The sequence below is a fragment of the Haliotis rufescens genome, unplaced genomic scaffold (genome assembly GCF_023055435.1).
Source record: "Haliotis rufescens isolate VD_foot unplaced genomic scaffold, xgHalRufe1.0.p SCAF_1, whole genome shotgun sequence".
NCBI classification, from domain to species: Eukaryota; Metazoa; Mollusca; class Gastropoda; order Lepetellida; family Haliotidae; genus Haliotis; species Haliotis rufescens.
Window position 1 is genome coordinate 57,886,796 of NW_025963779.1, and position 72,089 is coordinate 57,958,884.

Consider the following 72,089-nt stretch of genomic DNA (forward strand, 5'->3'; position numbering starts at 1 on the left):
TATCGTTCTGTGGACAAGTTATTGGACATATGTGTTCCTACACTTGTATCTATATATAATGATGGTATAAAAAGAAATCCACGTCTCATGGGTTTTTGTAGATGATATGGTTCGTTTAAAATGTCAGAAAAGTGGGTTACTGAACATTATTTTAGTTATATAGTTTGTAGAGGAATCTTTTGTTTCTGTGATTTTTCATTTTCTTTGTACCTCATCTTATTCAAGGTAATCAAACGTATTCAGCGAAAGATATTAATATCCAGTTTGAAACCTTGTGGGGCGATCTTTGTTTGTTTGCTGGTGGTTTGACGGCTTAGTCATTTATAGTCCAGCCATATCACAAAGACATGTAAATAATCGAGTCTTGACCAGACCTACCATCGGGGAACGATGACATGCCACCAAACCTGACGATATAAGGTGCTTCAAACTGCTTGGATCAGAAAATCTTTAGTATCTTTATCTATAACACGAAGACTTTTTGTAGGTTGGGAAAAAACTAATATAATGAATAAAAACAATACATCAAAATATCAATGAGATTATGTGTGCATGGAGTACAAAGCCCACCCCACCCCCCAAAAAAAATAAAATATTTTTTTTTAATAATTTAAAAAAAACCCAACACCAACCCCACAAAAAAACAACAACAAAACACCCAACAACAACCAAAACCAAACCAAACAAACAAAACAACAACAACAAAAACAAACAAAACTACAACAAAAGAACAAAAAACACACAAAGGAAAAAGCCACCACCCAAAAAAATATTAAAAAAAGAATATAACCCCCCCCAAAAAAACCGAAAACAATACGGAACAAACAAAAACAAAAATAAAAAACCGATTGCATATATCATGCTGCATCGTTTTACAAATATACACTGTAATATTCAAACGAAAATGTCAGAAAAACTTAATCAAGGTGAGTTTTGTCATCGAGAGGGCAAGAAATTGAGAGTGTCGCCGTGTGTGTTGTTGCTACACGTTTAATATACATTTTTCCAATTCATCTCTATCAATATTCAGATTCCGCTTCCAATCTCTGTTTCACGGCAACACGGAAATTGAAGCTAGTACCTGTCACTAACGAGTCGACTTTGGTGATGGGTCTCTCTGCTCAAACATTCATTACTGAATCTTGTGGGAGTTCCGCGGAAGACTACTGATAATTTGCATATACATGCATGGAGCTCAGTGTTTTCACAGAAATTGGGGGGGGGAATTACGTAGACACACACGTAGACGCAACCGTGTCACATATTTCAAACGTAGTTCTAAATCTCTTCTTAATCTTCAAAAAATTATATCACCATCAATTTTGTTGTTGTTTTTTAACAATCCACTGATTGACATCCACGCAATTGGTATACGATGACATGCATCATCCAAGTCAGCGAGCCTGATCACCCGATCCCGTTAGTACCTCTTAAGACAAACACAGTCGCCTTTTACGGCAAGCACGGGTTGCGGAAGACCTATTCTAGCCCGGATCTTCACGGGTAATCACAATGAAGACATGTCCAGAGGAATATGTTTTTGATACGTCTACCATTCTAACGTAAAGACCTTTGTAACTACACGTCCTATATATCTGTAACCATTTTACAGTTGAGCGATTTGAACGTCCGGGTGATACGCAAGGTACATGAGGAGCATATACTAACATTTAGTTCCGGAAAAAAGTTGTCTTATTTAAAAATATATATCAACAAAATATAAAACAAAATCCAAATGGAACTCAGAACAATACTTAATTTCATGATCTAGACTTGCCAAATCATTCTAGACTTGAGTTGGATTAAATTTATATTCTCTGGTGTCTGGGAGACAGACTAGTTATAGCACTGTGGGCTGCGGCTCCTAAAAACATTCTGTGCCACAGACCCCCCTGTCCCACGACCGTAGTATAGTGTACGCATTCTAATGATTTTAAAGAAAACATCAAAGAAGGTATGATATGCATTTTATTTATTGTCCATTTAGTTTCATATCAGTAACACAAATGGAGCGTATCAGTTTCTTGTAACAAGCTCATGAATCGCTCAAACTAAACCTTAGCATTCAATACAATCTGTAGCTTAAGGAAGAAAATTTATGGATGTCAACTTCTATATTATGAGGAACACAATGTTTCGGAGTATGCTCCTTCATCAGGCGAAAGACGTAAGTATATACCTGATGAAAGAGTAAGCGTGTACTCAAAAACGTTGTGTTCCTCATAATAAAGAAGTTGACATCCATAAATTCCCTTCCTTATGTGCATCACTTCTAAATGCTTTTCAAAGACTTGAAGCTGTAGCTTGTTTTGTTACAGAACAACATAGGCATATATGGTGTAATTGCACTTCAGAATATATCTGTGTGTTTATTGTAAGCAAGGTTGTGCAATCACAACATCATAAAGCCATTTCCCCTCCGCTCAAGTCTTGTGTTTATATACACACACTCTCTTTTAATGTCGTTACTCTGTAATTTGAAAGGTTATTTCACAAATGATCATGACGTCATTCAGAGATAATAGGTGAAATCATGACATAACGAGTACTTACAAGGAACGCAAGGCCCAACAAACTGAAACGCACAGGTAGTATCTTATTCAGTGAATCTGACTACACAAAAAATATAAATTGGATATATTTTATTGGAAAATGTTGGTGACCCGCTATTCAACAAACGGTTCGTGAAAAAGCAGTCACTGGCGATTTGCGATGTCTTAAACAGCATTGTTTTCATACTTTTTCAAAAATGGCATGGAAGAAAACAGTAAAGCAAAATGTACGTCCAAGAAATGGCATTCGTAACTCGTGGTAGTGGCTGTAAAAAAGCAAGCATAAGCCAAAGATTTGTCATTCAATTGTCAACATTTGTCAAGTTCGAAAATGCCGAGACTCAGCTCTGCCGATCGGAACATCGCCATAGAACGTATCCAAAGAGGGGAATCACAGTCTTCTGTTGCACGCCATTTCCGCGACCGCGACGCTTGCGTTGGTGCCATACCTTACGGCCTTGGAATTTGAGAAATGGAGACGAGTGTGGCTCAGTGATGAATCACGATTTCTTCTTCACCGGCGAGATGAAAGACAACGTGTTATCGTCGTCGAAATGAGCGTTTTGCCCCACATTGTGTATATCCTACACCAGGAGATCTGACTTGGTTGTGGTTCCGGGACATTTGACAGCAAATCGCTACATGAATCAAATTCTGCAACCTCACCTTCTTCCAATCATTGACCGCCAGAGGGAGCTGTTTCAACAGGACAACGCTCGTGTCGCAGTACACTACCTGCATATAGCCAACATCAACGCCTTGTCCTGGCCGTCGAGATCTTCAGATCTAAACAAAATCGAACGCCGGAACACACCTCAGACACTTCAACAACTTGCCAACGACCTACAAGCAGATTGGCGCAGAATTCCGCAAGACAGAATTCGTACACTTATCCATTCATGCCTTTGTACAACGACAGCATGTGACAGTCGAGCTCCAAAATTTCATATTTGTATCTATGATATTAAATTAAATATATCGACTTTATTAGGAACAATAAATTGACTAAAAATTTACCTGTGCCTTTCTTTTTTTGAAGAGTGTATTGGATTTCAATGTTGAAGCCATTTTAAGGTGGCATTTCAAAGAAAAATGAAAAATGTATCCATTACCAAACTACCATAGTTTCAAAAACAGAAAGTTACATGTTGCCTTATCAGGTCCAAACCTTGTCTAGCTGGTTGTGGTGGTTGCGGCCATGTTCTTTCTCTGAACCTTTTTGTGCACAGAGTACAGCTTGTCCTTTAACAGTTTGAGGATCCTCGACTTACAGACGAAGCACACGAAGATATAGAAACCCTGAAGGCCGTTGAGGACGATCTGGAAATACCACAGAATGTTGACGTGGGCGAAGGCAGCAACAAAACAGAAGATCCAGGAGAAACCCATGATAAAAGACAGACGGACGTATATGCCCAGACGCGTCTTCTCATTCTTACAACTTTTGGAATTTGAAGAGACTTGAGAGGCCGTCCTCTCGATGCTGATCAGAGTCAACATAAAACAGGTTACATTGATAGCCAGGGTCATAGCCACGGGAAGGCCGAACACATAGAGAGAAGCCTTGGGATTGGCTATCCAGCACACATGATCAGATCCATAGCCAATGCTTATTCCCCACACATGGAAGTGATCGATCACAACACACGTGACAACCAGAACGATGGGGATTCCCCAACCAACGCATGCATACAGACAACATAGTTTGTTGTGACATTGAATTCCAGATACAGGTGACATGCTTCTCAGAGACCGAGCTAGATCTATAGACAGCAAACTCATCCATAGGAACGAGGACAGCCACATCATGTGGGCAAAGGAGGCAACTGCTACACACATCTGCCAAGACGGTACTTTGGTTATTAGTTGGAGTCCCTGGGCAAGAAGGAGAGATGCTGACAAAGACATTACAACTTTACCGGGAACATTTCTGAGTTGAGGGATCAAACTGTAAACCAGCAGTACACCGACTAGAGAGGTCACAGACACTGATGACGTCCCAATGGCCAGAACAACCTGGGCGTTGGTGTAGTCAAAGAAAATGACCTGCTCCGTATGACTACGTGAGAAGTGGGAGCAGATGACTGCGCCATGTCTCGTAAGACTGAAGTTCCTCGCAGGCAGAACAACTCCACTGGGAATATAACGTAGTGAGTCATTGAGGAGGCTGAACTCAGATGGATGAATGGACAACGTCCCGTTAGGACAGTGCAGGGACTGGTTGCCCAGATCAGGAACACAGACAATGATGTCCGTCAGATTGGGTACTGTTCCACTGTCCTTATAACGCATCTCAAACATTATGTTATTCAACCTGAAGTATGTTCGATTCAATCTGGCGAAGTAGGAATCCCGTACTGTGATCAGCTCAACATCTTGGAACATTTTCAAAACATGCTCGTTGGGACATACCTCAGTCGAGTTACTAACATATTCATAATATTCAGAAATAGTCTGTAACACAGGTGAATTCGGTTTTTTAAGATCATTCAAGTAGAAATCAAATGCTCTAACGTTATGATGGCTAAGTGTTTTCAAAATCTCTCTGAACAGATATCCAGTGGAATTAATAAGGGTCCCTACTTGGGCATTAGTTTCGACACTGACTTGATAAGTGTACGAAGCGAGTCTGTTTACACTGACATTATTCGTTACAACACCTGAATACACTCTGGATTTCATCAGATTTGTAATGTTAATACTAACGTTATGACTAATAGAGTTCCTGTCACTTAAAAACTGTTGCAAATAACGTTTCAGTTTCTTCCGCGAAAACGTCTTCATTAACGTCTTCTTCCCTCGTACACTGAGGGTGATGGTAAAGCTGTGAGCACCGTGAGGGTAGAGTTGTCTAGTTCCGTTCACCACCTGCTTGTCCTTGAGGAGGCAGGTCCCGTTGACGGGCCGCATGTCCATCCCGTCACACAGGAGGGTCACACACTTGTGGGAGTAGATGTTGAACACCTCATCTTCCCGAAGACATAGCCTGGTCTCGGACCTCAACACTCGGCCACTGATGTCCAAACTCATCTCATTCGCCCCAAAGTTAAACAGCATGCTGAAACTGTTGACAGCGTGGAATGTATGTGATGCGGTGGGTACATTGTAATATGGTGTTGTCCCAGCAGTTAAATGGTTCATAGCTCCACCTTGTCCCATCGTGTTAAGTGCTTTTCCCTGCCATGCACATGTAAGGGGAGTGTCCAGAATCCCCCTTCCCCGTACACTTAACGCGCAGTGTGCATTTTGGTACATCACATTGTTCCCATCAATCACTGGGTACGTATAGAATGAGCACAGTTTACCCACGTCTTCCAGGAGGATTTCAGGTGGAATTGTAGTTGCAAGGGGTGGCGTTAGAAATGTTGGTCCCCTCAAGCCGGTGTGTGATGACATCAGTGTGTCGGTAGTGCTTGAGGACGTATACTCTGTTGAGACTGCACCATAGTTGAGGGCCACAGTGGTGATGGGCTCAACATTTGTAAAGTCTTTGTTACACAATCTCGGTTTATCCTCTGGATTTGGCTGACTGTCAGCCCAGCAAGTACCAAATAGGATAAGTTTCTGAACCTGGGTGAAGGACATGCCGGTAAGATCTACAGTATTATTACAAAGTAACCTTGTGGACCAGAAACGTACCATGTTCCTCTCAAAGCCATGACATCTGGCACAGTAATAGTTTGCAAATATAATGGTTGGATTTTCAATGAGTGTAACGGGTACTTTGCCAATAACAGTGCGTCCTTCCACCTCACAATCTAGGATGTCATCATCTGTTGCAACGTCGCGGGAACAACCAGATATTGTCCAGTACAGACTTGCTAGTCCTTTTCCTGTACACTCCTTGTATTGGAGTACTTTTTCCTCCTTCAGCAAGGTACTCTCCATACCTTTAAATGTTTCACTTTTTGAAAAATCAGATATGTTGGAACCAAGGCAAGTCTCAAAGTAGTCAAAGCAGCAGTCTCCGTAGAGGAGGCAGCTGCTGTCACAGGAACATGGGGACATGGCGTTTGTGCTGTGGGTGAAGTTTGGATTCATTCTGGCCGGAGTAAGCCCACACTGGTCTGAGTTGTAGCATGACGCGTACTCGCACTGAGGGGCCTTTGGATAACCGGCTATTGTGATGTACGGTAGGTTGGAGATGGGAAGAGTTGTAGCATCTGAAACATACAGGGGAGGGAAGGTGAATCGGGGTTGAACGTCGCGCTGCATGTGAGTGAGTGAGTGTGTACAGTGTCTAAGGATACAGTCGGGGGTAGCCTATCTTAACACAACTAAACCCTGTGGATCGAGGGGGGCCCATTGGGTCAGTGAAGCGAGAGACAGAGCAATCTGAGCAGTATGTTTGCACGGTCAGTGTTGCCAGAGTCGCCGTGAGCGAGTATGATCTTAGCAATATTCCAGCATGTCACGGCGAGGGACACATGGACTTCACACATTGTACCCATTCACATTGAAGCATGTGTCTGAGACTTTGCTGAAACAAAGTGCAGAATTCCGAAAAAGAGATGCTTGAGAAAATGCGGAAACACCATGCTATGGGATACCATAGAAAATATCTCCCCGATTCATTTGTTTCAAATTGTCGGCTAAAATATTACCAGTGAGTTTAATGGTTCACGCATAGCTTTTCCATCTACACTTGATAATTATATATACTGTTGTGAAATAGGTATATGTTCACTTGAATAAATATGTTTTATCTAAGCCTTTAAGTCATTCCTACTGAGACAAATATCTAAAATCTTACCTAATGTCCAAATCCATGGAATCATGAAAAGGATGTACTTCTCCATGTTGAGACTATCCGCCTCACAACTGTCTCTGTGAGGCACGGGGGGTGGTTTGCGCCAACTGTAACTTCCCAAGGGCGAGGCATGGTCAGTGTTAAACGATGAGTAGATCGTGTTAGAAACAATCACAACTAATTTCATAGGCGAAATAGTTTCTGGATAAATCCATTTATTACCTGGACATTGGAAGGGAGATAAGAATCTGCTATTATGTCGGATTAAGTCTAAGCGCAAAAAAATGTTTCTTAATGGCTTCGTGCAGGAACTCTTTACTTTAATTATATCCCAGATAGCTTGGTAACGTTGGGCAACCGCTGCGAAATGTTAGAACCTCTGGAAAATGGTTGGCGTTGACTTTATAATGTTGGACCAGCGTTGGTTTCACGTTGTAAACACAACCATGGTTGGCGATGTAACGTTGGGCCAACGTTGGCTGGACGTTGTAAAATCACAAAGTCTTTAAATTATAGTTGTGAGATCAAACAACAGTTACTACACCTTTATATGAAGTTGTGCTTTGTCAATGACATCGTTTGATTTTATGTGTAAAACAAATCTTGACACCGTTGTCTAGTAGTCTGGTCGGCTCGAAGAGGTGTGTGTCTCGGAGGTGTGCGTATTAAACTGCGGCATGGTATATGAGTGGGCAAGCACTATGAAATTGGCGTTAGTCCGGACAAGTACAACACACACACACACACACACACACACACACACACACACACACACACACACTCGGCACTCTTTTGCTACGTAATTAGGAACTTATTTTACAAATACATATTTTTTCTTTTAGAGTTGTTTGTTATTGTCATGACTGAACAATAGTACGTGGTCATGACGTCAATTGAAAATAATGTTACGTCATTCAGAGATAATAGGTGACGTCCTGACGGTAACATGTCACGACATAGCGAGTACTTACAGGGAACGCCAGGCCCAGCGTAAAATGTAAGTGCTATATGTGTTTTCATACTTCTTGCAAATCGATTGCCCGGTATTATTGGTTTCAATTATTGACTATCACCCCAGCCTATTATTTAAGATTATGTTTGTAAGGCAGTAATGATATGTTAACAATATATATGTGAACTCATGTGTTACTAAATCCGCGTAACATTCTAAGGGTGACAGTTAAAGTGCCTGTTTTGGACAGTAAATGTATGGATTTATGTTAAAATAAAGGTAATATATTCCGCAAGTTCGTAAAGACTGTACACATTGCCCTGCCTATAACACAATTTTCCTTGAAAAGGTAATCCTTTAGGTTAGCCTTAATTACGAAACCCAAACAACCCACCTTGCAACAAATGTTTACATGTGTGGCAGACAATGTGGTGACAATGTCAGAAGCATATTTATTCAAGTATTTTCTGGGACAATGTATTTTTTGGGATAAAATTCGAAATGTCAACTAACTTCTGGCTGTATTTCTAGCTCAGGTGGTTATAGGAATACGCCGTTTGATGGTAACTGAACGATATCAGATCATTGACATTTATCTGAATCTTAAGTTTACCAAATTGTCTTGGCCAAATTCACTTGTTTTGATTTAAACAGTATTTTATTTCCATTAATGTTCAGATTTTCGGTACATAGCATTACAAAATGGAAAAAGGATTAGCAAACAGGCCAAAAAGGCCTATATTAATGCTTCTCCTAATTTTGTACATTATACATGTAGATTGTAATGAAGTCTATAGAGCAGACATTAATGAGTGACACAACATGAAATAAAATGGAAAGCAAGATACCAAATGCATTTTATATTCTTAAGTTGACACATAACTTACGTAAAGCGGTTTGTTTCAATGATGTAATTGTGAACTGATTTTATAATGTGTTCATTGTCTGAGGAAGATGAATCTTCATTGCCGTGGAGTATAGTATGTATGCTGAGCTGGTTAACAAAAAAGAATTTATCAATTCTAAACTTGGCATAGCGTGGACACGATAGAAAAAAGTAGAACGCATCTTCTTGTTTTGACTTTGCTAATCCGGACAGAAATTCCGATTGATATGCATGATGAAACGGATCAGCAGGAAGGGGATAACAATTTGTGTTCATGGGGATGCCTACTTCTTGTCTAAGTGTCATACCACGAAGTATTACATAAATGTTATCAATGAATGAACCCAAGCTTTTCACATATTGTTCTCTCTGTAAATATCAGGTAACATTTCTTTCAATTTAACAAATTGCCCACAACATATGAAGAAAGACATGTAACTGTATCTATGGTCACCAGGTCTTGTAACGAAAGGCCCATGGATCAAGGAATGAAGCTTTTCCTTACGTTTATTAGTTGGGATTGTGGTGTACAAATTTAAAAAATCAAATATTTCGACAGTATTGAGCTTGGTTCTTTTCTGAAATTGTAAAAGGTCAAGGAAACCCTTTGTGTTTTTGAGAATCCACATGGTATTAATTCCACTTGTCTTAAATACTCCATGTGAATAAAGAAAGTCTGGGATTTAATTTTTTTTTTCGAGTTTCCATGGCAACGACAACGAAAATGCCGGTAGTGCTTCTTTCCGGGGTAGATCTTGAAAACCGTACAATATTTCTTCACAAACCTTAGCGCATAGATAGGTATAGTTGTAAACCGGTGCTTTTTTATAGTTCGGGATATCTTTGAAACATTTCTTTTTCGAGTTTCCACAGCAGCGACTTTGACTTAGACTGAAAATGTCGGTAGTCCTCTTTTCATGAGCAGATCTTGAAAACCGTACAATATGTATTGCCTTGCACACAACCGGACATGTCATATTGGCGGGGGATATGAGTATTTCATGCTTGTTTGACATATGTCATTTGTAACAATTAATGATTCATGCTTACATATAAATGTTATGTTTTCAGTGGGAACAACTACAAACTTGACATATAGGGAAACCAAACGTTGGATGACAGCTGTCAAGCAGTGGGTGAGATGTGCGGCTGCCCTGCCTCTTCTACCTTCTGCTGATGTGCGAGATGTGTGGTTTGTAGGTGTCGAAACTTTGTATGCTGCTGAAATTGAAAGTCCCGCCGTTGAACCTTTTAATAACTATGCTGTTTCGACACAGCTAGTTGATAATGCTAGATTCAGTGTAGCTATCTAGAGTCACTATGAAAATGTTGGTCCAAGGACAAATAGTCGCATAGAAAGATGGCAAAGACATCGCAACTCCAAAATGAACTCTGCCCATCCAACTCTCTTCAGCTTCATTGATGTTCTCAAATCGTCAAAGACACCTTGCCCAATTGATACATTGCAACCACGCAGCCCCTCACCAAACACGCACGCACACACACTCACACACCGCCACCACCCCAAGAGGGGATATATGTATATCGACCAATAGCTGTTCAGACTTTGAGATCAGTTCCAGCGAGGGGAAATATCTTTTGGTTTCCTCCTGAAAATAGACTAAGATCTATCTACTGCGACGCCTGTTAAAATGTTATCACCTATCAGCTGTTGTTAGAGTATTTCATTATCCTAACATATGGGTATCTACATGGGTAGACATATTCGTAATCATCACCTGATCCTCCCAAACAGCACAGGCCAGATGGGAAACCGGCCACGTGTTGGTTTCACTGGTATCTCTTATTTCTAGTTCAAGTGGTTAAATCAATGGAAGGGAAATGGCTTGTTGACCATTGTTGAATGATATCAAATCCTCGATATACTTGACTTGCACGAACAAAGAAATAGATCATCAAGAACGGGGGCCCTGTGTCCTGCCCAAGTGTCTTATCCTCATTGTTTAAACAGATGTTAGTCATGAGTAAATCTAGCATTTACATATTGTCTCCGATGACATTTGCTTTTATTTTTGACAAGCTGTCCTGAACCCCCGAAGAAAAAGAAGTAGCTATATCTGTGGTCAATACGTTTAGCAAGTGTCCCATGGATCAAAGAAGGATCGATGTTTATAATTACGTCTGTCGTGTGGAACGCCACCATTGCCTTAAGGTGACTGTGAGTAAAAGGCGACTACATGTATGCTTGTCGTAAGAGGCGACTAACGGGATCGGGTGGTCAGGCTCGCTGATTTGGTTGATGCATGTCATCGATCCCAATTGCGTGGATCGATGCTCATGATATCAATCACTGGATTGTGTGGTCCCGACTCGATTATTTACAGATAGCCGTCTTCTTTCTCTGGGGAAAAACTGGAAAGCAAGAGTCACGAAAAAAATTATATGTTGACAGATCTTTCCATTTGTCCATATGGGCATAACAGGGCTGTTGAATTGTATTATACAACTTTATAAACGTATTTTATTATGACATCACAGGATAATTAGAAACATTATCGCATCGGTTTTTCGATTCAAACACCAATGAACCGAAAGGAAAATCTTATAATTAAATTCCACAACAACAAATATGTTCAAGTTGTTTAAATGACAAACAAGTATACAAACAGACAGATACCAGAAAACTTTTGATGTGATGCATAAACATGGCGGCAAACTATTTGTTCGTCAAATTACATTTAGAATGAAATAATACCTCCCGAAATATTTAATCAACACAGGCATGTCTAAACCTATATGAACAATTTTGGTTTTACATCTTAAACCATGTTTTTGACTACTATACGACCACCTGCTTTACATACTGAATTTGATAAACAATCATGTCTTTCCACAGTAAACGAAAATATTCAAGCCAAAACCACGCTTGTGACAAACCGGCACGGCCTACCTCTCATTATTGCGGTGAACTTTCTAACACATGTCATGCATTTCCTGGTTTAAATAAAACTAAAACTGAACACTTAACAGCCTCGGTGACTGATTGGGTTAGATCGCTGACTTTGTGTGCTCACTCTGGCAGTGTGAGTTCGAATCCCGGACGGGACTCAACCACAAAAAGTACGCGAATCTGTACTTTACTCAGAAAGAGTTATTAAAAATATGAGATTTGTTCACTTTTTAAATGGCATTGTTTGTTCATAATAACAATGGTTTCAAAAAGATTGCATTGGTTGTGGAACGGATGATAGACAAATGGTCCAGTTTCGGTACTGGGAATGGTTGATGACGCACAACTGTTCATCATTCTGATCTTGCAAATGGCTAAACCAACATCAGTTTAAACGTGATCATACAGATTCCTTTATGCTGGACATATCTAACATACAATAATAGTTAGAAGACAATTTTTGGACAGTTAGAAACAAAAGCGTATTTTGTAGAAGACGCTGTTCGCAGTACAGGTGAATTCATGCTACCAATCTCTATGGTCGTTCGCATTACTGCAGAAGCCGTTATAAGCACAGTTTCCATTAAGTACAGTGTCTACTGTCCGGCACTGAGTGGAATGTGGCGTTAGTCTACAGTTCAGTACTCCAAAAGGCCGGTGACGGATGTATTCCATTAAGAAACACATTTGACAGGCGATTTCTGACAGTAAATGACATTTATGGACTTGACATAGATTGTGGAACGATATGCACAAACAGTTTAATCAGTCACGTTGTTATATGTTTAATTTATTGTTAAATAATGTTGGAACTGTATTACATTGTTTATGTCAAGATGCAGTAGAAGTTCATAACATTGTGTTTTAACAATAATTAGTTGTCGGGAATGTATTACTATCTAATGTAAGCAGTGGGTTGGAAGTTACTATGCTTTGATGCTTTTGGATTTAAGTGTAATCTATAATTGTTTGGAACAGCTAAAGACTAATCCCGCATGGCATGGAACTTTCTAGAAGGTATTTAGACTATATAAGTGGGCAAGCGCTTTCTTCTGATCACACATTACATCAAGACCAATGGTTGTGTGAAGCTTTCCAGCCTGGATATCCATCATAGGCCTAGTCTGGAAGCTAGACCACTGTTGGTGCTAGGTGAATATTATTGCTGATTACAACATGAAATTACAACCAATAATCTTGTGTCTTTATTCTTTTCAAATTCTTGTGTTTCGTGTACAAACATTAGATTGACTGTAACAGATAGAAAGGATTTCATTGAGTATATGGCTTTTATATGTCCTTAATTTACACATTAACTTCATAATACAGCAGCATTATACTAGGTTGGGCTTGTTTACTTTACAAAGGCATGAACAATTAACAATAAGGTAAATTACAACACAACACAAACCTCAATTTCAATTTGGAAGTGACTTGACAACGTTACATTGTCTTTGAACTGCGGCTTTGCACGCTGAAGCCTGCTCTGTTGGCCCGAATAATGACCAGTGTTGTCCGCAACATATCACGATGAGAGATACTTTATGAAGATCGGGTTTAGAGTTTCGGTAACGGTTTGTGTCCATTCAATAATATTTCAAATATTTTACCTGAAATATATCTGTTCCAGCTCAAGAACATCGGTAACTGCTCAGGGCGATTGGTCACATTATAATAGACACATGTTACTCTCGTAATCATTTTATGGCAATTATTTCAAAAGGTAAATCAGTATAATTCCAGATCAAACAAGAATGCTGGACTGCGTTCATGGAGTTGGCTGCGTATTGTTTTTCAACATTATCCCCACCAGATCAAACAAGAATGCTGGACTGCGTTCATGGAGTTGGCTGCGTATTGTTTTTCAACATTATCCCCACCAGATCAAACAAGAATGATGGACTGCGTTCATGGAGTTGGTTGCGTATTGTTTTTCAACATTATCCCCTCCAGATCAAACAAGAATGATGGACTGCGTTCATGGAGTTGGTTGCGTATTGTTTTTCAACATTATCCCCTCCAGATCAAACAAGAATGATGGACTGCGTTCATGGAGTTGGTTGCGTATTGATTTTCAACATTATCCCCTCCAGATCAAACAAGAATGATGGACTGCGTTCATGGAGTTGGTTGCGTATTGTTTTTCAACATTATCCCCTCCGGATCAAACAAGAATGATGGACTGCGTTCATGGAGTTGGTTGCGTACTGTTTTTCAACATTATCCCCTCCAGATCAAACAAGAATGCTGGACTGCGTTTATGGAGTTGGCTGCGTATTGTTTTTCAACATTATCCCCACCAGATCAAACAAGAATGCTGGACTGCGTTCATGGAGTTAGCTGCGTATTGTTTTTCAACATTATCCCCTCCAGATCAAACAAGAATGCTGGACTGCGTTCATGGAGTTTGCTGCGTATTGTTTTTCAACATTATCCCCTCCGGATCTCTGGTCCACACATGTCTGCCAACGAGGCTGGAGTGTCTGGATCCCTTTGGTATAGAAAACTTCTTTCTGGTGATGTACAATGTCCCCCACATTAGAAATAACGCCAGCATCATTTGCATAATGCTTGCCAGACAGTTCTTTCTTCATGTTGGGAAAAGGCGGATATTTGACGGTGCCAGTTCTTGTGAATACGCACGCACGCACGCACGCACACACACACACACACACACACACACACACACACACACACACACACACACACACACACGTGTATATGCACTATATAAGTGCAATTACCCTCAACGCGACGTTAAACCCCATTTCACTTTACCTCACCTTAGGCATATGGATGATCTGATAATAGTTAAATACCCACTGATTTACCCACCTAAAATAAAAGAGATCAGTGAAACTGACTTCATATTCAGATCTATGCATACAGATCAAAGTGACAAAACTCTCTACAAGACTGTATGACTAGAGGGGGTGACTTCAACTTTCCATCTATTTCGAGCAATATTCCTGCAGGTCCAGTCTTTTGTGTTTATATTTCACAACTTTTGAGGTGCAACCGAGCATGCTCTTTCTACCAAAATTTCAAAGAGAGTCATACGAATCTTGCTCAGAAGTTGTTTGTTCAAGTGAAGGAGTGAGTCTGGTTTTACGCCGCTTTAAGCGATATTCCAGCAATATCACGGCGGGGGACACCAGAAAAGGGCTTCACACCGTGTACCCATGTAGAGGAATCGAACCAGGGTCTTCGGCGTGACGAGCGAACGCTTTAACCACATAGCTACCCCACCGCCTCTGTTTGACGAAGGTAACAACATTCAAGGTCTCAATTAATCTATCAAAACGTTTTATGGTAGACACGTGGAGGGCATTTCCAAATCAGCTACAAAAATACGTCCGGTGCAATTCCTTTTTTGTATTTGTACCATATGTTGCCGTGTTTATCAGGTGATCAATTGACTTGCCGTTGAATGTGTTTGTGACAGGTGCCAGCGGTGGGGCACGATACGCTTATCTGTTCATGAACACCTGGTTTGTTTACATGCCGCCGTCGCTTGGCAGGAGTCCTGCTGTGCGGCGTCAGGCAATAAACACTTACTTTTGTTATGCAGATTGTGTGAATAGCGGGTGCCTCTAGTAAGATCCGGGGTAGAATAGGTCTTCAGCAACCCATGCTTGCCGTAAATGGCGACTATACTTGTCGTAAGAGGCGACAAACGGGATCAGGTGGTCAGACTCGCTGACTTGGTTGATGCATGTCATTGTATCCTAATTGCGTGGATCGCTGCTCATGATGTCAATCGCTGGATTGTCTGGTCCAGACCCTTTTTTTCCGACCGCCATCATATAGCTGGAATATTGCTGAGTGAGGCGTTAAACAACAAACAAACAACAACAGATACAGTTAATACAGTTTGCCTTTTCACCCGAAGCCTGCACTTTACTCAAGAGTTCGTGTTTGATCTAAAAGAGTTCGTATTGTGAAACACCTTTCTCTTATGAAAACAAGAACTCATAATTCAAAGCTATTTTCGACTTATACTGGTAATTACGAACGACATTGCCAATGACGCGGATTACTGTATCACTACATCCTGTCACATAAATCAAGACGTAATCCACTGGACCAAGAAACGTGACAGGGTATATATCCATTTACTAGCTATATATAATGATGGAATGGTTGTGTCAGAAAAAGCTGTGCAAACCGGCAGTCACTGATTAATGGATATATTTTGCTAAACTGAATTACAGAAAAAAGCGTCATTGTCACAGACATCAAGTTTACAGGATGACGCTGGAAGGAAGTAAATATATTTAACTAGCGCCAGAAAATTCGGTTTTAATACCGACATTTATTTTAGAACCCGCTGCAAATCTATTTTAAAAGACAGGACACTTTCCAGTTAACCTTAAACAGTTGAGTTGAAGAAGAAATGAAACCCAATGAAAATCCGGAAAACCGCTAGTGGCGTTAGCCAGAAAAATCAGCAAGAAGATCTCTTCAATTATTGCGACAGATTCATGATTAGTTTTATAGTGTTGGCAGAAAATAATTCGGACAGACTTCTTAACTCATAGCCACCTTTCGTGCCCGGTTAATGACGGCGTTCCATGCACAGGCAAACACAATCCCAACAAGAGTGAGACATGAGCCAACGAAATGTCACCTCTGAGAGCATCTCGAGCAAAGTTATGGCTTTATCTGCGACTACAAAGTGCGATTTTAGGCTTTAACGAGAGAATAAACTTCAACAGGTCAATGCTTCTAAGCGTTCTCGTACAAGTAACAGGCTTAGATTTTATGGTATTCGCAAATCCGCTTTATAATAATGACGTATCTAACGTGTTCTAAACATATCGGTAGTCATCGATTAGTAGGTATTATCCAGCTCATCGGCGACATCTTTCATTAGATCGGCACGTACATTCTTGTATGGAAATGTGCTATAGTTGACAGTGTAAATTTATAAAACGGGGAGACAAGAACCTCAAGACGTAGGCGTTCAGAGCAGTGCTGAAAAATGCCCCCATCCCAGTCAATGATTTTATGTGGTCTGGTAATGTCGCCTCGTTGCTATGCTTTTACATACAAAGTACGTATACGCTCCCCGATATGGCAAGTTATGTCTGTTATATTCATTCTTGAGAAAAGTTGAAAATGAACTAGTAATCAAGAGGAGCATTGCACAAACTTTAATTTGATATCAATTTCACTATTATAGACAGAGTGAATTTTCTTTTCATCCAAGGACATTCTAAAAAATATTGCCACGGCACTGTAGCTCATCTTCAGAAGTAGTCAACAGTTCGAACAACAAAGATAACATCCAATTTGTTCTTCAAATATTTTCTGCATTAATACCGAGGACAATAATATTAATGACTACGAAAGAATTTAATACAATTCTACAATAATCAGAAGTCTGCAAGAATGAATGTACAATTGTGTACACAGTCAAATTTTCTTTGACCGCCTCCGTGGTCTAGAGGTAGAGCGTCCGTCCGGAAAGCGGAAGGTCCGGGGTTCGATCCCCGGCCGCGTCATACCATACGAAAATAAAAGATGGTACTTGTTACCCTGTCTGGCGCTCGGAATTAAGGGGCTAAAACAAAGACTGGTCGGCTCGGAGTCAGTATACTGTGTCTTAGTGGGGTATTCATGTTTAACTGCTGCATGGTATCTCAGTGGGCTAGTTCTATAAATCGGCATCAGTCCGGACTAGTACAAGCAGCCACCAGCCATCCACACAGGCCGTCATATAGCGGGAATATTGCTGAGTGCGGCGTTTAAGAACAAAACAACACACACGTGCATGCACGTCGCTATATAAGTGCAATAATCTTGGACGAGACGTTAAACCCAATTTCACATCACCTCACCTGAAATTTTCTTTACACTGAGGTGAGCTAAAAAAGAGACTTGAACTTGGTACCATTTTGAATTTTCAAGCCCCTGATTTTATGTTACGTCTGCCTCGCATTGTGCACTATGAAATAATTAAGTCCAATTTAAATTCACGACTGCTATAGTTAAATCTCTAAAACTACTAACTTAAACATGAACTAGTTTTTTATCATAACAAAACATGAGCCCCTGTTTATTTTGGAAAAAAATAACTTAGATCCTTAAAATTCAAAATAAATGCTGATCTCAAGCCAAAATCAGCGCCCCACACAAACAACAAGTGGTCGCATCCTAATAGTGACTCTTGCTGCTCTTCAGAATATTTTAGGATAGCATTTTCCGACTTTGCAGTTTGAATATTTCAAGGACAAAGATGCTTAGATAATCCTGAACTGTCAATCATTCTTTAATGTTGTGACATTGATCAACAACTGCATAATTGCAAGAAGAATATCATAATATTATTTTTCTGCAAAAGCATATAGGCATGGGATAAAATACCAAATGGAAAAGTCTTGAGTTGTTACCACATACGTGACAGATTTGGTTGCATTTCCATCGAAAACAAAGTCTTGAATGAATGTAGTGAAAGTAGCGCCCGTATAGTGAGCGAATGTCTGGAATGACTGGTATATGCTGTACCCCTGATCCTTGTTTAACTTTGAGATCCAGTGCCTGACAGACCTGAGGCTGACGACGTGGAAAAGTAAACATTCATATCCCCCACCCAAACGATGTTGGCGGGGGATATTGAAATGGGTTTCGTCCGTCCGTCCGTGCGTCCGTGCGTCCGTGTGTGCATGCGTCCCGAAATCGTTTCCTGAGCATAACTCAGAAACCGTTAAATATTTCCTTTCCAAACACTGCATGTCTATATTAAAGGACATGCTGAACTGGTGCCTTTTGCTATTTTGGAATTTTAGAAATTTTTATTTTTTTACGTTTCCATGGCAACAAGTTGGACTTAGGTTCTATAAGGGTAGAGTTCGTTTCCGGAGCATAACTCAAAACCCATTCAATACTTTCTTACAAAACTTTGCATGTTTACCAGACACATACTGAACTGGTGCCTTTTGATATTTAGCAATTTTATCATTTTTAATTTTTTACGTTTCCATGGCAACAAGTTGGATTTAAGTTTTAATATAGGGTGGGTTCACTTATGGAGTATAAGAAATAAACTGTTAAATATTTCCTTTCCAAACACTGCATGTCTATATTAAAGGACATACTGAACTGGTGCCATTTGATATTAAGGAGTTTTAGAAATGTTTATTTTAGAAATTCCATTGCAGCTTTTTTGACATGGGCTAAGGGCAGTGTTGGGTCAGTTGCCTGGTTTGGGACCATAACGTGTTGAAGTGGGCGGGGGATATAGATGACTTCGTCGACTGTACGCTTGTTCATAAGAGAGTTTCAACTCACAGATATCAATATGAAAATAGGCTGAAAAAACCTTTGATAAGTCCCAGGATCAAATACTCACATCTCTTGTTAGGATTCAGACTCGAAAGATGTGAAACAGCTGACATGAAATCTACTTTCTGTCATTCGCACGGTTAAATCATTATCTGACAAGAGGCTGACCCTAGTTTAAAAAGGCATTGTAAATTTTGCTTTAATTAAACCTTAGCGATTGGAACCATTCACCGAACATTCGATGCATATCGATTTCGTATCGCGAAGACATGTATCGATACAAAGCGATATTATTGGCACCCAGGATTAACACAAATAAACAAAGTTGAGAAATGTTCATCGAATCACGAAAAGTAAGGGAGGGAGACGCCACAACAACGACATAACATGTTGATAAGGACCAGGCATGTTCGCGGTTGGCAGGTGCGAGACTAGCTCTCTGATGAGCAGGTTTTTGCTGCCCAAAGGTATTGGAGTATATGTTTGCGTCCCGTTGTGCTGCCATTTATACAACAACCACGCGGTATAGTCTTCATGCATGATAACGTTAAGACTCCAACTACAATGTTCACATTGGACTTCCTCAACTACATGAACGTTAATACTTTGCCATGGCTTGCATGTTACCCTGACATGATCCCCATCGAACATCTGACAGGGAAATCATTAGACTACCAGTACCACTCGCCATCCGTCAGCACCTGAAACGATGTCTCATGGGGACGGCAACGGCTTCCCGCTACCGTCATAAGGCGTTTGAAGTCATCGGTGCGGCGACGTGCTCTGGTCTGCATTATGCCAGAGATGGACATACTCAATGTTAAACCTGACGTTGTAGTCACTTTAATTCTGCTTCATATGTGTTTTGACAAATGACAAAATGACTGATCTCTTTTTGACCTCCTGTATCTCTGTGTCATTGTTACTCGTAAAGTTTTGTCTTTTATGGATTGAAATTTTGTTCACGTCATGCTAAAACGCCACTTTGATTGTTGATTGATTGTTGTTTAACGCCGCAATCAGCAATATTCCAGTTATATGACGGCGGTCTGTAATAATCGAGTCTGGACCAGACAATCCAGTAATTGACATCATGAGCATCAATCCACGCAATTGGGATCGATGACATGCAGCAACGAAGTCGGCGAGCCTGACCAGCCGATTCCGTTAGTCGCCTCATACGACAAGTATAGTCGCCTTTTACGGCGTGGATGGGTTGCTGAAGGCCTATTCTACCCCGTATCTTCACGGGGCGCCACTTTAATTAAGTATGCATGTACACCAGAGTCAATAAAAGCAAAGCGAAAGCATCTTAGACTTTAAAGCATACATAGCCCCTTTTATTACGTATGTATGCTTTGCTTCAATTGTCTCTCAAAGTCTTCTTGTACCACTTTGTGGACGTCAGTTTGTGAATGTGATGGTTCAGCAGTTGACGGTAAAATTCCTTCCAGTCCGACTTCGGGTCCGATTTACGACGCTAATGGAAAAATTGAAAATAACCTTAAATGTGACCATTAGTGAAAACGGAACACCGTCGCGATTAGCTGTGCAGAGTTGCATCCAACATCAGAAACCTATGATTGTTGGTTAGAATCCCGATTCGCCCCGACTATGTTTCTATGTTTGTCAGCACCATACCCGTGCTCGTGGGTTTCACCGAAGTGTAAAACGTCATCACTTCGGGCTTTCCTCCCACATTAAGCTGACACGCCGCGATATAACTGGAATAATGTTAAAAGCGGTGTTAAAAACAATTCAATCCCTCACTCATTATATTAACCAATATAAACACCAGAGAAAGTGTACTCTTACAAATATCATGCAATTGTCAACATTTCATCACAGTAAACCTTAGCTTTTTAATTGTTCCCGGAATATGTAATTCTTTTTCATCCAAAAACAATAGACATTCGTGTGAAAAGTTACTTTTTACCTAGTAAATTGAAAAAAGGTAATACTATAAAACTGATTTTCTTCAACATTTCTATCGGAATTCAACAAATGACTGAAGGCTTGTGAGGTATGTGTGGGGAAAGGAACGCTTCTACAACTTACACAAAATGTCATTCAATTATTTCAAGACTAACCACTAAAGGAGCTCTTTATGTATAGTAAGTAATACTATCTCTTCTTCTTTTAAACTTTCACGTAGACGTAGGCGTTAGCGTGGGTATTTTGTTTCTAATCGTTCGGTGGATTCGTTATTGGACATATGTTTTTTTCTACAATTGTATATAAACATAGGGATTGTATGACAAGAAATCTACATCTCATTGGTTGTTGGAGATGTGGTTGGGTTAAAAGGTCAGAGATGGCCACAAATGGGGTTACTGAACATTATTTCAGTTATTCAGCCTCGTAGAGGAATCTTATGGTTCTAATGATTGCGTTCATGTTCTTTATAAATCCATTTTAAGCTGACCAAACGTATTCAGCTAAAACAAAACAGTGAAAACGTTGCGGTGCGACTGTTTTGTTTGCTGGTGGTTTGACAGCGTAGTCATTAATATTCCAGCCACATCACGAAATTCTGTAAATAATCGAGTCTGGACCAGACAAACAATCGGGGAACGATAACATGCAGTCAACCAGACCACCCAACCTGGCGGTATAAGGATATAAGAGTGAGTGAGTGAGTGAGTTTGATTTTACGCCGCTTTCAGCAATGTTCCAGCAACATCACGGCGGGGAACACCAGAAATGGGCTTCACACATTGTACCCATGTCGGGAATCGAACCCAGGTCTTCGGCGTGACGCTTTAACCGCTAGGCTCCCCGACCGCCCCTAAGGATAAAATAAAATATCTAGTATTGTTTTAAATACTCAAAGATGACTTTGACCTTTTGAGTTTGTGAAAAATTAGGAAACTGAAGAAAAACAATACACTTAAATAACAACAGTTTGTAAATGCTGGGAGTACAAAGCCCGTTTCGCAATAATCCCCCCAAATCGATTTCATATTCTCTGCTACATCTTCATACAACATACTATTCAAAGACAATTACATACAATCTGAACAAAGGTGAGCTTTGTTTGAAAGATTATTTTTTGGACAATGCCGCTATGTCCGAAACAGGCCATGACTGCCTCCAAGCTCCACACACGGTCTCCTCTTTCATCAAGAGGGCAAGAAATTGGAAGTGTCACCCCGTGTGTGCTGTCGCTACACATTTAATAAACATTGTCCAATTCATCTCTATCAATATTCCGATTCCGATTCCAACCTCTGTTTCACGACAACACGGAAATTGAAGCTAGTTCCTGTCACTAACGAGTCGACTTGGCGCATTCTGTGCATTTGGTAATGGGTCTCTCTGCTAAAACATTCATTACTGAATCCTATGGGAGTTCCGCGCAGCCGGGGAAACTAGGTATCGCCACGTACGGATATCATGTAACTGAAAGAGAAAGACTTGTCAGTGTTTCTCCATTCGCTTAATCCAGCTTTTGTATTGATCCCGCAATAAGGAAGACAAAACTCTAAACTCGCACTATGGGTCGTGTGTCAGCTCGATTTGTTTCCAAATATATGTGAACAAGTTGAAATGTTTAACCTGACAAGACCATTCACTGGACAAAATATCATCCATTCCAACATTTCCAAAACTTGGAAATACCGTCATTCCAATTGGAAATATGACCATTCCAAAATTTGGAAAGGTCATATTTCCAAGCTTGGAAATGTTTGGAAATGTTTGGAAATGTTTGGATTTGTTTGGATTTGTTTGGAAATGTTTGAATACATAGGTGATTTTATGTCTGCTTCTTCTGTCTGCTGGTTAAGCTGTTCAGATCGTTTCCAAAGTGGATTTGCTGCAATATTCTATCCCAACGCTTTAGTTGAATACATAATACTGTTTATAAATGTATTTGACGGTGCAACACATCAAGAATTTACTGCCGCTTCTTCAACTTGTGTGCACTTGAGATTATTATTACGTCGGTAATGCACTCTTTCAAGTGCATCTTTGGCTTAAAGCTTCAAACGAATGCTTTCATAAAATACCCCATTAGATACTTTTCAAATGTTAGGATGTGTTGGCAACACATCATGGTTTTATTGCCGCTTCTTTCAGTTCGTAGGCTTGTATAACGGAACATGGTGGACTTATATGTCTACATATTTGATTTTATGTCACCAAGCTCATTTGTCGATGAAAACATTTCATCTGTAATACGTTACATAAGTGTATCATACTTATGGCCATCATATATTTTGGCAATATTTAGATATCGCAACACATCATGATTTTATTTCAAAGATGCAAAATAAAGGTCACTGAGGGTAGATTTTTTATTTAATTTGTATATAGCGTAGTACAGTGAATTTCTCTTGGTTGTTTAACAAGCTCACATAAAAGATGTAAGCCTCAATAAATTAAGAATTATGTTTCTACTGGTGCTTCTTCTGGTTCTCAGTTTGTTGTTGCGCTTTGTTCAAATATTTTGTAATATGAACTTAGCACCATAAATGATTTGAAATTTATCACAATTTATCAAGAGAGGCATCGTGGTTTTACTAGTGCTATTTTACAAATCGAATATACCTTTATCAGACATGGCGATGCGATTGAACACCGGATTGGTACCCTGTTATATATGGCTGTTTCCCTCTCTGTTTCTCAGAACTAATCCATAAATTGATAGCATTATAACTAAACTGCTGTCGAGGTGTTCATTCCAAATCTTACATTTCACCAAGCCATGCAGAAATAACAAAAATACAAAACACAGGATGAACGTGAATTTATATTCAGGATATCATGTCATAGTTCAAGGTATATGTACAATAAATAACACTTGGGCACATCACTGGGTAATGATCATACATGTATACAATTATATCTACAATAATACACATACAAGAACTAAAATATAGAATGTACAATTAAAATTTCTATTTAAAGCAAAACTTTACAACAACAATAAACCAATAAATTACACACACACAAATCTGTCCCTTGGTGACACAAATGTAACTGTCCTGGTACCTATTTGTCCCTCAATTTTGACGAATTTACCCTTAATTCGTTGAATGGGCATAAACGAAGATGGACCAGAGTCAACATACATGGAAGAGTGCCAGGCTTCCACTGGTCGGCCACAATGGTTTTTTAGTTTATCTTCAAGTTCCCGATACCATTGAACTTCTGCAAGGATGTGTCTCTTCTCTATGCCGTCAACTCTTGCTGAGTGCTGAAGGTATCTCAATACCTTTCCAGGTCTCGGAGAAACCCCCCAACCAATTTTCCCGTCCCCGTCTGTCCAGTAGGCAGTGATGTAAGAAGATCTCACACTTTGAGACTTGGCAGATCCAAAGACTTCTGATCCAAGGTATAGAGTTTTTATTTCCCTAACGGCCGGCAAAGTCTCGACTGTTTCGCCATAGAGGGCTCTGTACATTTCTTGAAGGGAGTGTTCATCATTTTCAGTGAGGCCACGGACTTTATATTTTGAAAAAATGAACCTGTCAATGTCAGTCCACTGAAGGTTTTCAATGTGATGAAGTCGGGATGACATCTGTCGGAGCTGCAAGCATTCACTTGAATTAATCTTGCCAAGAGTACCCACTTTAATGTTAGCTGTAACAGTGGCGATGATCGGCTCAAGGGTGTCTCCAAAGTGAAACTCGTCATCTAAGACCAATCCAAGGAGATGAGAATGGCTTACGAAACGTCTCATCAGCTGCAGTTCTACGCTTTTCTTGTTAGTTGTGTAGTCGCCCAGCATACCATTAAACCGTTCAAAACTGAACAGCCAAAACGAGTAAATGGGTCCAAAGTCCTGAACACACTCAATCAGATGACCATGCAAGTGCATGTTAGGGGTAACTCTGTCACGGCCATATAATCGCTCAAAATTCTCACAGAAGCTGATCAGTAATAAATCTGCCATTTTTATGTCATTTTCAGTTAATACTCGGCAACACAAATATCTACAGGCCAATACAAAATTTCGCCAACATTCTAAATGATCATCAGAAATAACATCCTTCAGTGCATACACAGAAAACAGTAACGTCCAGTTTTTAAACTGGTCTGCACTAAACCCTGCAAAACCGGAGGAAATCTTATGTGGGATGCGACCAATGTCACTTGGACAGTTAACTGCATCCACCTTTGCTTGGATAGTGTCTAAGTTCTTGTCAGTTAGTACACCAGTGTCTCTCCATACATGCAACATATGTTTTGATGTCCCCAGAAACAAATTGTGCATAGGGTCCACAACAGACATTTTGATCAGATCAAGGTATGGCAGCTCAGACAAGACGGAGTATCTTGTTCCATACGAACTCGCAAGTGCTTCTCTATCTGTCTTGGTTCTGGCACTTGTGATGTGTCTAATTTCTCGTATATGCTTTTCATGGGTGCGAGGTATCCACTGAGTTCTGTCAAAACCACTGTAGTCTCTTTTGCCGAATTCACCAGGAAAAGACTTCTTGCACCGAGAACACCCTTTGACGGCTGCATGTCCCAGAAAGCCACATAACTTTCGGCAAGCAGGGATATCACATCCAATGCACATTAAGGCCAAGCGAAATATCTTAGAGTTGAATGAAAAACCTACTGTCCATGCTTCAAGAAGCTCATCAACTAAAGGTTGTACAAAACTGTTTGTAGGGGGTTCTTTCTTCATGTGCGGTATAATACCAACAATGATAACATTCTCACGTTTGTAACGTTCTTCTCGAGGTAGATTGAGGATGACTAAATACATTACACCTACAGAGTATTTGACGTGTTTGAATGGCTGAAACCAGTCTAAATTAAGCATAAGGCCATAGTTTCTCTTCTTCTTCAAATATGTCCCACTGAAGCTCTTCCAGATACGACCATCATACACGTCATGCAAAGTACCATCACTAACGACCCTGTCACGCCATTGTTCACATTTCTCCTCAAAACCTGGTCTTGACAAAAAGTTAAAAAGTGAATCTTTCAGAGATTTAAAATAATAGTTCTTATGTGGTACAAGCTTCTTCTTGCCAGAGGAAAGGGTCATACTTTGTAACAGTTGTGCACCACAAGGCTGGCGATAATGTCTCATTGGGTGATTAGGTTGGGAGACGTTTGAACAAGTCATACTGACTTCTTCTCCTTCGAAAACAGAAATACAGTCAGAATATCTATATATGCTACAGCATGCTGGGCATACAACATAGTGGAAAAAGTTATTGTCGTCAATTCTGAGTAATTTCTTGAGCAGGAAAATAGTACTTGGGAACATCGGTACTACAACAGCAAGGAACTTGTAATGCTGAGCGGCAACGGCGAGAAGGGCATGAAGGTATTTCAGAAGGAATGCGATGGCATTTGAGGAAATATAAAATACAGACTGCCAAATGCAGAGGAAGAAACATGTCCATAAGATGAGTGCCTTAAAAAATGGTTTCACTTCCGGTGAGGCAGGTTGAGAGGATTCAGCTTGCTGAGGTTTTCTCGGTTGAAAACTCTGAAGCAGATCGTCAATCTCATCTTCATCAAAGTATACCTCTTCATCATCGTCAGAGCTGTCTTGAGATGCAGGTTCAGGTTCTGTACTCGGACAAGTGCCTTTGTGTCGCTTGTAATTAGAAGAAGAGGAAAAAGAGTTTCCACAGTCTTCACAGCGTTTTCTCTTCATAAAGGAGGCCATGATTCCTGAAAAAGATAGTAACAAATTAGTAGTTTGTACATAAGATAGACAATACATCTAAACCTGTTACATTAATAAACATACACATCATCCGTTCATGTGGGAAGTACCTATATGCCTACAGCATAAAGAGGTCAATGAACAGATAAATGTTTATTGATAACTATTTCTAAAGTGACGGAATATCCGTTTTGTTAAATATACTTTTAGTATTTTGTGTGTGTGTGTGTGTGTGTATGTGTGTATGTGTGTGTGTGTGTGTGTGTGTGTGTGTGTGTGTGTGTGTGTGTGTGTGTGTGTGTGTGTGTGTGTGAGGTAGAAGAAGAATTGTACACCATAAAAATGGCTACGTATGTAGTTGGGGTAGATATGTTGAATGCCCGGCCAGTATGACCTTTGAGTCACTACAGTTTCAGTCATTAAAATGCGTAAAACAGTATTTGAGTGAAAGAAAACACTATAAGTGAGTGAAACGAAATACCTCAGTACAGGCACACCCAGTCCCACAACCCCAAGTCTGCATGTATCAATACTCATACCTGCCACATCCTCAATCACTTAACTTACTCACACAATCATCTGACAACATGTTCGCCAACCCTCGTATCACAACGCATGCACGCATGCACGCACGCACACTCGCACACACCCCCACCCACATCACATTCTTCTTTCCCCACCATTATGTCTACGTCAGCCAACATGGATCCATGCACATGCTTTCATACATAATCCATCCTCCCACCATTCCCCAACATCCATCGAACTATAACTATATCCGCCCTCATGTATCGGTATTCGTGCTTTCATACATACATACACCCCTCTACCATTCCCCTACATCCATCGCAGTATAACTATGACTATAACCGCCTTCGTGCATCTGCACTTATGTTCACATTGCATTGCATATGCATCGAATTACACGTTTAAAATATCGTAAATATTTTACAACATGTACATATTATATATCAGCAAACAGAGATTATAACGCAATAGATTTCATCCGTCAAAACATCACAGAAAGAGGGGCAGCCTGGAATTTTACAATGGCATCTGAATGCACTAAGACGTTCAACTGGTCAGGAGGTGAGAGTTGCGGAAGATTACGGTAAACTTCAGTTACAGATCTCCATTACGAATATCTAAAGTATGAATAAAGATCACAGCTTGCTATGACGTGTACTTCATGACTGCAGAATTTGCAATGTCCTTAGCTCTAAATTGTATGTCTAAATGCTTATGTAGATAAAGACCCAAATGTATATAGGCATGACCATATTATATTGTACGCACATATCACCACATTTAAAAACAAAGCTAGATTGAGTCTTTTAAGGGCATTAAGAACTGATACACACAAGGAAATATATTTATGGATGTCAACGGAGGAACACTGCGTTTCGGAATATATACATTCTCCTTCATCAGGTGCATATTATTAAATGCTATGAGGCAGAGAACATATATTTGTACCTGTAAGAACAACAAAAGTAAAACGATAGCAAAGAAGGGAACGCAACAAGGGAAGCCAACAGATAACTGGCATGGCGCTGATTACCCCGCCTCCCGTTTGCCCATTGTCCATTTCCCATTACCAATCATTCATAAGTTAAGTTTTGGCTTTAATTAGTCCATTGATAATCAACCATCAACGTCTATTATCTCCACCCTAAAAATATGTAGTTTACTGAGAAAGTGGTATCCAAATATAATGTGTGTTACTGTTGATCACTTTCTTAAAGGCATTTTGGTTCAAAGCTTTCGGTCATAGAAGCCGTGCCATTTTTCTCTTGTCAGAGGAGTACACAAAGTATACGTCATCTGGACTAACATTTTTGGTTCGGTGGCTGGGTTAGATCGCCAACTTTGTGTTCTGGCGATTGGGTGCCTCACTCACAGTGTGGGTTCAAATCCCGGACGGGACTCAACCCAAGAAAGTACGAGAATCTGTACTTTACTCAGAAAGTGTTATCCCAATTATAACATTTGTTGTCAAGAAAACACAATAAATGTATATTCGGCTTTGGAAGGGTAATGATATCACAGACATATACGGATATTGATGATGACTTGGAGGAGCTTCGTAACGCACGTCTTCTCAATTCAGGGATTGGTAAATCCAAATATGTGTGTGTGTGTGCGTGCGTGCGTGCGTGCGTAAATGTGGGCCTGTTGGATGTTACATAAAACATTTATCTTGAGCGGGATGGTAGTTCGAGTTGGATTAGCATGTTAACAATATGATCTTCTTTAGGCAGAGAATGCTGCGCATGAATGTATTGATGAAATTCCTAGGTACATGGGGCCTTTTCGTCCTCAGGAATACCCACAGTGGAGACTTCAATGGGGATAGGTTGTACTCAATGTGCTACCTGGTAGATTTTGTGTCATCAGACCGGACAACGTTGGTCTTTGACTGATTGTGGCGTAAAACACACTTTCCATTTACTTATATCGGAAATTGAATGTTCATCTTAATTGATATTGTTGAACATGTAATATATTTTTAAAGAAATAAAACAGTGACATAATAACTACAACTTTATGTGAGCGCGAGTAGCTTTTTTGGAATGAGATGAATAAGTCTTATAAAGTTGTAAGCTTCTTCACAACCGTGTAACTATGAATTGACTTTATTGTGTAATCAAAAAAGAGATAGGACCTAAAATAGCCAAATTTCATACGATTTCACTTGTCCACCATCTTGGATGCAAGGCGAAAACATTTCAGCGCGTTTGAAGCCACTGAGAATGCCCCCTGCAGAGTTGGACGAACATTCTGCGGTGGCGCGGCTGAGTTGACCAGAGGCTATCAGCAGTATTTCCTATCCAGGTTATTTAGGTCAGTTGTTTGTGTGTGTGTGTGTGTGTGTGTGTGTGTGCGTGCGTGCGTGCGTGCGTGCGTGCGTGCGTGCGTGTGGGGGGTGGGGGCGGGGGCGTGGGGGGTGATATTGGGGGGATAGATGATAGATTTAGCAACAAGTAAGGTCATCTTGAGTGGGGGGGTATTCGCAGATGGATTAGCATATGAACTATGATTCTCTTTAGGCCGAAAATGAGGATCCACGATGTTCGACCTGGTAGAAGTGTTATCAAACCTCACAGCATTGGTTTTTTGACTGACTGTAGCGTCAAAACAAACTCATTCATTTACTTGAACTGAATGTTCATCTTAATTGTTATGGATAGTCACGGAGCCATGATCCAGAGAACAGGGTGTCATTAGATAGAAATAAACTAAGTAATAATAGGATTACCAGAAAAACGGGGTTTTACACACAAGCCAATAAACTGCGCTCATTAACACCAGAGTAAGTCAGTACAAGATTGAAAACTGCCCCATAATTATGTATGACATGCTTGTCGGGTATTGCTACATATATATGTGAAAACAAAGTTATTAAAATGAAGAGCAAAACTGATGAAAGTTAACAATAAACGTGTTATATCGTCACTGCAAAAATAATGATTGTTTTTCTTTAGTATTAACATTCAAATACGTTATATATGTATCTGTATTAGCGATATTGTCTTTGTTCCGACGGTGAGTCAGCGTTAGCCGTACTATCTCGTAGTATAATTGAATTTCTGAAGACATTACGATACAGTTTTTCTGATGCATCACGTCTGCACTAGCGCTTGATAACAGCCTTGTGTTTGGGTGTTTCAGTGGTTTAAATCGCTGCTCTTGATATTGTTGATTAAACTTTGATACTGTGAACAATATAATGTTATGTGAGAGGTTGACTTTAGAACGGTAACATACTAATAGTATATAGGATGACATAAACAGAACAATGAGAAGTTCGTCCAGATTAGTGTATAGGCAACATTTAATAATTAAAATAATTACATTCAACAACTCCCCTTTTAAGTCCATTTTCCTGACTTATAAGTAAATGCAAGAACAATCGGCCGGAATAAAATGTATAGTTCTTGTCCACTTCCATATGACTATATAGCATACAATAAGCTATCGGGTCCCGTTTAGATCGGTTTGGGCGGCAGCCTAGATAGAATAGAATAGTTTCATCTTGGAATCTCCCATATCACTGGGGCTCCTCTTTAATTTAAATGGAGTTACTCGTTACGATTCCGAACCTTCACGTGACTGAGTTTATGAACCATTGTCAAATAGTGGTGACATTAAATCTAGGAAACAATACGCGAAGTCGCGCATGCACAGAACGGAAAATTTGGTCAAGGCATTAAGTAATCCGCATGCGCAGAACGATTGATTTCAGTACTTCCGCTAAGCGCTTCGAGTGCAGCGTCAAACGCGGGCCTGTAATCTAACACGCGGAGACTGACCAATGAAATCTGAGAAGTAGAAATACCGGTAGACGCTGTTGCTTGATTGACAATGTCAATCAAGAAAGGGAGGAGCTTAACGCTATCGTTCTCTCCCAGTAAATTCCGATGTCAAATAACGACGTTATTTGGACGGAAAAACGATGGTTTGAAAACGTCCAAATAACGTCGTTTTTCCGTCCAATGACCATATACGGAAAAAAACGACGTTTTCGTGTTTGCAGTGTAAGGATGCCACTGTCTTAAATATACATGTTAAAAACTAGTAAGCACCATTTCTATGGTTTACTATTTCTATAGCAGAATATGCAGGTACAATTTACTGACGAAGAACTGGACGAAAGGTTTGGTTTAAATGCAGTAAAGTCACATGCCACATCTTAATGTCATTCCATACAATAAACACTTGCGACCAAATACGTATTCATGGTGATAGTGTTTACAGAGATCGAGTTTCTGTGCCAGTTATATAATGATAAACTTATACAGCCTTTCAAAAAGCAATAATTCATTAAATAAAAATTGATGTAATGCTCAAGCCATAGCTTCGTCACGTCCTTATACGATAACAATAAAAACGTGAATCCATACACTTTTAGGTTAATCATATTGGTTCTACCATGATGTTAGCCTGTTCTGGATTCTGATGTGGTCAGTCAAACTGAATCAGAGGTATCAAAGGAGTGTAAGTTGTCTCGTACGAAAGTATCAATATAACATCAGTCGGTAAAATACTTCGAACATTTATACCATCAAATCTAAGTGGACTTAACAAATAATGAATAATTAATATTTCGGTGTGAAATGCAATTAAATTGGTTATGGACCGCGAAATAATGCTTAATTTCACATATAAATCTAGTATGAAAGGTTTTTAATGCTGCGTTTGTTGCTTTCAACTGTCGTTTGTTTCGTGGCGTTCTTGTACAAAATCCCACCCCTTTCATATTATCATCGTTGAAAGCAAAGAGTTCATACGCAATTCTCACTATGTTCACATAATTATATATTCTCTCAATTAAAAACAAAGTAGTTTTGTTTCCAAAATAACACGATCTATTGTTGAAGTTGCCAGAATACTTATAGATAAATAGTCATTGGATTTGTCATAGTGAGTCGTATATAGTGTTTCCAACATCACTCTTATTGGAACAAGAAGTATATTGACACTGTATTCATATATGAACCGTTCACATTTATTTGTAGTAAGATAACTAAAAACGAGTCAAGAGGCGTCACTCTATTATCTAACAGAACCCTAAACGAATTAACAGACATTAAAACGGTAAGTTTTCGAAATATAATCAATACCCCATTCTACAGTTCAATATTTCTCTAGTGCATGCTCGCCTCAGACTCGGGTTTAGTTATGTAACTGGTCATGTATAAGATTTATATCTGAATGCTTGATGAACACAACGGATCCAATTCTGTTTTAGTGCATGGAAATTACAGTAAAGTTAAGATCTACAATAACTGGTTGCGAACTAGTTACAGTTTTATAATTTCCCTGTATCAAGAAGAAAAGATTTGGCATAATGCTCAGGTCGGCAATTAATGGTTGGCAGTTTTATCTCTTTCTAGAGTGATAGCTTTCATTATGGAAAAATGATATTTGAATTTCACACTTTCTAAAGTGACGGTTATCTGAAGATTGTCAACATATTCATCTTTTGAATTCCGATTACCCTCACGTGTATCTTATCATAACATTTTACGCATAAGTCTTTATTGGTTCTCGCTATTGGTGAAATTGTGCCGTCTATGTACGACTATGATATTTTTAATATATCATAGTTCAAAAGACGTTCTCGTCAACTACGGACATACCCAATGTCGTATTCTCGTTATGAAAAACCTACCTCGCAGTCGTGAAATGGTATCAAGGACACTAAACTAATTAAATATTTTATCTGGGAGTGGTATAGCCGGAGTTGTACTGAGACATTTCAGAAATTAACATACTCTCGACTCACATTCACTTTCGACAACTTAGACAGTAGTTTCGTATGGTATGAAAGCAACTTCTAAATCTGTTTGAAAAATCGCAAAGAAAAGCTGTTTACATGTAACGCATTGCCATCTAATCTACATCATATCGTCAAACAAGACATTGTTTTCAGCTTTCATTAATCAATATCTTCTACGCAACATAACATCTACATGGGAGAAGTAAAATGATTACTTACTTATTCAGTTGTTAATCCGGCCCTCTCCAGAAACTTGACCAGTTTCTTAATCTACGATGAATGGCAACTTGAGCAGGCAGCTGGGCAAACACAGGAATGTGATGATTGTTGAAGCATACCAATCAGGGTATACTCTGCCGCTGAGGAGAACGTGTCATATAGCACCAATGACCTACCACGTGACATAGCGAGCAGTCACGTGATATGTTACGCGCGAGAAGTTAATTCCATGGTGTGCAATAGTCTTCATTCCAAACTGACGCCATCTTTCAGTGCTTTTATACAAACAACATTATATTTTATTCATTTAGTTTTTACTTACCTTTTTTAAATAAAATTCACTTTCTGTGAAGCAGACGTTAAATAAACGAAAGAAACAACTCATTTTAGTATCTGAAGTAATCCTTAACTTATTATCTTAAAACTCACCTCTAGTTTTTACATAATATTCAGTTAGATTATTTACCATATCTTGTTTTGTGTTTGTACCCGTCGGGCACATCCCATTTGTGAAGCCGATGTTGAATGATGATGTGACACTCCCACTCCAAATAAAGGGGATAATAGAATATAAATATTTCAGATAACACTTACTGTTACCTTTAATAAATCTTTTCCTTGTTGTTGTTTTTAATGAATAAAAATAGCTTTTTGGGGTGATTTTTTTGTATCTAAAGATAGTAACCCGGCATGATGAAAGGACAATGTATGAAACGATGAAACAGAAGCAACATATATAACGGAATACGGTTGGTCCTTATAGCCTTCTGTTCTATTTGTAGGAACAGACTAAGCAAGAATGCTTCGCTGTGAACTTAATTTTTTCAGTGAAACCCCTATCAAAATACTACCCTTGTTTCTCTTTTCAAAGATTCTATTTTTCACCTGTTTTGTCTGGTTTAAATTTAACAGTTTTTATTCAGAAAGGCCATACGCCTTTCATACGACAATTCACTGCAATAATGATGAGAAAAACAGATTGAGTTATATCATTGTAGATACAATTACTGGTAGCTGCATATTATATTTTGGCACTATTTACCACGAAAAGACCAAATCATGAGCAAATTTAACTGAAATGTAAAGTGGCTACTCTTTATATTTATTTTCTTATCTTCCTTGTCTATAATCATATGACATTGCCTATGAAATTTGAATAAATAAACAAATATTTTGTTTTCCCATACCGACTGACGATTGTCGTAGAACAAAGATCGTTTCTACAATAGAGGGCCTCATTAGTAATATTTGAACTAATATATTATATTTTGTAAACGCTTTTGCTGGCTGTGACCTAGGCAAACCATGATGTTTTTAGAAGAATCTGCTTTGTTTAAATCACAATCACTGATCCAAACATGTGCGCCAATATGTTAATCCTTCAATAAGATTATCTTATCGTGAGAAGAAAGGTGCCGTTTATGAACTGTGCGTTGCGACTCAACGTTCAACTGAATTGTGAAAACATTTTAGTATTGGGCAGAGACGTCCACATTATACAAATTCTCACTTCCGTTTAAAAAATCCAAAATGCATATATACTTAGACGTCTGATGGCCAGTTACGTTTGAAACGCGTTGAAAAAAGGCTGTTCATTATCTTGGATCGACTTTTTGCAATGGAAGAGGCATCACTGCATGGAATTTGGTCAGAGTCAGGAGAAAGCTCAGGTAAGACCAAATATCTACATATTTATTTATGTAAAGACATCGGTTTATTTCTGTGTAAATCACCATATAGAGGAGATACATTATCGTTCGATATTATTATATTATGCAAAACATCACACATAAGATTATGAAATGTTTTCCCTTTCTGAGATATTGCTCATATCTGACAAATATACATACATTGTAAAGGAATCGTTTAGTGCCATATACATGAATATAGAAATGTAATGACTACTCTATTAACATAAGACGTTCGATATAGAGTTGTGAACGGACCTAACAATTTACATCTACCATCTTTTATTATCTCTGTCGCAGAAAGCACACTTCGTTGTGAACTGCAGTGTTATAGTGAGAACCTTTGACACAGAAGACAATTATTTCTAAAATATGTTCTAAAATAACGTATCGCTTTACCGTATGCATGTACATAGTATAACGTTAGTTGTTATCTATTAGATTTTTGATCCCCGTACATTGCTAAAACTGCACAATGCGACACCCGGGTATACGACTATTAAAAAACCTCCAATACAACAATGTTGATAAACAAAGATTATTTGTGATATCTACAAGCAGTGTCACAATAAAACTGAAGATTTTGATTTTGTATCGCCTATGAAAAGTAATTTATTCTGCAAACATGCAGTGCCACGGAAACTCTAACTATCTTTTATTAAGAAGCTGCATATGTGTTATTTCGTTTAAACAATTTGTAACTACAGTTTGAATCCCCTTTTTAACATGGACATATTATACACTTGATGAGATTGTTTGCGCGGCTCAGTTCTCAGTTCACATGTTTGACAAATGGCACTATAAAACGTTGGTAAAAATATCAAAAACAGCCTTTTTAATTTGGAATAGTATATGCCCAATGACGGTTTGGCAGAAACCACAAAAAAGTATAGATTGTCAATAACATGTCGCACATACCGGGCCCTAGTTCAAGATCAAAGATAATTGCCGCCTTGGAATGTCTAGCGGAATGATTGACACCTGTTATCACTGTAAATGTCTTGTCAAGGCTTGACTAACGATGACTCAACGCCAATTTAAAGAGGACATTACCACATGTTTATTGATAAACATTGAGAATAACCATAGACAGTATGGCGCCGCTTAATTTGACTGTCTGCCGCTTTCACACTGATTTGACAATATGCATAGGTAACACGCGTTACTGCCGCATGAGTTTGTTATTTTCTATGATGGGTAGTGATACGTGTGCGATTTATTTGCAATGAAACTTAGCCAATTCTCTATGACATCGGCATTTGTGCACGGGAACCACGGCGTGTATGTTTATTTCTCTCAAATCGTAAACGTAATTATTAATTACTACAGTCACCTACTACAATATTTTGGGTTATTTGTCATTTGGATATTTTCTTAATAACTTAAGACAAATAATTGATATATGAATTATTTATATTAACATGAATTCAGGCTCTTGAAATAGAGTTTATTAACATCATTCCTCTATTTGGCTGGCATTTTGAGTAGATTGTTCTGACTAAATCTAGTTCCACCATGCAAACTACATGTTTTCCTCTGAATTTATAATCAGTATCTCCTCAATTGTAATTATTCTACCTGCGTTTTATGTTATAAGAAAACCGAACAGTTATCATCATTCGATAGGACAAAGGCTTAACTATGCTTCTTACCCAAACTACCAAACTAAGTATTCAGATGTGTGACCATATCCCTACAAACACGCTAAAACCAAGCAATCCCATTTCACTTACATATTGTTTGAAACACATGCTAGTCAATCGCAAAATACTGATTCGCATTTTAGATTCAAGGTAAGCAATGCATTATATACTTACAACATATTTATCATGTTCAATTTAAGGATCCGAATACCAGATCGACGAGGAGGACAAGAGTGACACATCGTCGGAATTTGCCACCAATTACCAGGTATTAATTGAAATAGTGAATAGATTATTCACTGATTATCCGGGGAAGTTAACAATTTTTGATTTAAACAATATTTCATTCGGAAATAATATAACGATACAGAATAGGGAAAAGGTGAACCGAAAACTAAATATCTATACTAAGTCTAACATCTTTCCTCTTACAATAATGTACGCAGTAACTATATTCTAATGTAAATGAATAACATTTTGTAAAAAGGAAATACGGTGAGACAGTTAAGTAATGTTGTATCATTTATTTCGGTTTCTTCATGTCCCAGGAAACTATACGCTGACCTCTTGTAATAGAGTAACATGAATGTTTTATTAGTAGACTGAATGTGTGTCTGTATGAACTGAATTGTATCATCATAGTGTTGACCCAAAAGGAATATCGCCAAGGTGAACGAGACAAAAATATTGAAAAAAATCATAGAGTAGGTTAGGAAAAAAAGTCATGGGAAAAAAATCATAAACAATAAAATCTGTATGCATATCAGTTTTATTCAAGTAACAACAAGTGATCTGAAGACTAAATAAATAAAGTCCTGTTCTGTTCTGAAGACGCCGTCATGATTAGTTGGCGCCAGCCTAGACTGTCCAATCAACGTGAATATACAAACCGTGATGTTACTTGACCAGTTGATGGCACCTGTCAAACTCAAAGTGCCCCTGGTCCTCCACCCACCATGTGTAATACTTTAGCGCACTTGAACGTTTTATGTGCAGCTATATCACTGTTAGGCTGAGTGATGAGAGAATAAATTTGGTCGTTTTTGTTAACGATCGTTTTTATGTTCAACCTGGTAACCTTATAAGTGACTAACTGTTTTATCATGATGAAATGAAACATAAAAAAATAATCAGAGGGAATGACGGTCGCATTTTTCGCATACATGTCATGCTCGCATTAATTTCATGATTTACTCAAGATAGATTTGAGCAACGATCATGTTTGGGTAAGGGAGATAATTTTGTCTCCGCTTGCAATTGGTTTCAATCGGACGAGCAGCTCCGAGATCGCATCTTGACTGTTCGGTACGGCCGAAACGCGGCATCCATGTTGTTCACGCTCCTTAGATCACGCGGCCTCATTGGCCTGACGAGACATAGCTCTACATGCCACTATCGCTTTGCTTCAGTTTCTGCCAGTCTATACCTTTCTTGAATCAATTAACGATTTCATTGTCAAAGTGGTCTGATTTCAGTAATGTTAATGAAATCGGTGTTGTAATATATTATAAACTTGAACATTGTGCACTATCTGTTATACATCTGTCAGTTATATATGTAATATTCATATTGTCAGGGATTGTTTTACTAAATGTGTTAACACTTATATCACCCGTTTACATCATCTGCTGCTAGTGTCGAAAACAAGTGTTTGACGAATTCAAGTTTTACCGCATAACCATATTGTGGAAACATTTTAATTTTGTATTTGGTCTCATCGTAGAGTCCAGTCAAGCGCAAGAACAAAATCTTGAGACAAAGGGAAGAAAATGGAAAAAAGAATAGATTAGGAAGCGGTCCAGTTGCCTCATCTACACCTATGACAAGAGTTTACGACTTTTCAGGTATTTCTTACCGAACTTTACAATAATGGTTCCTAATTAGTGGCCAGGTTGAACTGTTGAAATGTGTCTGTGATTGCAGAAAGTGTCTCTCATAACCTGTAATGGGTTGTTCATACATAATTGTTTTAAATAGATTTTATATTGTAAATATGAGGTGAGACTGTAATAAAATATCTGTCTGTAATTACGACAAGTAGGACTAACCGTTAGCTTTAGCAGTCCACGTGAAGCAAAAAAAGTATAACGTTTGTGACTCGCCTGCAGTCGCAGATGAATTTCTTTACCTTTTTAAATGTCCAGGGCTCAATCATCAAAGAAAAACATGAACTGTAAATTATTGTGCATGGCAAAATGTATATAAACTTTGCAAATGTATGCAGTCTAAAAACTATTATGTTCGAGCAATAAAGCACGTTCAAGATAACTGATTCATATATTTTCATCAACCCAAGCCCATTTCTTAAATTGTACTTTTCTATGCAGATGGAGAAGATGACGGTCAGGACTTACTGAGAAGAGCCTCAAGCTGTAGTATGTATTTTCATCAAACACAATTCTATGAGCAGGTTCATGAATTTTCTTGTCACATTCGTGTAGTTTAACATGTAATTTGCTTTCATTTCAATCAGAGATTATCGTAGGTATGCTTAGACACGCAGTTATTTTCAACATCTAAATGGATATTCATAAAGATAAATGAAATCCGTATCCATCGGCGATCAATGGTATGTAGTGCATCGATGTGTCTGCAATTTGCTTAGAAAATAGCACTCATACGGCATCTGATAAACAAATTAATGTTTCAGAGAAACAAGCTGCAATTCAAGCTGAGACTCCTCGTATGAGACAAGGTATGTCACACAACGTATGAAATGATTTTTCGCATTGTATGAATAATCATACATTTATATGATTTTGGCACATCTTTAGCTGCCACAAGATACGCGGAATGACACAGGAGGAACATCTCCATTATTGATAAGGATTGCTTAATCGACATTAAAATGCCCCAGCTAATGATATTCAAACACTCATTCGTCAACACCAATTACATTCGACCAGCAACAAGATCATTTAATGTAACTATCCTTTTTATGTTTGCCGCTGAGGCTTGTCTTATATTCCAGCGGGATTTCAAATGACTGCAACCTAGTGCTTATAACACTTCAGATTGCAGTTGATGGCAAAATTAGCTTACTCTTTTTAATAAGAATATCAAGGAGGGGTAGTTCTGTTTGGCTCGAATATATTTTGAATTTGATATTTGAGTGCATATTTTGGAGAAGGTTGCACTTGAATTTTTCCCAGAACGTAAAACGGTCATCCAGGTGCTATGTAAGTATTTAATGTTTCTCTTAATTACAGGAAAGTCAATCCCCTATGCGGAATTTCTCCAACTCATGAGGGTCATGGAAGGACGACCTCACAGGGCCATTACAGATTTGAAGGGCGAAGTCGGCGACCTTAAAAAGGAAATTGGAAACTTAAACAGCGAGGTTAGAGACCTCAAGAGCAAACTTACTGAAAAGAATACACAGGTAAGTGATGATAGTCAACACTGTATTCAGTTTAAAATGCATCCTCGATATGATTTATCGTGTTTCAAGGGGAAAATTATAGTTAAATATATATTTACGTGTCATTACAAGGAAACATTGATTTTAAAAATTGCATCCAGCCAGTGTTGGATCATGCGATATAACAGTAAGTGAACTAGTAGGGCATACCATGATACGTTTCACCGTCAATTTTCACTATATTTGTATTTCCAGGTTACCGCCCTAACTGCAAAAGTTACACGTTTGGACAACAGGGTCCAGGAACCAACACAAACTTCGACCAAATCCAGCAAAGTCAGTACAAACATAAGGGTAAGATCCCAGCAAAACATCAAAACGGCGGATATGTGGAAAACCGTGTTTAGCGACCGAGATTATACAGCTCGTTAAACGAGGGCAATCAACATAAACTATGTGTTGTTATTGGGAAGAAAAACACCATAACGATTGTTTTCCCGATGTACTCGGCACTAATAAGCGGATTAAGGTTCAATTCAGATACTTTCGGCTTGAAAGCATTCACTTTCTTTATCTAAAATAATATTTGGCATGGGGGAGATTGCACTAGTGTAATGATAAAACACCACTTTGTTTACAATCAAGTTGTAAACAATCAAGTTGTAAACCAACGCATGGACCTGTTACTGTTGTGGTACGGTATATTGTAGACATGGAGCATAGAGTGTTTTTGTATGTTGGATGAGTGTGTTTGGATGAGAAAGTGTTTGTATGCGTGAACGTTGTGTTTGTGTCCAGAATGGTAAATGCGTATGAGTTTCGTATGTACCCCGGTATGAAAGTATGAAAGTAATTATGTCTTGAGTGTATGTGTGTGAACGTTACGTAAATTTGTGCATGGAGGTATCTGAGTGAGGTAGGTATGTTGTGGTGTGTCCACAGAGGTGGATGTGGGATGCAACTGTATTTTATTGTAATTTTTTAAAAAATTTTAAATGGCCAGGTGTATCTATTTTAAATAGCTTGGGTTCAGCAATCGCATTAATTTCACGATTTACAGTAATCGATGCGTTTCTCATAAGACAATATCAAGTTTCGATAGATTTATCTCACAGATAAAATCACCAATATTGATTCTTTCTATTGTCTGTTAACTATATTTTATCAATTTTCTTCCTTAGGCAGCATTGAAGGCAGCGATCGACCATGCTGAAACTGAGAAAGGGTGGACTATGGAGCCTATGTTCACGTAAGTATCGTAGTGTGCAGTGATCATTTTGGAAAGGACGATATGTTCATTCTGTTACAATCATTTAAATAATTCGAAAATATCATTTTTACCATACTTGACAACCATTTGTTTGGAGTCGACTTACACCAGGAAAACGCTGTGGCATTGTAAGCACTATTTCTGTTGATATGTGTATCTTTGCGTCTGTGAGACCGAGTATGTAATCTATATAATTATTTATCTCTTTTTAAACCCCTATAGGTTTGTCGCTGATAAAAGTTAATCAAAACTATCAAAAGTCATATGTAATTTATCTTTGTTTCACTTATACTTTTATTACAGTACTTTTTATTCAGATGAATAGATAGGCTTGTTTTAAAATCTTATCGCATTATCAATGAACGAGTCGCAAAGTTTTGTGTGCCTCAAGTTTTTCTGATAAAATTGGAGGTACATCCGAAAAAGACTGTTACGCAATTTTGGCAAAAATAATATTTTCTTAATACCACCACGATTACTTCTCTTCCATGAATCCCGTTTCAGTAGAAAATAGTCATAAATAAAGTCTTAGGAATCTTTGTAATGGGAAATTATATGAGACAGTCACATAAATATATATATTTTTGTTATTTTTGTACCAGAAAACTGTACCACCAATATATCTCAAATCTAAACGAATATGTCTTAATTATGCAGTGAAATTATACCTAATAATCTTGCTTCTTTTAGTTACTTCAAAATAAGTTAATAAGTTCATGCTGAAGTCGTTAAAGAAGATTATATGTAATAGTTATTGGCATATGTATATTTCTGGTCATATAATAAAAGTAAAACATTTGTTGCAGGTTGGAGTCCGCACAGAATCGACAAGTTGTCAAATACATCTGGGACTTTTCTAAGGTGATAGCTCCAAGCATGACAAAACAGGAATTTAAAGGTATTTTTATCATTTAAGTGTATTTCAAATGCATGTGTCCGTCATGTACATTTTTAAAACATTTCAATTCCATAAGTCAATGCAAAGGTACACATGCCTACTAGTGGAAAGATTTAAACCTTTTTTCAGTGTTTTGAAATGACTTATCTATGATGCGTAACATTCCCATTAGTCTGTCAGGAAAGAATTATATGCAGCATTCACAGGTAAACTAATGGTTAAAGACTTGCTGTACACTATTTGAAGATAAGGAAAAAAGACCGGTATGTTGCAGTTCACATCCAAATAAGGAAAGAAACATTATGTTCCAGATGGTATGACCAGGATCATGTTAACGAAGAAAGAGAAGCTATCCCGAACACGTAACGGAAAAGAGAAAGAACACACGGACGCGTCCAGAAAGAATTCAAGGAAACTGACGGTAAGTTGAAAGATTTGTGTTGCTGGAGGGATTAAATACCCCCTTAGGATATAAAATTTGGATTATTGAAGATGAATTTTGAGTGAAGCTTAACTTGGGCAAAGTAAGGCCAATTGTTGGAAGTGTTTGAGGTGTGACTTTATATAGGCCTGTTGGCCATGGCCGCCGAGTTAAAAAAAAGAGAAATTTAGAATGAGGTGAGTGGCGCCTTATTAATATATAATTAAAAGGTGCCCAGTGGAGTAAGGTTATAGGGAGAGGTGGAATTTGGAATACATATGTTTTTTGCAGAATTAACAGCAGGATAGATTAGAATAGAGAATTTTATTAGGACAACCGGGGTGTATAAAAATTGGTAAATTGCCTGCTTTTAATATTTACCTATTTACCCTTATATAGTTTACACCCCGGGTAATTTTCTGTTGTTTATATTATGAGTGTATATATATACATAGTGCCCCAGGTAATTTTACAAGTATACACTACAATTCTAAGACGGAAAGGCCGTCATGTGTTGTCTAGACTGTCCAATCAACGTGAGTTAACAAACCGTGATCACTTGACTAGCATTGATTAGCTTGTCTATAATGCCCACCTTTGTAACATGTCAATATATTGCTTTGTCATTATATCATTGTAATTAGTGCTGAGAAAATGTTGTTATGAACAGTGGCACGACCATCACCCGACACCTGTATATATTCAATGTGTTACGTGACAGACTATTTCTATTATCCCCCAGTCTCTGTCTTGTTAGTTAACGCCAGAGTCGACACACGCGTAGCTCAGCTATTTTAGTCAGTCTTCTAATGACTGGGACAACACACACGACTTGTGTAACTTGTTTATAATTTCAATCACTGTTCAGAAAACATTTGTGGAGGTGTAATAAACCACAGGCGCGAAAGAGATTTTTTTTTAACCTTTAATATGAAAGTATATATTTTACAAGAGCTTTTTGCCAGTCTAGCTACCACTCGCTCGTCTTCTACATAAGAGTAAAAGTGGGGCACATCTCTGCCGGTATTCTTCCATGTATTCGCATAACAGCTTCGAAATAATATTTTGGGCGTCCATTGATGCACATATGCATCGGAGAGTCAACTAGGACATTGGCAAATGAATTCATGTAAATGCAATATCATCATACAACGTGTTTAGAAAATAATAAGAAGAAGAAGATTCCAAGCGATGCTCCCGAGTGCTTTGCCGGTACTGACGTCAGTGGTTAGGGCTTGTGGTTTTGCACATTAGTAGATAATAGAATCCAGTCAATATATATAATATCGTTTTTTAAGTCTTTCACAGTATTTTAACCTGTGAAATAAACTCATCATAATACTTATTAAGAGGTGTGTCGCTAATCAACTCGGGATATCTTTGATATTCCATGTATAACTTTGCTCTGACTTATTGAATTTCCTATTTACCTGGCTTGAATCAATTCATATACAGAAGAGTAAAACGACTGAACCTGCATACATTTTAAGCGGTCATTGATCAAAGGATATTATGAGGCGTACTACTTTTTGTTTGTCAACATCACGCCTCGAAACATTTTATAAAGTAAACCGTGACTGTTCTGTTGTTAAAATTAGGTATTACTGAAACGGATTTTTGAGCAGTTGTCAATATATGAAATAATAGGTCATGTGTATCCATTAATGCCCATCCGACGGATATGTTTCCATTACCAAGCCTAGTAAGGCAAGGTTGCCTGTTGTCCTCAATACTATTTTGTGTTGAGCAATACGATTTAGCAACAAAATTTAAAAAAATCATTGGCTTGCTATTATATGCGTATGAATTTCTCTTTTAACAGCAGGGTTTTGCCCGGTCTCAGTAATATTGAATTGTATAAACGTTGTTAGGTAAGGTTTAAATCTTACCATTTCTTGGTAGTTATTATTGTCGTTGCAAGAAATTAATAGTTTCTTTTAAATGTTACTTGACGAATTTACATTGCACCCTCAATGTAAATGTGTTGTCAATATATTCAAATAGTTGAAATCATTTCCTAAATAACTAATGTTACACAAATAACACTTTCCGCCATAAAAAGGTACATAACGCCATCTTTCTACCTTTATAGAAACCCTGAGCGTCACCCAATGACCCTAATAAATCTGTCACCCGCGGCCGCATGTATATGCACATAGAAAATTGGTTAGAGGTAGATATGCCACAAATACAATTACAGAAACTCTCAGAATATGATAAATTAGGAAGCATTTGTTTTTAATGATTTAAAGAATGGTTTATCTCAAATAAAGAAGGCCAACAGACAATGCCTATATGAAGTTCCCTCCAGACAAATTCCTTCCACATAATTTACTATTGCATCTCAGAGGACTGTACCTTGGGTACTGAAACAGATAATGAACATTACCCTGATAAAAGTAACCACAACTAGAAGATAAATTATGAGGAGCAAATCTATCAAATTTGTAGCCATTTATTTCACTACGTTCTTATCTAAATGTACTATGTACTATCCAATTCTTTCCGTTACCAAATATTCTATATTGATGAGTTACATTACTATCGATCCGGACTTGGGTTGTCAAACATGTTAAATCGACACAAATTAGCCTCGAGCAGATCACCACTCAGCTGCCCAGCCATTCCACAGAGATTTTTCTTAAATTGTTCTGATAAACAAAACCAGAATATCGGAATCGTAACTGACATATCTCCCTTACTTGCGATATGTTCCAATGTTGTTAGAAATGTCGTGTCATTTTAAAACGTATATAAATCCAATCATACCTTCAGATCATTGTTGTAACATGTCTTTTGGTAGTATATTTATCTATACTACGAAATGTTTCATGTTTCATACTCTGTGGGGAGTGACTAATATTCACACCAAGTACCAGATAGATAGTTAGGAATCTAACGATGCGTATAACTATAGTTGCTGCAATTGCTTCTCTGAAATGAGAATAAAATGTTTCATGTTTGTTATTCCTGCATTAAAACGTCTTAAATAACTCCTGCTTGTACGCAGTGAGTTTTACTTTAGGAGTTCAACTGCAAATAATATGTACTATGAGTTGTAAGTTAATGTTACTGAAACTTGAAGATTATCTGTAGACTTCTTTTTATAGATTTAGATATATATTTCTTCCCATTTACAGAATTTCGATTTATAGTGACTCTAAACACAACATGCTCAGGAAAAACTATTCTACTGAAGTAATGGGCACATTTCTGTTTTGTCTTCGTTTTATTTCGTGTTTAAGAAAGGTGGGTGTTATAAAGTGAACGGTTTTGCTTTCAGAAAAGCAGAAACCGTGTAACTGGCATTGAAAAATCCGAACTACCTCATCACACAAGGACCAAGTACATTCGAGTAATGAAAAAAACGCAGCTCATGTCGTCAGAAGAGAGTTCGGTCGACGAGGATGGCAACCGGGTCTTCAATGTGAGAAGGAGGGACTGGGAGAGTCATGAAATGAGGGCCGCTAAAAAAGTGGCCGACGAGACATTTAGTAAAACAACCAAGACAGCAGCGTCCATCGTACCACGGACGAGACGAATTACAGGTGTCTCGTCATTTGCACCACCTCCTGCCTGGTTGCAGAAAGAAGACAGCTGGGTCAGCTCAGCACTGACATACCATGGAGTAGTTTAGAATCATCATCATTCATATCCTCATCAGAACATGCTTACTTACTTACTAAAAGGGGTGTTTTTATAGGTTAGGAATTTTAGGGTTTATTGGCAGCTTGTTTTTTGTCCTTTTTTTTAAATGCGGCCAAGTAGGCCTGGTTTGATTAGATATATGCTTAGTGCTTCAAAGGTTTAAAGTCATGTAGGGGGTTCAGTACAGTCATGTGATTGTTGCAATTTAGTGAGGATTGGAGTGTTGTTTGGTCTGTGTTGCTGGTAATGTGTTCCATAAAGTATTGAATAGGGCGCTCTAAATGTAAATGTCACACGGGAATAATACGTGTTCGGGCGTTTCTTTTTAAGTTGCAGTGGGGGTATTTACCGGTTTGGTGGTTTTTTTAATTAGGTGTAGGTGAGAGCTTAACTTAGTGTGGCCTGTTTGTAGTTTGGTTATTACTCTGTCAATGTTTTTGGTTTTATGATGGATATGTTTTTTTGAGTGGCGTTTTAGTTTGCAATCATATTTCTGATTGTTATTTTGCCGCTATTTTCCTTTGAGATACTTTTAACTTCTTTTTTTTTATTTTGGTAGGTTGATGCTTGGGATGCTTACTTCTTCTAATTTTAGTGCTGATTTGGCTGCTTTGTCTACATGTTCGTTGCCAAACACCCCAACGTGGGCAGGGATCCAAACTATTTCTATGTCTTTACCTAGTTTACGTAGATTGTTGGCGCTTTTATCTGTTGTATTAGTTTGGGGCGTTTTTTGTGGTTTTGTTTTTATGGCCTGGAGCCCACTTAATGAGCCGGGATGCGCATGAATCACGGTCGTCAAAACGAATATATTTACCAATTATATGAAGTCAATTAGCCAGTTCAAGAGACAATACCCTGGTGTAATTACGTCGCATGCCTCTGGTTCACGGTTCGTCTGATCTCCCGTCATAAAACCACGATGTTTATTTACCTGGAGCCCCAGACAGCGCTGACTTCCCTGTGTGCAAGTACGTACATGGCAATAAATGGTTTGACAGTTGTTTGACGGAATCCCCCCCCCCCCCCCCCCCCTCCTTCTACCTTTTATGGCATATTTCAAAATTCCAAACTTGACCTGTTTTGTATATATGTATATATTATTATGTTAATATGGACAATGGTAAAATTCATAATCACAGTTCAAGGGCTGTTCACAAATTATGTAAATCTGCTTCGTGATGAATGAAGCATGGTAATAAATGTATGCATCTGAGTCATTTGTTCTGTATTCTTTGATGAGAATGAGTTTTCTTATATTAATGATGATTACTCTCACAGAATATTTGATAAGAGGATAGGACTTTCAGTTGAGAATAGTTATGCAAAAGTATAGGCGGTCTGTGCACATGTGGTAAAACTGATATATCATTGACATGATAATCGGGACTTGGAAATCATAGTCTCTCATTATATGACATAAATACACGTCTATAAGGACGCCCGACTTGTTCACGAAGCGTAATTTCAGGTTATCTGAAATCTGTCGGTTTGGAATTATTATTTTTTGTTTGTAATAAGGATAACAAAAACATGTTTTGTATTCTATTGAAGCATTCATAAATAATTCAGTGTTCGTTTCCCGCGGTTAAAGAGTTTAAACTGATTGCAAACTGATTTTAAAATATATGGTTCTGTCTGTAGTACGTCCTGATGTCATAATATTATGTCGTAAACATGTTAAATAAAACAATTATTGATAACTTCCTGAATTCCAATTGTTCAATGAACAGAATTATTCACAGCTCTGGCCTGAGACAACAATCAATTGGATGTTACTAAAGATTGTCCATTCTATGATCTTAGGCACATGTCGGCGCACTTACATGTGAGCCGTCTAGACGACCGTCTGTTTTGTCATTAAATGGCAGCTGCCATCCAGCCGAATACTTAATCTTGAGACCTATTAGGGTCTTGTCGAGTCAAGTGCGGGTCTCTCTCCCACCTTAGGGACTGAGACTGTAAAAGCCCCTCGCTACACAGACAAGTAGTGAATGTTTGAGATAAATATATTATTATATAGTTTAAACTCAATAAATAACTGTTGTTATTGTCCAAATTACTGATAAAACATATTTTAACTTTTTCCTTCTAACCATATTTCCAAACCATTCCAAACCATTCCAAGCCATTCCAAACATTTCCAATTTTGGAAATATGCTTGGAAATGTTGCCATTCCAATTTTGGATTTTTTGGAAAGATCGATCTTTCCAAGCTTTGGAAATGTTGGAATGAGCGATCTTTCCAAAGAAATCCAACGATCATTCCAAATTGGAATGGACGCTATTTGGTCTTGTGAATAGTATGACAAGATATAACTTCAAACAACTAAACGCTGTCTATACTTATGCTATATCCATCTGCTACTGACATAGACTAGCATCTAGTCTCTGAAATGAACATATTCTACGGAAAAAGATTGTTGTTTAATAATAGTTATGAAATATTATAAAAAGGAGCCCAAAGACTTCTACATTGATACTGCGGTAATGTTATAGACTTGTATGGGCTGTATTGGATATATTTGTTTCAGGTTCCTTAAGACAGACTACTACTTACAAACCATCAGTCAAAATTCCATTATTTCTTTTGTACAGGTCTTCTGTGGTATTTTAGCCTGTTTAGTTCACCTAAAAATAGAAATGGCTTAAATGTGTTGCTACATGTACTTATATTTTGTGTAGGCTTCAAAACGCTACTTTGCAATGACATTTACATAACATCAGAAATACTTGAATGTTGTTTATTGTCGAATCAAAACGTCCGAGACCTTTTGTTTCAACTGTGACATTTAGGTCCATCACCATATAGATGTAGTTCCACTGCTTCAATCTGCTTTGTTGCCAAATATCGATATACAGTTGAACTTGTCATCATAGTCTGGAGCAGCAACTACTCCTCATTACTGCAAGGGATGATTACGTGAGTGACAACATGTATAAATTCAAGATTTACGGTACGGTGCCATTCAGAATGAAATCCGGTACGGAGACGCTATTCGGTTTTATTTAATGCGATGCTGTGTTCTGCTGTGCGGAGCGGAGCGAGATGATGCCATGCTGTCTGAATTGATACTTTACGTTGGCTTTCTCTACTGTGCTGTGCTGTGCTGTGCTGCGCGGTGCTGTGCGATGCGGTGCGGCTCGGTGCGGTGCGGTGCGGTGCGGTGCGGTGCGGTGCGGTGCGAGATGATACAAAGCTGTCTGAATTGATACTTGTGCATTACGTTGGCTTGCTCTACTGTGCGGTGCTGTGTTGTTCGGTTCTGTGCTGTGCTGTGCTGTGCGAGATGATTCATAGTTGTCTGAACTGATACGACTTGTGCATTGCGTTGGCTTGCTCTACTGTGTGGTGCTGTGTTGTTCGGTTCTGTGCTGTGCTGTGCGAGATGATGCATAGTTGTCTGAACTGATACGACTTGAGCATTGCGTTGGCTTGCTCTACTGTGCGGTGCTGTGTTGTTCGGTTCTGTGCTGTAGTGTGCTGTGCGAGATGATGGTGTGCGTCTAAATGCGCTGTTGTTTGACTTGTGGGAGGTGCGTTGCGTTGCGTTCCGTTGCGTTGGGGTTCGTTGCGTTGCGTTGCGGTGCGTTGGGGTGCGATGCGGTGCGGTGCGGTGCGGTGCGGTGCGGTGCGGTGCGGTGCGGTGCGGTGCGGTGCGGTGCGGTGCGGTGCGGTGCGGTGTGAGATGATGCATATTAGTCTGAATTGATACTTGTGCAATGCGTTGGCTTGCTCTACTGTGCTGTGCTGTGCTTTGCTGTGCTGTGCAGTGCGGTTCGGTTCGGTGCGGTGCGGTGCGGTGCGGTGCGGTGCGGTGCGGTGCGGTGCGGTGCGGTCCGGTGCGGTGCGGTGCGGTGCGGTGCGGTGCGGTGCGGTGCGGTGCGGTGCGGTGCGGTGCGGTGCGGTGCGAGATGATGCATAGTTGTCTGAATTGATACGACTTGTGCAATGCGTTGGCTTGCTCTACTGTGTGGTGCTGTGTTGTTCGGTTCTGTGCTGTGCTGTGCGAGATGATTCATAGTTGTCTGAATTGATACGACTTGAGCATTGCGTTGGCTTGCTCTACTGTGCGGTGCTGTGTTGTTCGGTTCTGTGCTGTAGTGTGCTGTGCGAGATGATGATTTGCGTCTAAATGCGCTGTTGTTTGACTTGTGTGAGGTGCGTTGCGTTGCGGCGCGTTTGGGTGCGGTGCGGTGCGGTGCGGTGTGGTGCGGTGCGGTGCGGTGCGAGATGATGCATAGTTGTCTGAATTGATACTTGTGCATTGCGTTGGCTTGCTCTACTGTGCTGTGCTGTGCTTTGCTGTGCTGTGCTGTGCAGTGCAGTGCGGTGCGGTGCGGTGCGGTGCGGTGCGGTGCGGTGCGGTGCGGTGCGGTGTGAGATGATGCATATTTGTCTGAATTGATACTTGTGCATTGCGTTGGCTTGCTCTACTGTGCTGTGCTTTGCTGTGCTGTGCAGTGCAGTGCAGTGCGGTGCGGTGCGGTGCGGTGCGGTGCGGTGCGGTGCGGTGCGGTGCGGTGCGGTGCGGATGCGGTCCGGTGCGGTGCGGTGCGGTGGGGTGCTGTGCGAGATGATGCATAGTTGTCTGAATTGATACGACTTGTGCAATGCGTTGGCTTGCTCTACTGTGCGGTGCTGTGTTGTTCGGTTCAGTGCTGTGCTGTGCTGTGCTGTGCTGTGCTGTGCTGTGCGAGATGATGGTGTGCGTCTAAATGCGCTGTTGTTTGACTTGTTAGGTGCGTTGCGTTGCATTGGGGTGCGTTGCGTTGCGTTGCGTTGCGTTGCGTTGGGGTGCGGTGCGGTGCGGTGCGGTGCGGTGCGGTGCGGTGCGGTGCGGTGCGAATTGATATTACGGCTTTGCGGTGCGGGTAGATACCATGAGCTGGTCGATATGGTGCGGTGCGGTGCAATTTGAAGCCGTACGATGAGATGTGATGATGCGGCTTGTTAGGTGTGCTACGTTTCGACGCGGTGGAAACGTGTTCAAATACAATGTCATGGGCGGGATAATATTACTGATACTGTTTGCCATATAAACTGACGAAACATAAAGACATCATTGACGGCCTGTTCCTAAGCAGCAATTCAAGCCAGATGGAATATCACTTTCAAGAGCGTGTACAGTGAAACATTAAAAGGGCAGCAAATTCAGCCCGTTAACGCCCGTGCCAACTGGTCATCCGAAACCATGGGTAACAAGCTCCCGATACAGGAGTGATAACTTTTGTCAAGATTCATGACACATAATGACACGCCCTTTTATATTACAACCCCGTTTTGGTCCCCTAAACTGATATAAGTAATAAAAACAGCAGTACTATGAAAGCGCTCATAAATATTTTAAAAAAAACCGAGTGATATTCAGTAATATAGTGAGAACAGTATCTTTGTCTTGGCATATATTAACTCGCCTAAGATTGTGAAAACACCCTTTACAATTCAATTGCCCTGAATAACTAACGCCGTTGTCCTGGTGCCGTGGCATTCTCTGCCGTCTTATGGCCATATTATATAACAGTATAAGAATACACGAGAGGATAAATGGAATCAGAAAATACCAAACAGGTAAATGTCCTCCCTGTAACCAAATAGAAACGCCTGAACACGCACCAATACACTGCACACACCAACAACAACACAGGACAACCCTCAAATCCACAATAAACTTTACCAAACAAATGTCTCTGGCAACGCTTTTAAACCCACTAAACGACATACAAAACGTCAAGGCATTAGGCATTTTCCTAATTAAAACGGGCCTAAAAGGCCGCATCTAATAAACTACAAAATCATTCTACATCATGCTTAGACCCTTAAAAGATAAAATTAAAAACAAAACCTTAATTTTTTTATATAAAAATATTAATAAAAAAATTAATCATTTTTATTATTTATTGTTTCCAAAATAAGAGACCACACAAACTCCCTTAGTTTCCCCACCTTTTGCACGGCATTCTTCAAAATTCCAAATTTCCCCAAAATTAAATAAGCAACCCTAAAGTCCCGCAGGTTGCCCTTCCTTTTCGGACATACCGTGCTCGGCAAAACCACTAATTGGCCTGGCGGGCCCGCGTGCAAAATACGCATTAAGTCGGAAATCGCCCGTAAAAACACCAACTCTCTCTCTCTCTCTCTCTCTCTCTCTCTCTCTCTCTCTCTCTCTCTCTCTCTCTCTCTCTAATTAGTATGCGGACCTTCTGTCGTAGTGTTTCTTACCTACTGGTATCGAGTGATCGTGGGTTCGAATTCCACATTGGCCACGACTGTGATGATGAGATTATACACATGCTAACGGGTGTCACTAAAACCGTGTCGTACGTATACTGGTTAATTTGTGTTGTCCTCATTTTATAACTGATTAGAAACCCAATTAAAGCCAGCGTCAAACCCCAAACCCTCACTCAGTAATGGGAGATTGAAATGCTAGAAATAACCCTGTCTGCAGATTGGTACACCCATTTACCTTAAAATTCAGTTCATTGTTTCATTATCAAGACTATCTTTAATGGTATCGCTCTACTTTCTCAGCTACATCAATGTGGAGGTGGGGTGAAATTGGGTTTAACGTCGCGTCCAAGATTATTGCACTTATATAGCGACATGCATGCACGTGTGTGTGTGTGGCTGCTTGTACTAGTCCGGACTGATGCCAATGTATAGTGCTAGCCAACTGAGATACAATGCCGCAGTTTAACATGAATACCCCACTCAGACACAGTATACTGACTCCGAGCCGACCAGTCCTTGTTTTAGCCCCTTAATGCCGAGCGCCAGACAGGGTAACAACAAGTACCATCTTTTAACGTCTTTTGGTATGACGCGGCCGGGGATCGAACCCCGGACCTTCCGCTCTCCAGGCGGACGCTCTACCGCTAGACCACGGAGGCGGTCGCATCAATGTGGAAGTACTGGTACGACAGCCTAAATAGTTTTTGTATACCGAAGAAGAATGAATCATGTTCAAACACAAACTACTCAGTGCGGATTCGAAAGAGCTTTTTCATTACAATCAATTTCATTTAAAGATTACAATGGTTAATATTGTCTGACATTTGGAATTATATGTCACTCGAGAATGAAAGCTGCACGTCCGCCACTAAAGTTGGCTTACACCATTCAAGCACGCAGGACTTCCGTGTTTCTATATTTCAGTGTATCGCTCGCTGATTACAGCAATAAAAGCTTCTCACAGGTTACAGATAACGTTACGAATATGCAGACAGATTGAAACGACATTGGGTGTGCACAGGAATGATTGATAAACTTACTGGCCTTCTTTGATCTTATTCCAATTGATTCTTCTTTGCAAAATTGCCCTTCCAATCCGTTTAGTTTGGCCCAACTCTTGACCTAATGACCGGTAATTTGCATGATAGGCAGTAACATATATAGATCAAAAAGCCCGACTACATTGTATACATTTTGGATTTTTTTTAAAAACGGAAACGTTCAGGGTAAGCATTTCTAAACCTAGTCAGGAATTTATTTACATTGAGAAAGTGAACGTAATATTGAGAAGAACTTCAAACACGAACCATTTTGAAACATATCGTCTTCTTGCCACGATGTAAACCAATATAGTCTTGGGCCCACTTCAACAAAGCTATCGTAGCTCCAACACTCGCGCAGTACTGGAACATGGATTTCCGATAGTCGAAGCGGTACGGTCGATTTGTGCATGAGACCTGACGCCCCCGTTCGGCAAAGTGATCTTAGCGTTTTATCTCTATATCTCTTGTAGTATATATTTTATAAACGAGCTACCCCATTCCATTCTCACCCCTTCTCAGCTCTAGTAATCCATTATGACCACTTCTCAGCTCTAGTAACCCATTCTGACCCCTTCTCAGCTCTAGTAACCAATTCTGATCCCTTCTCAGCTCCAGTAGCCAATTGTCAGTTCTAGTAACCCATTCTGACCCCTTCTCAGCTCTAGTAACCAATTCTGATCCCTTCTCAGCTCCAGTAGCCCATTGTCAGTTCTAGAAACCATTCTCACCCCTTCTCAGTTCTAGTAACCCATTCTCACCCCTTCTCAGCTCTAGTAATCCATTCTCATCCCTTCTCAGCTCTAGTAACCCATTCTGACACCTTCTCAGCTCTAGGTACCCAATCGCACCCCTTCCCAGCTCTAGTAACCCATTTTCACCCCTTCTCAGCTCTAGTAAACCATTCTGACACTTTCTCAGCTCTAGTAACCCATTCTCACCCCTTCCCAGCTCTAGTAAACCATTCTCACCCCTTCTCAGCTCTAGTAATCCATTCTCATCCCTTCTCAGCTCTAGTAACCCATTCTCACCCCTTCTCAGCTCTAGTAATCCATTCTCATCCCTTCTCAGCTCTAGTAACCCATTCTGACCCCTTCTCAGTTCTAGTAAACCATTCTCATCCCTTCTCAGCTCTAGTAACCCATTCTCACCCCTTCTCAGTTCTAGTAAACCATTCTCACCCCTTCCCAGCTCTAGTAAACCATTCTCACCCCTTCTCAGCTCTTGTAACCCATTCTCACCCCTTCTCAGCTCTAGTAACCCATTCTCACCCCTTCTCAGTTCTAGTAAACCATTCTCATCCCTTCTCAGCTCTAGTAACCCATTCTCACCCCTTCTCAGTTCTAGTTAACCATTCTCACCCCTTCCCAGCTCTAGTTAACCATTCTCACCCCTTCTCAGCTCTAGTAACCCATTCTCACCCCTTCTCAGCTCTAGTAACCCATTCTCACCCCTTCTCAGTTCTAGTAAACCATTCTCATCCCTTCTCAGCTCTAGTAACCCATTCTCACCCCTTCTCAGTTCTAGTAAACCATTCTCACCCCTTCCCAGCTCTAGTAAACCATTCTCACCCCTTCTCAGCTCTAGTAGCCAATTCTCACCCCTTCTCAGCTCTAGTAACCCATTCTCATCCCCTTCTCAGCTCTAGTAATCCATTCTCATCCCTTCTCAGCTCTAGTAACCCATTCTCACCCCTTCTCAGCTCTAGTAACCCATTCTGACACTTTCTCAGCTCTAGTAACCCATTCTCATCCCGTCTCAGCTCCAGTAGCCCATTCTCAGCTCGAGTAGCCCATTCTTAGCTTTAGTAACCCTTTCTCAGCTCTAGTAACCCATTCTTAGCTTTCAGTAACCCCTTCTCAGCTCTATTAACCAATTCCCATCTCTCCTCACCTCTAGTAACCCCTTCTCACAAATTCTCAGCTCTGAAATTGGGAAACTCAAAGGTTCTTTCAAAGCATATTATAAATAATCTCATACATAATATTATTTCGGAGACTACTAGTATATTTAAATTTAATGTTAGGCTACAACCTATCATAAGTTTATTTTAAACAACGACTCGACAGCTGCGGGAGTGGTTGCGCTAAGATCGCTTTGAAACTCGGAGCCATGGTCAGATTATGAGCTGAAACTAGTTTATCAGATGGCATGCGATCACGCGAAAGGGCTTTTCCATATTCAGATGACCGTTGACTGCCAATACAGTATCCCAGTGAGACATCTGCTACTTGTTACCGGGCTCATTCCCGCAGGGTCATGGTGTCTTCTCGTCCCCCAAGTGCTGCCACACGATAAACCACCTTCATCAACTGCTTTAAGTGTCTCGCTTATCTAACAGTTGAACGATTCTTGCTACAGTTGTTCGTGAAGTGCCATTTCGTTGTGTGGAAGTGTTCAGAGAAAAAGGTTACAGCACTCTGACAGAGACACGTTGAGTTGCTTATGCGAGTTGCTCACGCGTTTGAAAATTTCACATTCTAGAAAAATAGAAGATGTCAATTTACACAAACACCTCTCATTGAAAAAATACAAACATGGTGTCTATGAGTGAGTAAATGTTTTAAGCTCCTTTCAGACAGGAAGAGGTAGATAAAGGGCCCAATTTGACCAACTGGAATTTTTAAATTGCGGGAAACTTTAAAATATTGGTATGACTATATCAGACATATTCAAATGGCTGATAACTAGTCTTTTTTCTTTCTCAATCTTGCAACTTTTGGACTTCTGACATGATTCATAATACATAAAAATGAATGAACAAGGCTTATAATTTAAACTTAAAATGAAAATCTAATTATGAGCAGGTCATCGACCCAAAATGAAGATTTTACCATATGCGTGCACTGTTTTTATCCACATCTCCTATGAAAATGCTCGTGTTCAAATATTAGAAACACGCTACCTGAAAATCTCTGAAATCAGGTGTTTTGACACATTTTATCTTCACCTTTGCATTTAGTGTTGTCATAGGTCCCAACATGTTATAGCTAAAATAAGCAAAGTTTAATATTCATATAGACACAACAGGTGCATCCCCACTGGCAACAACTGTGCCCCCCTTCTTACTGATCTGTTTCTTTATGCATATGAATCAGAATTTCTGCTCGGATTGGCAAAGTCAAAACAAGGTCATTTAAGTAGTTGAGTTGAGTAGTTTAAGCTTCAGGTATATTGATGATCTGATATCGTTCAATAACCACCAATTTGCCAAATCCCTTACACTGAATTACCCACCTGAATTTGGAATAAAGGAGACCAGAGAGGTCGCTTCAACAGTTTCTAGGACTATTACCATGTTGTGGAACAGTCTCACGCTGACCATCTGTTGTGTCATCGTGGTCAACTCGTACAAGAAGCCTGAAGTACTGGGGGGCTGTCTTACACCGGAACCCCCATTTACGACAGTGTTTCGTGCATGTAAACTTCACATGTAAAAAATAAAACGATAAGAAATATTGCCATATGATGAGCAGACTTTCTCCATATTTATCATTTAGCACATCATCAACTCCTGACTCGACAGTTTTTTTCAAAAGACTGGGCGTGGGAGGTCGATCTGTGTTCTGCTGCATCGACAATAAAATACGGGACGTGAGACGATGACAAAAAACATGCGCCATTACGAACACAGAGTAGTTCTATTGCACAGTGCAGTTTTGCAACTTAAAGGGCATAACACCAAGAAGGATTTACGCATTTATTTCACAATACCATTTTCTAATTCATTTCAAGTTTCTTTTCCATGAGATACATGGCATGTTTCCCCTTATTTATCCAGCCTAGATGAATGCTAGACTTACCTCACCAGCAACTTTGAAGGAACGTGTGCCTCGAGAAGTAATGCTATGTCTTTGACTCCAGGCGTCTTAAGCGCTGCAATTCCCTGTACGGAATTACGTTCCTTACCCGCTCCAGGGCACCGTTCCACAAAGCGATCTTAGCGCTACGACTATCGTAAGCCAGTGTTAAAGTATGGGAGTTACGATCACCTTAGTGCTAAGATGTCTTTGTGGAACGGGGCCCAGGTTCCGCTGATCGTGGCTTCGAACTCGTCGCGATTTAATTGTTTTGACAGCACAGTTATCGTGTTCGTTGTGTTGTCCAAACTGGATCCCCAAGCGCACAGAGCGTTCTTAGTGCTGACACGATCGCAACTTAACGCTTTAATATAATATTAGGACAATCTAAGCGCTAAGACTGCTTTGTGAAACATGCCTCTGATCTGTATCACTTTGAGCTTATCGACGCATATGACTGATATTATTTTCACGGCCCCGTTCCACAAACGGCGCTACGACTGCCGCAAGTCAATGTTTAGGCACAAGAGTTTGGTGGAATGGATCCCAGATTAAACGTAAACCCACAACGTTTCACTAAATGAGTCGAACTGTTACCGTGCAAGTGTGAGTGAATGAGTTGCATTTTACGACGAAGATCTGAAACATTTTCAACTTCAGTGACACCCGTACATTGCGTTATTTCAAGAGGAAATTTGCACAGTATGTGTGACTGAGACCAGGGTCAGTTTTCTTCTGGCACACACTGACATAAGCCAGGATTATGCCCATCGGATACTTGCATACATTATTTTTACATATTAAAATTATTTTTAGAAACATTTAAAATAATTCGAACTTGGATTCGAAGAACAATTGATGTACGGTGTCCTGTTTGTTTGTTTGTTGTTTAACGCCGCACTCAGCAATATTCAAGCTTTATGACAGGGGTCTGTAAATAATCGAGTCTGGATTAGATAATCCAGTGATTGACATCATGAGCATCGATCCACGCATTTGGATAGGATGACATGCATCAACCAAGTCAGCGAACCTCCCCCCCCCCCCCCCCCCCCCCCTCGATGCTGAAGACCTATTCTAACCCGGTTCTACCAGGATCTTACATACAGACGTCGTGAGCAAAGAATAACCAATCTCGATTATCTGTAGAAACAAGATTCCATTGGGCGCATTAGGCAAAATAGTGGTGAAAATTATATGAATGAAAATCAGTGATGACATCAGGTGTTTGCGAAAAGGGTAAGCATGTCCTGCTCTACGCCATTGTCTTTAACTATATGCAGTGAAACCTCGGAGCCTGACAGTCCTGAAACCCCGCTTTTCGGACGATTATGTCCAGAAACGTCTACAGGTATGGGGGACAAGGGAGGGCAGTCGTCTAAGGTGCCGGGATTCGCTGTACAGAGTTGCGTCCCTTGGGTGTGCCAGAAACCTATGATCGTGGGTTCGAATACCTGTTTATACCCTGCTTATGTTTTTAAATTTGTTAGCGCCACACCCGTGCTCGTATGTTTCACCAAGGTGGTAGACGTCTTAGATCTGCTTCGCTTCTGTCTTTCCTCGCACATTTAGCTGACATGCTGTGACATAACTAAAATACAAAGCGATGTTAAATCAGACACACTTATTCTGCGTGAGTACATGTTAATGTTGGGTTACTGTGCCTTCGTGGCGCTCTGTGTCTTTTGGTAGAACATGCCTCTTCGTGGCTATTTGTGGTTTTTGGGAGATCATGTTTGTTCTTGGCTATTTGTGTATTTTGGAAGAACATGTCTATTCGTGTCTCTCTGTGTCTTTTTGGATTACATGCCTCTTCGTGGCTATTTGTTTCTTTTGGGAGGACATGTGTCTTCTTGGCTATTTGTGTCTTTTGGAAGAACATGCCTCTTCGTGGCTATTTGTGTCTTTGGAAGAACATGTGTCTTCGTGGCTACTTTTGTCTTGGAACGTGTGTCTTCTTGTCTCAGTGCATATGTCTTCAGGATGCATGTGTCTATTCTTTGTGCACGTGTCTTCAGGTTGCATGTGTCGACTGTCTGTGTACATGTGTCTTTAGTATAAATATGTCTTGATGGCTATATATGTGTCTTTTGGGGAAACCTCTAACATCAGTGATTCAACAATCAGGACATGTATTAATCCGGATGAATTCAGTGAAAACGGTAATGTCTGAATTAACGGGGTTTCACTGTGCTGAGTGAATGGAATTCGAGACTAAGAAATTAAACTATATTTATGGCCTTCCCGCATAGATAAAGTCACCGATATCAATTTTAACGCCACAGCTGTCTGTGCAATCATTGTAGAATAGCGCAAAGAAGCTTCCTCCTGCCCTTTGCGACGTTCGTTTCAATTAATCCCGATATGGTCAACGTTTATTCTTCGCGTTACGTAACGGCATGTGTTTTGAACAACCGGATGGAAATGAATTTTCCGTTTCTTCTCGATCAAATTATCCCTGGAAGCCATTGTGCGCCTGGAAAAGTAAAACCCCCTCGCTGCCGCCTGTCATGGTGGCAAGACAAGCCGTTGTGACGTAATTTGATCTGACTTGTAAGATTTCCGCATTTTCCGGCGTCTGGACCGAGTTGCGCCCCAAACAGACATCACACGGGTTCAAATAGGAAGTGAAACTTGAATAAGATCGTCATACGGTTTTAGGCAAAACCATCAAAGCTGTGAGTTTGAATTCAAATAACATGCATTCGTGTGCCTCGACAAAAGGGGACTATTTGTGCAACTTCCTATGGGACTTTTATACAGCTGTATGCGGATCACATAGTTCGCGTTCTACATCCTTCGTCTTTGTACAAAGCCAAACACATACAGATACACTAATAAAGATCCCCGCATGTCGGAAATAACTTAAACCTGTTATTTGCCGCAAAATATAATTTTCACTTTGAAAACACTTTCACGCTGAAAACCGTCTCTAAATATAAAATGTCATTAACTTTATTCATTTGAAATATATCATTTGAAATATCAATATTGAAATATTTAGAAATATGTTTACACACAACGAAAGCTGACATGGTTTACGTTTTCTGAAATTAGACACTCAGTTACTGCGCCAGAGTTGCGTTCCTTTGGCACGCCTGAAGCTTCTGGTCGGGCGTTCGAATCCCGGTTCGTTCCGATTTTGTTTCTAGACTTGACAGCACCATATCCGTGCTCGTAGGGTGCACCAAGGGGGTGAACGTCTAAGACCTGCATCACAACGGGGTCACGTCCCACTTAAAGCTGACACGCCGTGATATAAGTGGAATACTGTTCAAAGCGGGACATGGTGAAAGAGCGAGTTAACTCCTCTTTTATGACTGCCCCAGAAATATCACGGAGGTGGTGTCCACCAATCTTCCCAAGGGAAGGGAATTAATTGAGTCCGGCCAGAATATAACGCAATAATTCCCGGGGCCCGGGTGGCCCAGTCGTCTAAGGCGCCGCGAATCGCTGTGCAGAGATGCGTCCCTTTGGCACGCCAGAAACCTATGATTGTGGGTTCGAATCCCGGTTCGCCCCAATTATGTTTCTAGGTTTGTCAGCACCATACCCGTGCTCGTTGGTTTCACCGAAGTGGTAAACGTCTGAGACCTGCATCACTTCGGACTTTCCTCCCAAATTAAGCTGACAAGCCGTGATGTAACTGGAATAATGTTCAAAAAGCGGCGTTAAACCCAACTCACTCACCCATAATTGTTCAGCAAGGATGGTAACTAGACTTTTATAATCAGATAACTCCCTTGCCTCGGGAAGATGCACTATGACTCACACATTTGGGTACAGATTTTCAATAAACTTACACAATTGATGAACAAAATACCAAATTAAAAAATACAACCCGTTTTAAAAAAACCCCAATGTATTTGCGGTTGCAGAGTATATCTATGTGACATCACCTAGACTGGACTTGAAGCAAAACACAACACGAAATCATCTCTTTTGAAAAACCTGATGCAAACCCAGGCGTAATACAATTGATGACGACCATACCGATTGTTATCGGCAATACGCAGTTACGTCCCTTGGGACACACGATGATACTATCGTCTGACGTGCGTTGATGGAGGAGAAAGTAACAGCATGTGGTATGATATATTGTATTTCCTAATCCTGATCGAACGAGGAAGTTGAGGGGGAAGCAGGTATAACGCCTGTCTTACTTGTCGGTTCACTTAATGGATAACTTTTATTGATCCTGGCAAACGAGAGAGTAGGCGAACAATATTTAAGTTATATCCCCGCGTGTGTGTTTCAAAGCTCATAATTAGGGCCGAATCCTGGGATGCCTAAGGGGCGCAACTCTGCAACTCAGCCCCTTAGCCTTGGTGACAGGTATAAATGCAGAAAATGTGAACTATTTATTCTCAAACAAATGTGAATAATATAAGCTTAAAAGCTCATATATATGCAGAATAGTGTTTTTCGAATGTTAATTTAAGAAATCGTAGAATATCTTTGGCGCTATTCTGGTTTAGCGCATAGTCTAATGGTTGTATTAAGTTGGCAGAGACGTAAATATACCTCGGGTATATGGACCGCCTCCGTGGTCTTGTGGTAGAGCGTCCGCCCGTCGATCCCCGGCCGCGTCATACCAAAAGACTTTAAAAGATGGTACTTGTTGTTACCCTGTCTGGCGCTCGGCATTAAGGGGCTAAAACAAGGACTGGTCGGCTCGGAGTCAGTATACTGTGTCTGAGTGGGGTATTCATGTTAAACTGCGGCATGGTATCTCAGTGAGCTAGCACTATGAATTGGCATCAGTCCGGACTAGTACAAGCAGCCACACAAACACACACACGTACATGCACGTCGCTATATAAGTGCAATAATCTTGGACGCGACGTTAAACCCAATTTCACCTCACCTCACCTCACCTCAGGTATATGAATACGACAAGGGGCCTGTCTCCCACACGTCGATAGGTCCGTGTTTTCCAGTCGCCCGTCAAAATTAAATAACACACGATGCCAGTTACGACATTGCCAACATGGGAACTTTCTTTGCCCAACGAACCGCCGAAACTGATGTTGCCTCGCCAACATCATTCCTCTGCATGGTCGATTGGCCGAGATACCATGCCTTCGAAGTCGTTGACGTATGGGGTGACGACTGATGGCTCGTCGAAGCAGTCAGGCCAGATGACGTCGCAGAAAGGATTCTGACAGGTAGGTGCAAGGTTGGAAATACCGATCCTCAGTGGCGGATGTGACGTGGGGTCGTCCTCTTCGTGGCCTGTTTACAGTTCTGTCAGTCATCCTGTAACCTGCACCAACTGTGAGTGTTTGTTTGTTTGTTTGTTGTTAAACGTCGCACTCAGCAATATTCCAAATAATCGAGTCTGGACCAGACAATCAAGTGATTGCATTGATATAATGCGGCGTTAAACAACAAACAAACAAAGATAATCAGACTGAATCTTGGATGCGATCATTGTTTCCTAAAACATGGGTAGCATTTGTGCAAAGTGAATTGCTGCACCGCAGACAATTACTGGCCAAACAGTGCTCCCTCATTGCGAAGAAAGCTATACGTGTGTCTGGTTTTTTTTGGGGGGGGACATGGGTGTTCTCAATTTGCAGGTGACCCTAAAACTTCTAACGAATAAACAATGGATTTGACAATCATTGAAAGATGGAACCCAGTCTGAAGATATCTGTATTTGATTTAACTCGACAGATATCACTAAGGGCAACTTGCCATTAATAGGCGTGGTGGTGGTGGGGTTGGGGTTGGGGATGGAGGTGGAGGTGGGGTGGATTGTGTTGCCTGATTTTGTATGGCGGTTAGTTATTTTTTCAGCTAAGATATTTTATTAATTAAATCTATGAGCCTAAATATTTATTTGGCACAGAAGCCTTAGCGTAGACTGACAGCAGTCCCTCTTTCCAGTATACTATACAAAATCCGAGATATAATTTTTCCTCTTCCCCGATGTGTTCCAAATGCATAAAACATCTAGAAATAACCTTTTGGAACAATGTTTTATATACTTTCTATTTTTAACATGTTGTTTGGGTGTTTTTTTACATATTGTAATAAAATGGAGACGGCCCCAGTCTAACTTAGCGCTGATCGCATTGTGAACCCTCTATCCGTCTTCCACTATCCTGACCACTTCAAGAGCTCCTAGTACTGTCAAGGGTTATCACGAGATTGAAGTTACGGAAAGCCTGGGCTGCCACAATCACGACTTTTGCCACATAACACGAGTTTATCCTGGGACACAGAGTCCCTAGGGCGAGTATATCTATCACCGGGTGGTAAATGGGGGAAGCGAACTCTTCTGGTTGTGACGGGAGTGAGATAAGAAAAGTACGGAAAACTGCTCATCCGTCACGTGGCATTGATGGGTCAGAATTACGTCAACCACGGGCCGGGCCTCTTTCCACGAAACAAGCTTAGCGCTAAGATAGACTGACATTTAGTCCCAGAAATAAAGTTATCTACAAATAAAGTTATCTTATTTACAAATATATATAATACCAAAAAATATAAATTAAATCCAAATGGAGCCCAGAAAAATACTTAATTTCAGAGTTGAAGCAATCTAGACTTGCCCACTCATTCTCGACTTGACTTGGACTCCTTTTTAAATATATTCTCAAGGTTCTGGGAGACAGACTTAGTGCTAAGATTACCGCTAGGGATTCTGCTGGGACTGTTTGGCCATGAAAGATAGGTTCCCAGTGCCCTGTGCTTGTAACAGCAGATCAAAGATCGCAAGGACACAATGCGTCATCGAGCACTGACACATCCTCGATGATCCGGTGTATTATTTCTCCATAAATAGAATAGGAATATGGTACACTGGATGATGGAGTATACCCCGACGTCGGTTGCTTGTGTTGTCAAGAGAGTACCTGAGACTGGTAGGGCTGGTCTCTATTATTTACACAGTGTGATATAACAGGAATATGCCTGAGGCGTACCATGACATTCACTGACTCACACAGTCACACTACCTCGTGTTTGGGGCATCAGGTCATTGCTTTGAAACACATTTACATAAACCTCTCCGGCTTTGGAGCGTGATCACTGACGTGCAGTATAGCAATTAACTCAGCATGTATGCAGCGCGATCTAAACATGTTACCATTTTTTAAGATGTTAAAATTTAAGTTATTATAAACGTATTATAAAGGCTATTAAGTATTACAACAAAATGCAAGTACTTAATGCACTTTTAATATTTTCGAACTAGGAATAGTAGAGTAGAGAATATGTACTATATGTAACTTAAACAAGATAGAAGATGAAAAACACTTCCTTTTGTACTGTCCGAATTATCGTTACGAAAGACAGTTACTTCTTCGAACACTAGATTTATTAAACTGCCAAAATGATAATAAAATTTTTGCAAGTATTCTGAAGCCCTGCCCGGAAAAAGCAAAATATGTTTCACAAATGATCTCTGACATGTTTATTAAAAGAACCTATCTTATAGACAACAATTGATATCACGTCACTTTTTTACTACAACTATTGCGACCTGTCAATACAGTATCATCTTCCCGAGGTAAGTGAGTTAACTGACAATAAAAGTCCAGTTTCCACCCTTGCCGAACTAGGCTGGTATTATGGCATTACATTTTGGCTGGACTAACGAGTCTATGCATAGTCCAATCAAAATCGCGCACTGAAATTGAAATCCGGTTCGTAAAGTGTCATGCAGATTTCGGTCGACTGCAGGATTTGCAAAGCGTGTGCACCGCTAACTCGTTGTCAACAGATATTTTCTAAATCTTTTCATGCTTTTAATCAAGGTGCTCACGTGATTTGATGCACTTCGCGATGTAAGACTCGTTTTATCACAATATAGATCTTGATTATCAATCAGATCGTCTTGACTGGGCGCCACCGTTTTGTATGAAGCAAATGAAACTGATACGAAAGGTTGAATCTGATTGGCCAATAGGAGAGGCATAGAAAGGACATAACTCGCAATAGCCACTGGTGGACCTACGATCGAGCCCAGGAATTCCAGCCTAGTTCGGCAAGGGTGGAAACTGGACTTTTAAAGTCAGTACACTCCCTTGCCTCGGAAAGATGATACAGTATCTGCACTGTTAAAGTGTACGTTGCCAGCCACCTCATGATATTTTTAAATGTTGATACACATTGAATGAAAATAATATTTAATATCTCTATATATAATGTACATTATGTATATCTACCTCGCATGATTATAGCTATATCTATTTCCATATGAAGATAGTTTGTACCCTGCCCTACGAGGGTGTTCTGTACAATAAAATTAATATTGGGTATAAACCTCCAGGCCTTCTGCCCGTCGGTATATGTGCTTGGGGCACGGGTGGCCAAGTCGTCTAAGGCGCCGCGATTCGCTGTGCAGAGTTGCCTCCCTTGGGCACGCCAGGAACCGATGATCGTGGTTTTGAATCCCGGTTCGCCCCTATTATGTTTCTAAGTTTGTCAGGACCTTAACGTGCTCGTGGGTTTCACCGAAGTGGTAAACGTCCGTGACCTGCATCACTTCGGGCTTTCCTCCCACATTAAGCTGACACGCCGTGATGTAACTTGAATACTGTTAAAAGCGGCGTTCAACCCAACTCACTCACTCACTCAGCATATGTGCTGTCATTCCGAAAGTATATACTCATTTCCTGCGCATTTGTTTATTTGAGGATGCCAGAAAGCTGAGAGTAATTGGATGATATCATGTGTATATACTAAAACGAATAACACAAAAATCATGAACAAGAGATGAATAATTTTTCGTTTATTTGTGAAGGCAGTTAATGAATAACGACAGGCTGCACCGATGAGAGACGGCGTCTGGGTTTCTGTGGGTAGGATGCTCCTGTTGATGGAAGAAGATACGACACAACAGGTTCACCTGTGTAAACATGACCAGCCAGATGACGGACGAACGACCCTGCTTCCGCGTTCGGGAACACCCTGCCCTGGCATGTCTCGCTGGTCGTACTGGCAGGGAAACCACTAATTTGAATATTTTTTTCCAAGCTGTATGACTGGGTACCATTCTATCGAAGGTAGACACAAAGTGTAATGTTAGTCTTGAGGAAAGCATATTCTGCCTGGACAATACAGGGTACTTGGATCTATCCTGTCTAAACGATCATAGGGTACTTGGATCAATTCTGTTGAAACAACCATGGGGTACATGGATCTCTTCTACCTTGACAATCATGGAGAGTTGGGACGGACGGACGGACGGATACGATTCGTACTTCTGGTTCACACGAAATATGTAGCAGCATGCGAAAAATGTCAAATGTCCAGTCAAATGAACATCCAACTTTAGTATGTATGCTTTTTTACATAAAAAATAAAAGCAACAAATCCAGTTCCATGAACGGTTCCGTCAATATAATAAACATGAGTTTGTGAATCACTATCAATAATTGATGGTATCAGTTGTTCGCGTATCTCGCCCCACTGGTGTCACCCGTCACAAACACATGCAAAGGCAAGTAAACTGTTCACCTGGCATAATGTTTAATTTGCACTGATGTGTCAAATTTGGAAACTATACTCCACATTTATCTCATAAAACATTTTGAAAGCTCCATACTGAGAATTTGGATGAGGTAACCTTGATCAAACAACTTTTGAGCTAGTCATGATGCTTTTGAAATCTTGGTAGAAAGAACATGATCGATCGCACCTGAAACTCTGTGATATAAAGACACACAAATCTGAAGCAGCTGGAATGTTACATAAAGGGAAAGTTGACTTTCGGAAAGTTGAAGTCATACCTATTTCCTTTTGACTGGTCGATAGTTTTTTTTGTGTCACTCTGAATCTTTATGCAAAAATTAAAATATGAAACAGATGAGGCAGTAGACTAAAATCTAGTCTCTGAAATGAACATATCGTACATAAAAAAACAGTTGTTCAGTTATCTTAATAAAAATATAATAAAAAGGAGCCCAGTGACTCTCTTCATTTTCAGATACTGCAGTGATCTAGACTTGCCAAACATTATAGACTTGCATGGGCTGTATTTGATATATATTTGTATCAGGGTCTGTAAGACAGACTAATGAGGCAGCTTCACAGCTCTATTTTATATCTTGCTCTAGTGGGTAATACAGTGGAAGGGAATTGGCTATGCAACCATCATTGAACAATATCAGATCATCAATATACCCGAAGCTTAAGTTAAACCTCTTGGCCAAACTACCTTGTTTTGAATTTGTCCATCCGAGAAGAAATTCCGATTCATACGTATAAGAAACAGACCAGCAAGAAGGGGAGCACCATTGGTGGCCATGATGGGTGCCTTCCTCATGCCTAAGTATCCCAAATTTCACATAGATGTTATCAATGCGGAAGTCCAGCATTTCACATATTGTTGTCTCAGTAAACTTCAGTTGACATTTGCTTTCATTGCTGACACATTGTCCTTAAGGTTTCAGATTAATGGTCTAGTGGATAGAGCATATGCCCAGAGAGAGGAAGGTGGGTGTTCGATCCCCAGTTTTACCATACGAAAAGATGTTAAAAGACGGTAATGGTTGTTATTCTGACATTCTGGCATTGAGGAGATAAAACTAGGACTTGGATATCAATGGTGACCACGTTGAGTTACAAAAGCCCCGTGTATCAAGAAATTCCCCCTAAATTTGCCGTGTAGGATAGTAGTGTACAAATAGACATAAACTATTTTAACATATTTAAAATTGGTTCTTTTCTGAGTTTTTGAGAATCCACACAGTATTTATTCCACTCTTCTCAAATATGTATACTCTTTCTGTAAATATAAAGAAAGGCTTCTTTGATTGTATGAAGGATTATCGTTAATCCTTGAGACAGGGATTTGGTGGTTCCTTTGCTAGTATACTAGTATCTCACTTTGTACGGATATTTATGGACTGTTGGAACCCGGTACAAAAAAGGGATTGGCATGTTTCAAGTTTTAGAGCCAAGAAAGCAAGATAACGTTACTATAGTACACATAACAAGTCGAAGAAACCCACAACTGTAAGGCTGTGTAGCAATACCCACCAGCTAGGACAGATAAACTATAGTCACAAGAAAAACATATTTTAGTAGCATATATGTTTCCATGGATGAGTGTGTGTCAGTTTATAAGGGGAGAGATTACAACACCTCACTTCAACGAATATCCCAAAATGAACTGTTTTATTGACCCAACTTTTCTGTTGGGCAACACGTGACTTTTCTAATTGAATAGAGAGAGTGCTTGGAAACTTATAGCCAGACTAGTTAATACATTAATGAAGTAAACAGCTTACTATTTTCGTGGAGCAATTACAAGCAAGACGTTCCCACATAAATTCTACGTCATTGGTCTAATATATCCTTCGTTCTTTCAGCATAACTAATCCGCAGACTTATTAATGATGACTAACGGTGGGGTATTAGTGACAGCCCTACTTAACACAAATGGCACTGATTAAGATAATGGTGAAGTTTTGACACATTGTCGTTTTCCTTTCTTTCCACATCCTGTGCTTGGTATTTTTATGTAAAGGGGTGGAACATTGTTTTATAATGTATAGTTTATTCTGGGTGGGATTTTAATTTAATTGACAGGTGTGTATGCAGTGTTTCTCTCCCCCCCCCCCCCCCCCCCCCCTCTCTCTCTCACACACACATACTCTCTCTCTCTCTCTCTCTCTCTCTCTCTCTCAGACACTAGCCAATATGTCGTTTTACTTATTTCTGAGTTTGTAAACATTCTATAAAATACCGTCCTTGTTGTTCAATGCACAAAGCCTTGTTTACTCAAGATTTGGAGACGATGCCAGAAAGCCCCCGCCCACTTTCAGCGTCAAACATGTCTGGGTATCTGGCTTCACAAGTCAATGCAGATGCATGAATATATCGCTTTGAGAGACACCAACTGTTCAAATACACATTTGTTGATTAAACGACTCAGATTTAGTGAAGATTAGGTGAGACGGCCCGAGGCGGCCGATGATATGGTCCCTGATGTAAGAGATTGGTAATACCATAGATCACACTCATATCGTCGCCACAGGCACGCCGTCTCCCGAAACTGGGATCCTGTCTTCACGGAGTTGAGTAACACGACGCAAATATATATGAAAGGAAAAGAAAACATTCTAGACACAAATGATACCTTGAAAAACAGAATCTATGCTTTAAAGTTAGATAACATAGATTTATTACACGTATTCATTAAATTGATAACACTGAGGTTGTGGCACCCAAGCTTAGTTCAACGACAATAGCAAATCTGTGTTTAAGCAAGAATTTGTCTCATTGACCGTCCCTTGGATAAAAATACTATAATCATCAACCGTCATTATATATTATTAACTTCTTTCATGTCCTACATGAAACATACCGTGGGGATTCCAGGTGGGAATATTGGTAAGGGCGACTAAATGGCTCCGTGGTCAGGCTCGGCGACTTTGTTGATTGGTGCTCATGATGTCAATCACTAGGTTATATGGTCCAGACACGCCTATTTACAGCCCGCCGTATACAGATCGAGTGCGGCGTTAAACACACAATAAAGAAGCCTTCATTAAAGTGAGTATGTGAGTTAATGGTGTTTAACGCCGCAGGCAGATGTATCCCAGCTGTATAACGGCGTCCTGTAAATAATCGGTCTGGACAAAACAAGATGGTCGAAAACGTGAGCAAACGATCAAATATGGAAACATAATACTTAAAACCTAGGGGCACTAACATTGTGTTTTGTAGTCGAAGACATTACTTCTTACACCATGAACAACAAGCAAAATACTCAGTAGATATCTTGAACAAAAACCTAAAGCATTTTCAAAAAATCTCTTTTCCCGCAGATTGACAACATGATGAAGATATTTGGGAGGAGGCCAGTTTACCGTTACACCAAGTCTCTTATGAAGACCATGAAACAAAAATGTACGAAAAAATGTCAACAATACTTTGGCAAGTCTACAGAGTTAAAAATGAAAATATCATCTTTATCATTCTTTTATGACAATATTACCCAAAGAAGTCTGATAATATTTTCATTTCAGATGTTTTAATTTCTGAAATGCAAATATTTGTTTGAGTTAAATTGTCGTTCAATGGTTAACACAAGGGGCCCAGAGAATATTTACATTGTACAACAAAGGAGACCTCGTGATATCAGCAGCGATGTCCATCAGTTCAAACTACGCATGTCTATTGCTCAACAATGGTTTACACCAGCAAGCAACGCTACTTAAGTTGGCATAAATCACTGTGATGGATTAACCAGCTGTGCAACAGCGTAATCTGGCATTACTCACTAAACACCTCTCCTTCCAGACGCGGAAGGGGCGGGGTCGCTGACATTGGTTCCTTATATTCCGTGGTTGTAATAAGCGTGAAATCTAGGCTAAAATCTTCCACAGGGTGATGTCTACCAGGGTTCCGGGATGCACGCCATCTTTAACTCGCATATATTTGTTTTAACATTTGAGGAAGATCACTTTTACATTCTGAGCAATAAGTATGCATTTAAACACATGGCAGAGGCTGCCTATGTACACATAGCTGGAATATGTCGATTAGACGAAAGAAAAATCAGAAAGAAATATTCTTGTATCCCCAGCTGATGGGGTTAGTTTTAGTGAGAATAACTCACAAGGTATTTGTCGATCGAATCGTATCACTGGGATGAGTAGGGTTTAAGACAGTATGTAGTGAGTGAGTGACTTTGGTTTACTGACGATTTGAACAGTATCCTTGTTATATGACCTAGATGTAGGAAGAAAATCCGAAGACATGCATGTCTTATACGCTAACCACTTTGGTGAAACCCAGGAGTGCGGGTATGGAGCTGAAAAATTAGAAACATAATCAGAGCGAATTGGGATTCGAACCCATGATCACAGGTTTCTGGCACCACCAAGGGACGCAACTCTGGACAACTCAACGGTGTGAAGAACCACCGTTTCCCCCGCAAGGAGATAACCAACCCACCACCCTCTTTTCTGCTTGGGCGATTAGACCAAAGGCCTTGGTTCGATTCTCCATTTCTGGTGGACATCATCTTTCCGCGGCAAGAGAGTTAACAGACTATAAAAGTCCAGTTTCCACCCTTGCCGAATTAGGCTGGAATTATGGAGTAATATTTTGGCTGGACTAACGAGTCTATGCATAGTCCAATCAAAACGGGGGCGGTCGGGTAGCCTAGTGGTTAAAGCGTTAGCTCGTCACGCCGACGACCCGGGTTCGATTCCCGACATGGGTACAATGTGTGGAGCCCATTTCCGGTGTCTCCCGCCGTGATATTGCTGGAATATTGCTAAACGCGGCGTAAAACCATACTCACTCACTCACTCCAATCAAAACGAAATCGACATCCGGTTCGTAAACTGCCGTGCAGATTTCGGTCGATTGCAGGGTTTGTAAAGCATGTATACCGCCAACTCGGCGTCAACAGATATTTTCCAAATCTTTTCATGTTTTTAATCAAGATGCACACGTGATTTGATGCACTTCGCGTAAAACCCGTTTTATCACAATACAGATTTTGATTATACATCAGATCGTCTTGACAGGGCGCCGCCATTTTGTTTGAAGCAAATGCAAGTGATATGCGAGATGGAATCTGATGGACATAGAAGGGACATAGCTCGTAATAGCCAATGATAGCTCTACGAACG

The 72,089-nt window shown here is 39.9% G+C and overlaps 2 protein-coding genes across 2 annotated transcripts; one reads left to right on the forward strand and one right to left on the reverse strand.

The window, feature by feature from the left end:
• Positions 1-24,071: 24,071 nt before the first annotated feature.
• On the reverse strand, positions 24,072-33,610 carry LOC125381544. The gene is made up of 2 exons (XM_048398502.1): positions 33,480-33,610; positions 24,072-26,982 (listed from the first exon to the last, which is right to left on the reverse strand). Exon 2 carries the CDS (start codon positions 26,975-26,977, stop codon positions 24,281-24,283), a length of 2,697 nt encoding a protein of 898 aa, XP_048254459.1. The 5' UTR covers positions 26,978-26,982; positions 33,480-33,610; the 3' UTR covers positions 24,072-24,280.
• A 2,985-nt stretch (positions 33,611-36,595) lies between these two features.
• Positions 36,596-47,063, forward strand: LOC125381545. Its single transcript, XM_048398512.1, has 10 exons — positions 36,596-37,078; positions 38,534-38,654; positions 39,138-39,185; positions 39,461-39,505; positions 40,020-40,192; positions 40,427-40,525; positions 41,353-41,420; positions 42,248-42,339; positions 42,651-42,760; positions 46,044-47,063. The coding sequence occupies exons 2-10, from the start codon at positions 38,630-38,632 to the stop codon at positions 46,395-46,397; spliced, it is 1,014 nt and encodes a 337-aa protein (XP_048254469.1). The 5' UTR covers positions 36,596-37,078; positions 38,534-38,629; the 3' UTR covers positions 46,398-47,063.
• The last annotated feature ends 25,026 nt before the right edge of the window (positions 47,064-72,089 follow it).

What these genes read in the sequence shown, in the direction of transcription:
- LOC125381544 (XM_048398502.1), bottom strand. Translation starts at nt 26,977, where the DNA reads ATGGCCTCCTTTATGAAGAGAAAACGCTGTGAAGACTGTGGAAACTCT.
- LOC125381545 (XM_048398512.1), top strand. Translation starts at nt 38,630, where the DNA reads ATGACAAGAGTTTACGACTTTTCAG. An exon ending in AAGTCAGTACAAACATAAGG is followed by an intron (nt 40,526 to 41,352) that starts GTAAGATCCCAG and finishes TTTCTTCCTTAG; the next exon opens with GCAGCATTGAAGGCAGCGAT. An exon ending in ACTATGGAGCCTATGTTCAC is followed by an intron (nt 41,421 to 42,247) that starts GTAAGTATCGTA and finishes CATTTGTTGCAG; the next exon opens with GTTGGAGTCCGCACAGAATC.